We start from the raw sequence: 72,089 nt of genomic DNA, 5'->3' as shown, positions 1-72,089 counted from the left end.
TTAAGTGAAGTGTTAGAATCCTTTTCCAAAGGGATATATTTTTTTGGTTTTTGGTATTTTGGGGTTTTGTTTTGTTTTGTTTTTTCCATGTAGTGGAACCAATAGGCAGTGGAAAAAATCGAAAAGTGGGAATGTACTTTAGCACTGTAATTTTATAATTTACCAACTCTTCCCCTTTTGATTCCAACTTTCCTTCATTCACAAGAAATTATTAATAAATACCTGCATTTGTGTGGGACCTATTGATGAATACAAGGAAATAACATAGATGAAATATCTTAGAAGATTTTAGACTAGACATGTTATTTACAACCAAAAATTGTTAAGAAAATGAATGGAAACCTCTTTAAATTTACCCATATTATATCTCATGCTTCTCTCCTTCCCATCAGTAAGCACAATTCAACTAAAAAAAAGACAAGGACACTAATAGTACAATGAGAAACAGATATAAACAGATAATAAGAGAAAAACATGGTTACAGAAGGAAAAATCCTATTCAAGATTATGAGTAGTCAGAGATATAAAAATAAATCTTTTTATGTAACTGATTTTTTCAGGTTTTTTTTAATTAATGATAATTTCAGAATAGTCATTGGGATATACAAAAGGAACCCTCAGACTTTGCTAGGTGGACAGTAAATATTTACAGGAAAGCAATTTGGCAATTTGTAAAAAGCCTTTAAAAAGTTAATAGTCTATAACATAGAATTCTACTTTTAGAATATTTTTCTAAGGAAATAATTGGACAAGTTTTCAAGGGTGTAATCATTTACTAATTTACTCATTCAACAGATATTGAGTATCTGCTATGTATCAGGCAATGTTCTGGTCACTTGACATATATCTTAAAGAAAAATCAAGTGTAGCTCATGTTTTCAGGATACTTACAGTCTAATAGGGGAGTTAGCAGTCACAAATAGGTACATGACTACAAATAAAGGAAAGTTCTGTGAAGTTAAAGAACACGGTGTTATCAGACACTTCTCTACTTCCCTTCAGGATTATTTCTCTAGAGAAAGAAATATTTAAGCTAGGATTTAAAGAACAAAATGTGAGTGAACTAAGCAAAGAGAGTTTGGGAGAAGGAATAGCACACGCAAGGCCCAGGGCTGAGGAGAACATGTTTTCTTCGAGAAAACAAAATGTGATTTGTCTGGAGAAGTAGACGGTGATGACAAAAGATGCAGCTGTATGGTAAGCAGAGTAAAATGTTGGCAAGCTGTCTTAGATATTGTTTTCTTATCCAAAAGCAATAATAATCCATTGAGCAGACTTCATAGCAAGTAATAGAAACCAATTTTTCTATTGAAAGTATCCCTCTAGCTACAGTGTAAAGAAAAGATTAGAGAGAGTCAAGGAGAGATTGTAAACAAACAGTTATTGGGTGAATGCTGTGCTGTGAATTAGAGGTGACTGGCTTATATCAAGGTAGTGCAGATCAGATAGAGAGAAACAGATGAACTCAACCTCTATATAAGATGTAAGATCTTAAGGATATATTGTGGGTTGGATTTGGGGAGAAAGGAGAGGGATTCTTTAAAAGTGACTCCAAGCCTTGCTGAATTAACTGTTAAGACAAAGGGCCCAATTAGAAAAATTAGAGAATCATGGCCGAAGACAGAGTTTTGGTAGATTGCTGGGAAGGGAATGTCAAGAGTTCAATTCTGTAGCTGTTTTGAAGGAGTTGGCTCTGAGAATTCTAAGTGGCCATGTCAGTAATTGACTTGGGTATTCAGGGCTAGAGTTCTAAGGAGAGGTCTTCAATGGAGATATAAATATATATATATATATATATATATATATATATATATATATATATATATATATTTCCTGAGTATTTGATAATTATTGAAGTTATAAACATGAATGAGATTTTCCTGAAAAAATGTAGAATGATGAAAAATAAGAAGAAATGGAAACTTTGGACTTGAATTTTTTGCAGACTCTGACGTAAACAGTAGTGCATGTTTCTGTAGCAGAAACTGAGAATGGCAGTCACACATCTAGAAAGAAAACCAGAAAACACTGGAGATGGAGAAGCTAATGGCCAATGGAGGGAGTCTCACTGAGCAAAAAGTAACCAATACTTATAACTAAGTACACAAAAGATGAAGTCAAGGACTGACTGGATTTAGTGAGCTAGAGCAATGACACTAGTTTTCATAGTGTAAAGGAGAGGAGAGCCATGCAGGAATGAATTGAGGAATGAGTAGATGTGTGAAAATGGTGATTGAAACACTACTAAAATAGAAAAGAGCTTAGTTTACAGTTGAAACTTGCAGTTACGGAAGGGGTTATTGTGGCTGTTATTTTTTTTTTTTTCATTTGTTTTCTTTTAAGATGAGAAAGGTATGAGATAATTAAATGGAAATAGAGGGAGAAGGAAGCAATGATAATGAGACTTTCTAGGAAAATAAGAGGTATAGGCTATGCCATGTCAAATAAATGAGCATCCTTTATGCTAACAGGATACTTCTAGTATAATGTTTATTAAATTCAGGGGGTTTTTTGTTTTTTAATTCTAGAGGAAAGTTAGAAGTTGCCTAAATGTTAAACCAATATGTAGTTCATTAAATAAAATATTGAATAAACATGAAATAAATTATAATTTGGACTTCAAAATTATCTAAATTTTTATTTATTAAACTGGAAATATTTTACCAGTAGTAGAATTGCCCACGAATTTATCTTTTTGCCTTATGTTTAGCAAAGTGTCTTATACATAATGAATTTTTAATAAACATTTACTAAATAACTAAGTAGAGAGATACACTATTTTGAGTAAAAATCCTACTACATAACAGATATACAAAGAATATTGGCATACTGAGAACATTTCTTCATCTTCTGTAAATCAGCTTAATTTTGATTCCAAATTCTCATTTCATAGGGACTTGTGAAAAAACCCCTCTCAGTGTCTGGAAAAGAATTTCAGGGGGGTAACTCTCATCATGGACAATGTTTATCAGTGGGCAACTATGTTCTGACTTCCATGGTCCTTTCCAGTCTGTTATTTTGTCTCATTTGTGCAATGAGAATATTAGACTGTGGTGCATAGTGTAGGATCTGACCTTCTAGTGCATCAAGCAGCCTTGCCCACAGAGAATACCTTGCCAGTGTACTGACAGAGAGCTAACCCAGGCACCATTGGCTTACATCACTCATACCTGTTTCTCCCATCTCCAGAAATGCTGAGTTAGTAAAGCAACTTCTCTTCTTCATTGTCATTCTCCCCCATGAGCTTGGACTTTTGATTATAAAAGACAGCTCTACAGCAAAACTGCCCTGAATCATAAAGCACAGAAAATGCCTTATGGAAATAGGAAAATGTTAGGGCCAAAAAAAGAAATATCTCAAAAATTATCTGGTCATATATATCAATTCTATGAAAAAGCCATTAGAATGTGAGATAGATAGATAGATAATAGATAGATAGAAAGATAGATAGATAGATAGATGGAAGGATTGACAGAGTCTTTGTGTAGGGAGGTAGTATGTTTTTTTTTAATTTGTTTTTCTTGACTCATTTTACTTTTTAAAATTATTTTAATAATTTTATACTATATAATTTAATAAATGCAATAGAGAAATACTGGAAAAAGAAAAAATAACCTTAATATTGTGGAAACATAAATGATTTTCCTTTGAAAATAGAGCAAAGCCTAGAGCTGATACATGGCAGAGTCCACTAACAATGCCAGCTTCTAAATGGCCAGAAATATAGGTGTAAGAAATCCCTGTTCTATGTTGGCTCTTACAAGCTTTATGCAACTCTTGCCTTGGGGATACACTATATTAATTATGTGCTCCACTTTTGAGTATTTTTCTTTCTTAAATAGTCATATTGTATGCATTACATACAGAATAATATCATATTTTTTCTTCAGTGGACTCCATCCTGCTTTGCATTGATGTAGTTTTTGGATGTATTATGAAAAGGTCTCCAATTACAGCTGGAGGACAGGGTCTAATAAATCAAAGAGGAGGGAAATTTTATATGGGAAAAGGCATTTTCCATACCTTTGCCATTTCTAAAATATATCATCCATCCATATAAGCATTTGGTTACAGAAAGGGCTCGTACATATTGATATCCCTTTTGAGCATATTCCTTAATTGACTTAACTTTAGAACATTTGGGCTCTATTCAGACTGCAATACTGTCTATGTTACTTGGTCTTCTAACATTTTCTTTCTTTCACTTCAATTCTCTTAGCACTTTGAGATTAGGAATGAGAATTCTGCTTTCTTCTTTTCCCCTCAAGAAATCATTTGCTATGACTAAATTCCTCTTGGTAATGCTGACAGGCATGTTGCCAATAACAGAGTGTACACTGCTTATTGCTCTTGACCCTGCTCTGCTGGACTTGGGGCTACACACCAAAAGAGCATATTCTGATCTCCATAGAGAAAGTCAAAGTGAAGCATGAACTGATAGCTACCTACTGTTTTTCTGATTTGATTCTAAGAATTATACATGGCCCTTCTTTCGTCTTCACTTTGTATAAATTCCCTCTGCTCCTAAGGCCAATGGACTAGTAAGATAGAAGCAAAAAGTAAAGCTGCAAATATTCAAGGCTAAGGACTCTCTCAAAACAAAATCTCACCTTAATGAGAGCTGTGCATGCATTTGAGAAGCCTGTCTTTTGCTACCTTGTGCCTTTTGGGAATTCAGTTCCAGAAAATATTTTACTTGTCAGATATCTGTCCAAACCTTCAGATTAAGGACTTTGGGCAGCAGCTACTGGGCACAGAAGCAGAAAAGAGAAGCTAGGACTAGAAGAGATAGGGATTCAATGAAGCTGAGCAAAAAAAGGCTCAGCAGTGGATCCACAATTGACAGAAAACCAGGTATCCAGAGGCAAATAAAAACTGAAGATCACCATGAAATAGTAGCTTAGAAGTCATACTGGTAAGCAAAAGTTCCAGGCACCTGGATCCTGGGAGTTATTTTAGAGAATATCTCCTACAAAATGTGGAACCCACAACAGTGAAGGGGCAAGAGAAGATTTTAGGCTTTGCTCAGAGCCACTATTCAATAAAAGTGAATCAGAATGTGATCACTTTATTTCATATTTAACTACCTTTCATGCCTTTTCAAGGAAAAAGTCTCAATTTAAAGCTTTATTTTTCATAACTCTCCACTAATTTCTTTTTTGTAAAAAGGAAACCTAGTCTCTGATTCAAAGACTTTAAATAATGTTGTGCTTTTCATCACATTTATTTTGTTTCACTTCCTATTTATGACAAGTTATATTTTCATTTTTTTAATAACATAAATTTTCCTTTTAAACATATTTAAAGTTAATTTACTTAAATATAAATGTTAGGTAAATAATAATTTTAATGTAGTAGAGCTGGTACTTAGATATGGCAAAATCCTGAAGATGGCACTCAGAGGACAGACATTTGGGAAATACTGTTTGGAGCAGTATGTTGATACACATACTCTTGCATATACACCAGTTTCCTCCATCAGTTAGAAGCTATGTCTATTTTCATGCAAGACTGAGGATACTGAACACACACTCATACACATACAAATAGATGTTACTGTGAACGGCATGGGGAGGGGAATCTGCTTCCAACTTTTATTATCCTCTTATCCAAAACAAGAATTTGAAATGAAAGAATAACTTGGATTTTGGATTTATGACCCAGGAAGAACAACAAAAAAAAATGTGTGTCTACCTTATGTTTGTAACTTCTCTGAATTAACTTTCACACATAAGTGATCCAGTTTCAGATTGTCAGTGGCTTTCCCCATGGTTGATGACAATAGCACTGGGTAATCCCAATATTCTGATATCAGTAAGGGATATAAGACTTAAATGCTTCAATTTCACACATTCACACAAAAAGCTTTCTAGTCTGAAAACTCCATGAATATAGCCCATAAGGCAATACTCTTCTATGATAATTGTGAAGCAGAAACAGGTTAGGATACTAGTCAACTGTCACAAATCAGTCTATATTTGAATAATAAGAAAAGACTTGTCTTTTCTTTTCTTTCATATTTGATAACATATTAAACTCTGTATCTAGTAGCCTTGTCAATCTAAGCCCACTGTGTTTTTTTTTTTTTTTTTTTTTTTTTTTACATAAACTCTTTTTTTTTTATTTTTTTTATTTTTATTTTACAAATTTAATCAGTTATACATATACATTTGTTCCCATATCCCCTCCCTTTTGCGTCTCCCTCCCACCCTACCCACTGTGTTTTTAACAATATAAATATGCATACAGAAAAGTGCACATATCATAATTCTACAGCTCAAGAAACTTTCACAATCCAAACATGCTCATGAAACAAGCACCTAGATTAAGAAACATGAGGTTACCAGTATCTCAGGGACTATCAGCATTATCCTTTGTGGTCACTACAAGTCTGACAAGGATAACCGCTATCCTGATTTATAATAGTGTAGATTAGTTTTGACACATTTTGTTATTCATATGAATGAGATAATGCAGAATATACTATTTTATGCCTAGTTTCTTACATTCAAAAGTATATTTTTGAGATTCAACATTATGTTTATGAGTGCAATTGTAGATCGCTCATTTTTATGCTTTACATTATTTATGAAAAGATGTTCAACCTCACTCAGAACAGAGAATTACAAATTAAAACTACACTGAGATACAGTTTTTATCTATCAGATTGACAGAATTTAAAAAGTTAAACAACATGGTCTATTGCTGAAGTTGTGCAATAGGACAATCTCATACCATTTGGGTTAGAATTCAAATCAATATACTGCTTATGAAAAACACACTCAGTTACCTTTTGATCTAGCCATCTGACTTCTAGGAATTTACCCTACAGATACACCAATCACAATTTTTTAAAAAATAAAAATATCATGTGATTTAATGTAGCATTATTTGTAACTATGAAATATTGAAAATAATGTTCATACATAAAAGAGTGCTTGAATAAATTATAGCACATTCTCACAAAGGAGACCTTAATAACTCAAAAAATGAGCATTTCTCCCTTCTTCTAGGAGTTTTACAATTTCAGATCTTAACACACACACACACACACACACACACACACAAAGAGAGAGGAACAGGGAAACTTTTGGAGGTGATGATTATATTTGTTACAGTAATGACAAAAGTGTATATATATGTCCAAATTCAACAAATTCTGTACATTAATTATATACAATTTTTTGTATAACAATTATGTACCTTCATAAAGCTGAGAAAAAAATAGAAGTGAGGGGAAGTGACTCTTCTCTGAGTATATTGTTTAATGATGTTTCATATATTTAAAAATAGGTATGAGGGAAAATTGAAATGGAATTTCAACAAAAACATTAATCAAATCATATTTCAAATAAATATTATAACCCACTCTAAAGGTTAAAGAAAAAAACCAAACAAAATATAAATCAATATATCAAAAATAGTAAACGATTAATAAATAAACCAAACAAGCAAATGAATAAACAAACAAATAGGAAAAATAGGAAAGATCTTCCTTGTAGTATACGGCTGTAGTAAATGTGGAGATAATGATTAGTTATGATGGCAACAATCATCATACCTGATTCAAGCAGGGATTATAAATAGATGATAAAATAAATAAATGAGTTTGAGAGTTGGGAGTTACTTATATAGTCTAAATCTATTTCCATACATGATATTTATTAATCATAAAGGAAAAAATAATAAGTGTATAGTGAAGAAACTTTGCAGAAAATGACCCTAACTAGGGGATACAAATTAATATTACAATAATGGGGAAAAACAAGCCTCACACTCTACCTGATGCTATGCACTGGGAAGACAGCAATACCATTCCTGTGATATCCAAAACAACAGTGAAGCTGAAAGTGAGGAACATTTTACAAAATAATTGTCCTGTACTTTTAAAAAATATCAATATGCTAAAACCCAAGGACTGCAAATCTATTTCAGAATCAAGGAGTCTAAAAACATGTGACAACTGGATGCAATACACAACCTGGGATTTTATTTTTTATAAAGGACATCATTGGGAAATGAATGAAATCTGAATTTTGGCTACCAATTAGAGAATTATATCAAATAATTACCTAAGCTTTTATAATTTTACTGTAGTTGTGTAAGAGAATGTCCTTTACCCTTACAGATGCAAATTGAAGTATTTAGTATAAATGAATATCATGTTTGGAAAATTATTGTCCAAAGATTGTGGGGAAGATATACATATATATTAATATAGAGAGAATATAAATTGTAAAATATCAACTACCAATATACACATATATATGCATATGTATACATATAGACATGTGTGTATATATACATACATGCATGTATTACATATGGGTACATATAATACATATATTACATATAATACATTATATTAAAATTTGGGGTATCTGGGTGGTGAAGGGTATACAGGATTTTTTATAAAGATTATTTGTATTTTTCTTGCAACTTTTTTGTAAGTCTGAAATTATGTCAAAACAAAAAGATAAAAATGAAATTTAAAAAATACAGGGCCAGCACACTAATTTTAAAAAGTGTCATAGGATCAGGTGCCACACTTTAGTGAAAAAATGAAATTATAGAACCCGAGGCTAGGGATGTCGTAAAGGTAAAGAAAGGCAAGTTCTCAGGGATCAGTTGCTACATCAATCAGGCTAATTTTGCCAGGTGACGTCTCTTTCACCCAGACCTTTTAAAATCAATCACGTGGATCCTTGCCAAAATGTGGACTCCTGTGCTTTAAAATCGTGGCCTGGAATGGAAGAACAACAAAAACCCCACACTTCTTTGAAAATGCTAGTGAATTTGACAGCTTATCTCTCTCCCTCAGCTTTATCAATGAAAGTGAACATTAGTTAACTGAAGAAGGTGTGTACATTTCTAGTTTCAAATATAAATTTCCCTTCAGTAAAATAATCATGGTGCCTTTTATAAAGTTTTTCGTGGCTCTTATATAGTAATGATGTGTTTAAACTTGCAGGGTATGCCTGACTTTCACAAGTGTTTTAAAATAGGCATAGAAATCTTTTCAATGTGTTTACTTATGTAGTATTTATTCAAGGCTGATATAACCTACAAGCTTAATTATTTAAAATACAAACAGGATTCAATTACCAAATATGCTAATTGTGCTAATTTAGAAATTAGGCTCAATTCAGTTCTTTGGAAAACTTTGAGAAAGAGTGGATTGTGGTCAAATATAAAAGATGAAAATTCACTGGACTTTCTTTGAAATACTTTTCTTGATTCCAGTATTTCATTGTTAGCATTTGGAATTTGTGTATTTTTTGTAAAATATCAGTGTATTTTGCAAGGTTTAAAAATGCCATTTGATATTATCTTCAGCTTATTTTTTTCAGTGGGGAATATGCGGTAAGATACGGCTTAAATAGCCAAGCTGACCTTTAACTTAAAAAAAAAAGTAAGAAAAGCAAATAGTGTTAGTGTTTTTGATTTGATAGACCTCAAAGACAAGTTAGACTTCCTGCTAGCAGCTAGAGGGAAAAACCAAGAAAGGTATTGGCTTATAATTATAACGTTTTCTCAAGAAAATGTTGACTCTGAAAGCCAGCACCACAAAGCTTCCACATATTCATAGCTATTATTTCTTATATCAGTAAATCAATGGTGACAACAAATGATAAACGTTACAAACAAAAAATTAAAATTCCTTATTTGGGGGCTACAAATAACCTAGAAAAAAAGACTTCATTGACAGGAAATTTCTGATATAGAATGAATGCATTTTTGTTTAATAAATCTAATTGACCATGGCTTAATATAAGACTTATGGTGAATGTAATCTGAGTGGAGACAATTATATTCAAAAGATTCTTATTAAGTACCTAGTACATGCCAGGCTAATCTGAAAATATTTTACCTAAGACAAATTTTTGAATATTATGTCAGTATCTGAGTGATCTGCTGTGCTAATATTTATAAAGGAGAAGAGTATGTACAGAACACAAAACAAATGATAAAGTTAAAAAAATGACAGGAAGAGGGTATCAGTTGCAGAAAATACAGATTATTGCACCTCATTCTCTTACTTCTCCTGAATTCTCATAGAAACTAAAATAATCTTAAATAATTTATTGATTTAAATAAAAATTTGGTAGTCAACAGTGAGTCAATTTCTGAAAGCCTCTTTCTTTACTTTATAAAAATAGGTTTCTTGCAGTTTATACAACTCATAAACGGGTGGCCTTTCTTATCCAATTGAGAATATAAGTTTTTTGTCATATTTAAGAGTCTAATGTCATAATTTTAATGTTCTGAGGATTAACCTTGTATTATGTTATTTCTACAATATATATGCATGTATGCATATTTTCAGTCTTTTTTGTCCCACTTAATTTTAATTAAAATATAGTTCATTAAGACTACACAGAAGCTGAAGACAAAGGAGTCCAGGACAGTGTCTTCTACAAAATGAACACCTGAAATTTACATGCCAAAACTTCATAAATTTGGTTTGGCTCTTATTTGCATTAAATAAATATTACATTGAAATTTCATTTTATAATGCTTTCCTACTCTGTTTTAAAATGATACTTTAATTGTTTAGAAAACTAATAGATAAGATTTCATAAAATTATTTGTTATTTAAAATTTTTAAACATAAAGGGAAGAGAGAGAAAAAAACAGAAGAGAGAAAAAAACAGAAGAGAGAAAAAAACAGGGTTTTTAGTATAGAAAACTAATAATGTTTAAAATTTTTTGATGAGTAAATATGAGAGTAAACTAAGAGAACCTTTGTTTTAAAAGCTAAGTCTTAAGATGGCTAAATGAAGCATCATTTCTGTTGAATCTTGTGAAGAGCAGATAAAGCAGAAGAAAATAAGACTCTTCTGCAGGAAAGATGAAGGTAACTCCAGCCACACTGAGTCAGTTAAAGCAAACTTTATATTGGTTTTTGTTCACAGATGTCATGTCCACTGCATTTTGCCTTTGGTTTCCTTTCATTTGAAACACTGGGAAACCTGAAACTCAAAATCTCTACCCTTTGCTCAGCTCTGTGGGTTTGGAAACTTCTCTAGGGTTTAGTTCATTTTTTCATTCTTACCAACTGGCATAAGAATTAGATACTAAACCCAAATGAAACCACAAAAATTGGTCTCAAAACAGCCCTGGCTATGAAGAGAGAGCAAAATGTTGTTTGTAGTTTCACTGAATGGTTCAGGGTTTTGGAAAGTATTCACCTTATACTTGGCCATTTTTTTTCTCTATTTTCAGCCCCCAACTAAAGAATTTCTCAGGATTTAATGTTTCAGTTTTAGGACAGAAACTTGGATCTTAACTATAGAAACTTTCTTGAATAGATACTCAAAAAAGAGGGTTGTATATATTTGAATCTTATGAAAAATAAATTTAAAATTTACATCATAAAGTTGCAATGAAAACTTGTAAAGTGCAAACTAATCTCCTTATTATGGACCCAGAATGATGGGATATCACTGACTTACTCACTAGATTATCCAAACATGATGAGCAGTGTACAATATAGGTATTTAGGTAGTTAAATAATTTGAGAAGATTAAAATACACTTAGTGTTTTTGGAGTATTTAGTTAAAATTGTAAATATAAAAAAAAATAAAGATTATTATTGACTTTACATAGGAACTAAATTTACAATTATATTGTCAGTAATTGTGAGAAAGAACAAAAGTGGACAAAAACAAGTTATGTTTATCTTCTCTACTTTGAAAATATTCTTTTTTCTTTTCTACCATGTCTTACTTATGGAATGATTGTCATCTCTTGTTCTTATATTTGGGTTCCACTAATTGCTTCTCATTTAAAACTGTATAATTTACTTCCTTTAAAAATCAAAAACACCACCAAAACCAAAACCAAAATCAAAACCAAAATACCTTTCTATTGACTAGATGCCTTGTTAGGATAAAACTTGGATTGAATTTGGCTCCTTAATAAACTGATGTGCGTGTGTGCACGCACGCACACACACACACATTTGGTAGCTTTACAAAATAGGCATTTATTTATATATTTATTTTCACACACAGGCAATCTGGAGGTAAAAAAGGAAGACAGTTGTTTAGGTAATTAATCAAGGACATAAGTTTCCTCCTGTTTCCTATTCCTTCTCTTGTACTACACAGCTTTTCCTTTACCTCCTAGCCTTACAATTTTTTTTCTAGGGAGGAAGAGCAGATAACAGTCAACAAAAAAGAAAAATGCTTTCCATTTATCTATCCCCTTTTTATCTTATTGTGGTAAAAAAACAACTGAGACCTACCTTCTTAACAAATTTTTAATTATACAGTGTAGTATTATTAACTACAGGTCTCTATCCCTTTTAGAAGCTTTCTTAGAACCTCCAGCCAGCAATATCCACTTACTTCATCTTGGTCAGAACTGCATCAAATGACAACTGCCTACAGGAAGGCAGTCTGTGAAGCCAGTCATTTAAAACTAGACACAATATCACCTTTTAAAAAATAGGAATTTTTTTATTAAGGCAGAATGAGAATACAAATATTGTATGTTGAACCACAACCAGCATTGTCTATTGAATACAGCTGATTAAAAACAAATCAAAACAGTAATGCTTGCCCTATATCTATCTATCATAGATAGATAGATAAGAAGATTAAGGATTATGTAAAATGATAGCTGTTGAGAGTTTTCCACAGGTACAGAAAGATAGTCTTCAGATCTAAAAAACACATTGTAACCAAATAGGGTAACAAAACCTATAAACTGGAACTCCAGGAAAAAAAAGAAAGGAAAAAGATATCCTAAAGGCAATGACAGAAGGAAGAGAAAAAATACCTACAAATGAACAATAACTTGATAAGGGCAGACTCTTCTTGTAAGACTAGTGCTCTGAAGGGAATGAAATACTCTTTTATTTTTGCTCAGGGAAAACGTCTGTCAACGTGGAACACTATTATTCATGAATAAAGGTAAAATAAAAACATCTTTAAGGCAAAGAATTTTATTGTAATGGATACATGCCTGCCACACCAATATCCATTTTACACAATTAGTTCAACAAAGCATAATTCTTTCATTCTCCTTTCCATTATATAGGTGGATTTCAAACATGCCAACATACTGTAATCACCTAAATTCTTGTGCATTGGATCCATTGACACAGATAAAAATTTAATTCTCTGGGGTTGGGGTCCAGATATTGGTTTATTCTAAAGCCTCCCCAAATTGATAACAATATGAAATCAATGTGAAAACTACTACAGTAAATGCTTTGACAACCTCAGCTCTAACCAATTTCCAGCTGAGGATTGTTGTTGTCTGGATACTGGATTTTTTTTGTTTTATGAATTAGCTCAGTGAGGTTAAAAAGAACTTAAAATGCACGATTGAGGAGGAAGTCCTTCATTTCTTCTACTTAGTATAAATAAAGAAGAAAGATGTCTCAATTGACAATGGCAGTTACACCAGCAGAGCTGCATGATGAAAAAAAATAAAATTCAAGACCTTGTTAACAAAATAAAGGTACTGACTGCATTATTTTTATACTTGTTTCTATAATATGGTAACTTCCCTTAATAGTTTATTCAGTTTGATTTAGGTCTCAATAGTTGTTATTTATTATTTGTAACTATCCCAACTGATGTGTTCCCAAGTCATAGAACTCTCAGGAAAACACACACACACACAAACACACACACACACACACACAAAGAAATATTACATTTCAGACAAAAGAAAATTGAACTCAGAAGGATAGATTGGAATATAAGGAAAACTGATGGGAAAATAAGAAATAAAAATGTAGGTAAAACCAAATAAGCATAGGTGACTAGTTGGGGGATGACAACTAACAAGATATAACTAAAAGAATAAAACCAGAAGATAAAATGAAAGATAAAAAATACAAAAATAAAGTAATAAAAATAAAGATTTGAATAGCACAGATAATAAGCATGATTTAATGAACATACAGGACTCTGTTCAACAATTAGAGACTACATATTCTTTTTAAGTACACAGGAAACATTTAGTGAAATGGACCATAAAATAGAACAAAATATAACAAAAATACAAAAATACAAAAAATACTATATGAATACAGAAACATAGTTTTAGACATTAAAAAGAAAACCCATGTATTAGAAAATTTAAGAAATGTGATTTTTAATTAATAGTCAAAGAAGAATTCATAATTGAAATTATAATTATTTACATCTGAACACTAATATATCAAAACATACAAAATACAAGATATATCAAAAGCAGTACACAGAAAGGTAGTTATAGTCCTAAATGCAAAATTTGAAATTAAAAAAAAGAAAATTAATGACCTAAAATTTCAAATCAAGAAATAGGAAAAAAGAAAAAGGAGGAAAAAAAGAGAGAGAAACAAAAGATGATGAAAAATTGGAGAAAAGAAATCATAGCAATTAGAGTAGAAAATACCTAAATATAAAATAAGAACATATTAGAATGGTTAAACAAAGCCAACAGAAAAATCATGGGGGTAGGCCCTCATGATGGAATTAATGGCCTTATAAGGAAAGGAAGAGAGAGAGATTGCTCTTTTTCTGTTTGCATCCACAAAATAAAGGTCATGTGAGGACAAATTGATAAGATAGCCATCTGCAATCCATGAAGAGAGCCCTCACAAGGAATCTACTCAGCTGGCACCTTGATCTTGGACCTTCAGTTTCCAGAACTGTTCAAAATAAACTTCTGTTATTAAAGCTACCCAGTCTATGTTATCTTGTACTAACAACCTGAACAGACTAGTACAAGTAGGTATTAAATTATATTAGAATAGTATAAACAACAAACTTCCAATGAAAAGAAAATTTAGATGCAAAACAAATATTCTTAGAAGTATAAAAATTACCAAAATGGAGTCAATTAAAATTTTTACTGACAAAATTAAAACTCATAATACTCAGATTTTTGTGGGAGAATTCTATCAAAATTTCAAGGAAGACAATTCCTTTCATATGCAGACAGTTTCACAAAGCAGGAAACACAAAACAAGAAGAATCAAAGCAAGGCAAGTACAGTAAAAAAAAAAAAATAGGGCATAGTGGTTAGGGAACATAAATGTAAAAAAACAGAATCAAATATTAGCCAAATTAATGAAGCTATATCTGAGAGAAAAAATCACACCAAGTAATTTTCACTGACAGAAAAACATTGGTATTAGATGATCTTTAAAGTAATTAATCTCATTAACTTATTCAGGGTAAAATGGAAATGATTATTCAACAGATGCAGAAGAACTAAATATTTGCTAAAATTCATATTTTGACAGAAATTTTAGTAAAAGTGAAAGAAACTTACTGAATCTATTAAAATTATCCATGTAAAACCTACAAAACTTCACAATTAATGATAATATCATTCATTTTAAAGGCAGGAAAAAACACAGAAAAGCGAACTATCATTGCTGCAATTCAGAATATTATATTTGACTTCAGTTAGTAAAACAATGATAGAAATTACATAGAAAAAGCACTTAGAAAATGGAACAACCACAAAAATATCATGTTTTTGCATATGTCATGATTACACAGAGAATTCAGAATATCCTAAAGAAAAAAAAATAATAAAGACAGAGGTCAGCATGATTGTTGGATATATCAAGCAATGGTCAAAACATACCTATAAAAAAAATAAAAAATGTACTATTTGAGAACCTTATTCATAATATTAAAAAAAAAACCTTAAAGGTATTTCAGAATAGCAATATGTATTAGAACTTTATGGAGAATATCATAACATTTACTTTGATACTTACACAAATAATAAATAACAAAAAAAATCTTTAAATGGAGGTACAATCTACTGGCCTATATGGAGAGACTGAATGTATTAACAATGTCAATTCTTCCCCAGATCAATTTGTAAATTCTTTGCAGTTCTAATCAAATTCCCAGTAGGATTTTTTTCTAGAACTAGGTAATATGATCCTGTAGTTCCTTTGGATGAAGAAAAAGTCAAATAGAGACCAAGAATTTTGAAGAGAAAATTGTATTTGTACGGGAGCACAGTGGAGCACTTAGTCTGCCAGATATTTAGACTTAGTATAAAAATTTAGTAACTGCAATCAAATGGTATTTGTAAAGGGATTCTCCTTCTGATAGCTCAGAAGAAGATCCAAATCATATAGAAAATTGATATATGACCGAGATAGCATTGTGTGTTTATGAGGAATGGATAAGATAGTCTAGTCAATAAACACCATTAGTACCTTTGGCTACACATATGAATAAATTGTTTCTATGTTACACAGTACCTCAAAAGAAATTCCAGATGAATTAATAAAATAAATGCAGAAAACAAAATTTTAAAACTTTTAGGACACAATGTAGAAGTAACCAGCCAACTATTAGTGCTTAAAATATAAAAGTGTCTCCCATATTACTTAAAAAGAAGATGGACAATCTAATTAAAATCTGAAAATGAATATAAAGAGTTAAAAATCTGAATGATTAATATAGGTATATGAAAATATAATTCTTTATTTATGAAGAATAATAGTATACTTTATTTTTGTTTAAAGTTGTGTTTCCCAGGTTATGCAGTTTCTGCTAGCCTGAAGACCACACTTTGACTAACAAGATATATAGAATCTCAACTTGTGCAAAAGGGTGCCTGTAATTCTTGTTGGCAATTGATAAATTGGAAGTTTCATAAAAACTGGATCAGAGAAATGAAGCCTTCTGCAATCATAAATTGAAATACTGTTCCACTTTTAAAATGAATGAACCAAATTTAAATATATCAACCAAAATACATTTGGAAAAAGTAATGTTGATTTTTAAATATCTCAAGAAAATATTTACACTATGATAGCATGTTAAAATAAAACAAATCCTACTATTGGTATGTGAAAGTGATTGTTTACATAATATATAAAATATGAAAATGCATTAAATATTCTAACCTAAATATATGAGTTTCCTCTTGGATAGAAGGAAAGGATATGGGATAGGTGGAGTAGGTTTTATCTATAATTCTCCAGGTATTTAATAATGAGAAGTATAAGACAATTATTACGTTTATCAGTTAAAAAATACAGGCATTTAAAAAGGTCTAGCTGGTATGTACATGAGTTCATAGCATATTATGTTCTGTATGCATGAAGCATTTCATAATAAAAATAGTTTTAAAGTATAGTCAACTTATCAATATCAATTTCTCAGTAGAAAAAAATAGACATTTCTTTACCAAAATGATTTTTTAAATGTAATGGCATTTCCTTATATATTACCTAATTATCATTCTGTCATCAAATGAAAATCAAATCAAAACCTTTATTTTATTTTCTTTCAGATTTATTGAGGTATAATTGACATACAGCACTGTATAAGTTTAAGGTATACAGCATAATGATATGACTTACATACATCCTGGAATGATTATTGCAATAAGTTTAATGAATAACCATTATATTATATAGATACAATATTAAAGAAATAGAAAAAATGTTTTCCTTTTGTTGAGAACTCTTCGGATTTTCTCTCCTAACAGGTTTCATGTATAACATACAACAGTGTTAATTATATTTATCATGCTGTGTGTTACATCCCTAACACTTATTTATCTTACAACTAGAAGTTTATGCCTTTTGACTGCCTTCGTCTGTTTCTCCCTTCCTCCACTCCCTGCTCTGGTAACCACAGATATGATCTCTTTTCTTATGAGTTTGTTTGATTGCTTTTGAAGTTTAATTGACCTACAACACTTAGTTCCTGTTATACAACATAGTGATTTGATATTTCTATCATTTTAAAATGATCACCAATGTAAGTCTAGTTGAAATATGTCACCAAAATAGATATTACATAGTTAATGTCTATATTCCCCAACAAAATAATATTTTCATGAATAGGCTCAGATTTATAAGATTTACCCCTCAGCTGTGTCAACTTTGCTAGGTAAATATTAATCTAAGTATTGCTGTGAGGTGTTCTGTAGTGTGATTAACATCTAGATCTCTTGACTTTAAGGAAAGAAGGCTATCCTCAATAATGTGGGTGGGACTTATCCTGTCAGTTAAAAGGACCTTAGAGCAAAACTGAGGTTTCCCTGAGCAAGAAGAAATTCTTCCTCAAGACTGCATGCAGCATTAGCCTCTGCCTCAGAGTTTCTAGCCTCAACTCTGTCCTATGAACTTCTGACTTGCCAGCCCCACAATAATGTAAAGCAGTTATCTGAAATAAATTTCTTTATGTGTAGATAGTAATGCTATATCAGCTAATTCCTATAGTGATTCATAAATATTGTATAATTTTAAGTTAGGTTAATTTTAAGCAGTTTTATGTGAGAATATGTATGTATACACATTCACATGTGCATATGTCAATTTTCTTGCTGGAGACTGTTTATGCTGTTCTTTGATTTGTATTCCCTCTACAGCTCCTTCTCTGTAGAAAACTATAGGTTACTGACATAATATCCATCCCTTGCTTCTCTGCAAGCAAAATCACAATTTGTTCATATTTACATCCTTTAGTAAAAGTGACTGTATGCCCAGCTGGGGGGTAAATCTTATAAATCTAAGCCTATTCCTGAAAATATTATTTCTCTTTCCAGTGACTGATCAGGGGCTGAGCACATGGCTAATTTCTGGGCATTGATACACAATGATAGGTCTACTGGACGTTCTACAAGCAAACTAGAAGAAATAGTCCCTTTCTCCCTCTGGATATTGTCTTGTCCAGATGAAATACATGGAATTGTTGGAACCATAATTCAACTATGATAGGAGCTAGTCTGAATTAAACCTTTTGGGATATTTCACATTTCCATACTTTTTTAACTAATCTAGGCTAGATTTTTCTGTTGCTTGTGGCCAAAGTCACCCTAATTTATGTATACTTTTATCTCTTTATTTAGAAATTGTGAAAAAATATGTAACTTGCCAACTACTAAGTCCACTGCATTTCAACTGACAGGGTAGTTTAAGACTTGAACATTAAATGCCACAATATTTTAGTATATTCAGTGAAACCTAATATCTTGGTAGAGCCTCTTCAAAGACCCAGTTTGAGTGAATTCAACTAATGACACTTAATTCCAGATTTTTTTGGCTGGTTTCAGTCAATTGAAAGCATTATTAATGTGGAGTGCAAATGGATATGAATTCAAAAAAGCATTCATTCCAATCCTATTCTCATAATACCGATAGAGTATAGACCAATCTTTGTTAACTACTGAAAATACTTTTCAACCATATCTGATTAATTGTATAGACTGATAGAAATCTCTATTTGTAGAACAGGATATTGCGTTATAAGGTTGCGTGCCTTTGGTTCTTTATCCAAATTAGCAGAATTTATAGGGGAATTACCTGAGAGACTATGCCACTAAATAACCATTTATTTTCTTTTATATACTGCCTAAAATAGGAATGTTAACTATTTTATTTTATTATGGAAAAAGAGTATAATCCAGCCTGTAGTCTCTTTTGCTGTGGAAATGTGCTAATATTAAAATGATAAAAACAAAAACAATAACAAAAACAATTTTAAAAACAATTTAAAAACTTTTTAAATCTCAGTGAGGTGTTTAAAGGTCTAATAACTACATATATATTTCTATTAATTGTACCTGTCTTAATTTACATAGTTGCCACACAATTTTAGTTAACTGTATATTTTCAGTGGCCAGTATGGAATGGGATCTCTCAACTGTTTGTATTTCATTCTGAGTTGGTATAATATTCTGTATCTCACCTATGAATTGCTTTTATATTTTAGTGTGTTACTTAGATAATAAAAAATAACTTATTTCAATATTCTAATGATCACAGAAAGGAATGAGTTCATGTTCAGGGCTTCCCCACTGTTGGAGCTACATCATAGGGTATCTGGCTTCTTCACTGGGGAGCAACCACATGTCCTTTGTTTCTCATATTGTCTCTTAGGTCATGTTACATAGAGAAGAATCCTGCAATCTCCTGCCTGTGTGAGAGTTGGTGTGGGGAAGTATGGGTCAGTTTTAGCTGGTTCTTGGAATTTGTGGGAGTTGAGCGAGAGAAATGGGCTGGGGTTCTCACCATTCACTTTGTCTATTGTCACCAAATCTTTTCAGAATTCTCCCAGTATACACCCTCTGATATACTTCCCATATCTGATAGAATGAGGAAGACCAGTTTCCTGCCTACATAGTCTGGGAAAGGGGACCTAACTTCCCCTCTACTTCCTCTGACACAAACTTCTAACTAACCTTCCTATGTTAAACCTGTCCCTGTATTCTGGCCTTCAGCAATACCAGGGACCTCAAATTCCTGAGAATGTCTGAGGTTTTTTGACATTAGTTGTCTTCCTTGTTATTAGAATGCCTATATATTTACCCTGTCACAGTCAGACTTAGATGTTCTTCAGTCTGAAATTAGCTTATCAGGTGTCTTTCATTTGTCTAACTTCTAATTACCCGTTGTCTAACCGTTGTTCTTTTCTCACTGTCTTTGTGATTTTATAACTTTTTAATCATTTCTGTGTTGTATCAGAAAGGAGTAAAAGTAAATGTAATGTGTCAGTGTTCCATATTATAAATACAGATATTCTATAAAATGGTATTGTCATATTGGCCAAACACTTACATTTGCATTATATGTTATGCTATACTTAATAATTATTATAGAAAAGAGAGATAAGTAAACTAGATACAATTAAAATTTACATCATTTGGCATTTCACAAGGCTAATTTTAGTCATATACTATATTTACCAATTTCCCTTGTGAAGTAAATTTATACTTTTTTAAATTTTAAAAATATTCAATGTATTAAAAAATAAAACAATATGACTGATGATATTAATATTGAATAAACATAGTCAGAAGTATTATAAGTGCATTTTGCCCCTCTCTAAAAAATTAGTTTAACAACTTCCCTTTACCATGCACAGGAAATTTTTTTTACACCATATCTGCTTTGAAAACATAAATGCACCTATAAAATCTACACTCTTGTTTTCACTGATTTAGTGATACTTGAGTTACATTATAATGTCTGAAAGCTGGAATATTCTGAAGCTAATGAATATTCACAGGTTTTAATAATAAAGTAAACACCAATTTGACCAGAAGACCAAGAATCTTTGGCATAAAGTGCCCAAGAAAAACTGAGACTTTCTTGTATCTTGCTTTCTACTAACTTTGAACCAAAGGAATCTATAAGAAAAATTCAAAACAATGCTTCCTTATGTCAAAGCCAAAATTTGGAATAGCCTTTTATGTCTCCTTCACAGTCTAAGTATGTCATAATAATTGCTGGGCATTTTCAGAGCTTTTTAGCATTGTAGTTTTAGTATTAGCTTATGCAACATGATAGACTTGATAGACTGTGTGTGCTAATAGTGGAATTTCTGGCAGCATAAAAAACGAAAGCTGTGATTCAGAACTCCATAGGTTTTTCATAACACATGCAACTGAGAATCATTTTTCAGTTGTTATTTTTCCATGATAATCAACATTTTTCTTGGATAGTATTTATTTGGATATTCAACTAAAAGTCTCATATTTAGCTCACTATTCACAGTTTGGACATAGGAAAGAATGACCCTAGCACTATTTGTTGTGATTTAATAACATTAAATATATTGACTGGGTTGAGCCATACTGGATATTATAAACTTTTGTTCTTAAGTCAATTAGATTGTTATGTATGTGAAGAAACTGTAGTTTGTTAACATTTATGCAGAGTGGTTTACACTTTAATTCAAATATGTGTGATAAACTAACAGGAGAGGTGGAGAGGAATGGTCTGAAACTTGTGTTTTCCATTATAACATGTTTCTATCCTCAAACCTGTAACAAAACTATAGAGAAGTCAGTGTGTTGTTTATACCAAACAGCAATTTCCTGGATGGAGGTAGCCTCGTGGGCTTTGAGAGTCACAGAAATAGAATTATGAAGAGAAACTCTGCTAAGCTTATATACAAAGAATACCCTAAGAGCTCTGGGTAATTTTTACATCCCTCTCTTTCAGACTACCTGTTTTCTGTTTTCTTCTTAAGAGATCAGGAGCTACACATCCTTGGCCTTAGCTTGCAAAAAAATGAGATGTATGTTCAGAGGTGTTGAGAGACAGTTTTCCATGGGCCTCTTGCATTTCTGCATGTCTTGTTAGCAGAAGCACTGACTGTATTCTGGAATATTTTTTAAGAATCTGTATGTAGTGAAGAGCCTTGGAAGACAGAGATATTGTCACCTTTCAAAGCAAAGGGCAGGTTTGCTTACATCCTTGGAAGCTAGACAAAATTTCACTCTCTGGATAGTTTGCTTGATATTCTCTGGAGCATAAAACAAGTCATGCTTGCTGTCCATAGTAACCCATTGCATGTACAGATATCGTTTCGTCTTCTTTACATTTCCCTGGGGAATTTTGGCTTGAGGAAACAGCACAGGAAAATGCTGGTACTCTGACTACTGCTATTACTGTGAGTAATAAAATCATTTTTGTCTCTGACCCAAGTGTCTTACATCTTCCACCAGTGTCTATTAAACTATCCTAGATTAACTGTTGGCTTGCAAGTTGGGTAAAAATTCAGACTCTCCACAGTTCTTGACAGAAGGAAACCTCCTTTTATCTTGCTTCAAATTCCCTAACTCTTATTTCCCCAATTTCTTGCAAGACATGACTACCTATCTTACTTTCACTTGCTACTTCAGTCCTTCGGAAATATTCAAAGTGGTCTTGTTTAAATTATTTTAAGAAATGTATATTGGGGCTTCCCTGATGGCGCAGTGGTTGAGAGTCCACCTGTTGATGCAGGGGACACGGGTTCATGCCCCGGTGCAGGAAGATCCCACATGCTGCGCAGCATCTGGGCCCGTGAGCCATGGCCGCTGAGCCTGCGCGTCTGGAGCCTGTGCTCCGCAACGGAAGAGTCCACAACAGTGAGAGGCCCGCGTACCGGAAAAAAAAAAAAAAGATATGTATAATGTCTGAAGATAAATAATCTCTTAATTTAAGACAGACTAACTTTTGAAAAAATAGATTTAGTCAATGAAGTTAAAAATTATATTCATAAACATTGTTTCACCAAAAAATTTGTGCTTGACTCTTCAAGTATGTGAAAACTCAGAATTCATTTCTATATCTTTTTCTTTGAGCTTAAAACCATTGAGGTCAAAAGTGCGCTACCACCCAGTGTTAGAATTCACACTTTCTCAGTAGGACCATTTGAGTATGAGGAACTACAGGTCAACCCTATTTCAACATGGTTTGTGTCAGCTCTACAGATCTAGTCAAATTCTAGCCTGCCTCAACACAGGAATTCTATTTCAGCTTTATACTTCTAAAGAGACATTCATACCAGGGTGAAATGTTCTTCTTTATATTTCTAATAGAATTAAAAAGGCACTTAAAAATCTGCTGTGAATGCAAGTGACACTAATTTGATTGCTAATTCTGATATGTGCTTTGGTGCATATTCATATTTATTACTTGCATTTAATGACTATGGGTGGGTGGAAAAGTCACACAAGTCAGTGCTCCTCTCTTGGGAGCTAGTAAACGAATCTGATGTCTAGCCTTGGGTATTAATATCTGGCAAATAACTTTGACTTATATTCTAGTTGGAATTTATTGTTTTGATATAAATTGTGATATGTTTATTTGATATTATAATAAATTTTTAAGGTTTGGGATATTACATTAAATCTGTTTCATAGAGTCCAACACGACTCTTTTAAGAAAGTACAATGTTCCCTTCTGTTGTATAGGCAAGTTTCAAGAAGTATATGTCTGTGTTTATATAGAAAAATAGACCTCATGATGCCATCAATATTGTCATATATGCTTGTTGAAATAACAAAATAATCTAGACACTCATTTGTTAGCTTATTGACTTGTGGGCAAATGATATGCTACAAAGTTTTTTTTTAACCTTTCAACCATCTGTTTTTGCGAAGTTTTAGGATAATACATTTCTTTGTAGGAGTATAATCAATGCTGTATAGTTTCTATATTTTAGAGTTAAGGAAATTAAGGCATAGAGAATGGTGTTTTTTTGGTTCAAAAGGACATTTAACAGGGGATATATATATATATATATATATATATATATATATATATTCACATACACATTCATATTACTTGGCCTGATTCCAGGAAATTCTGTAATAACAGGCATAGAATCAGTGTCAAATGATTCAACCAGATCACAGGAAAGGAAAAATGGTACCTTAGAAAGAAACAAGCAATGCCGTGGGAAAGTTTTTGAATGAGGTGGGCACTTTGTTGACAGTCATCTTTGTGGGCAATCTAAAAATACACTAGAAAGTTTTCTGAGGATCTGGACACATATTGTATCATGTTTATATTGATCTGTTTCATTCAATAATTATATTTGGGAGTATATATTGTCTTCTGGGCAGAGATATGATGATGGATATATATAGACTCAATATCTAGTAGGGGAGATTTTTAAAAATAATTATACTAATAATTATATTAACTATAAGAGAGATATTTTGAAGGACAGATGAGAGTATACAGCAAAAGAAGTGGCCTAGTGACAGAGTGTGGCAAAACTTTCTGAGGATATATTGATAATCTAAGGTCTAGAGGGTAAGTGGGAGAGCAAACAAAGTTTTTGAAAAAGTCCCTATGATGAAACTATTCTTGTCACATTCAAGGAACAATAGTAATTCAAGATGGAAAGAGGGTGAATATGTTATGTCTAAAGATGGGAAAGCACCAACTGGATGAATACCCAGAAAAAAGGGATTGAGAGGAATAACAGAAAAGAACAAGATGAATATTGTTTATTTATTTAGAGCATGTGTATTGAACCTTGAATATGTGCCAGGTACTTTGCTTAATATTCTGGAATATGAAAAAATTTAAACAGTTCACAATCAAATTCAGAAAAGATATGTATTTGAAATAAATTTGTGAACATGACTATAAGAAACAATTATTGCATATTTGGATTTGATAGTTTGATAAAATATTAAATGGCTTTCAAAGAATATTAAACAATAGGCAGCATATAAAAGGTACTAAAATTTCAATATGCAAACTTTTTCTGGGTGTGTAGAGAGTAGCCTTTTGTTCTTAAGCATTCAGTATCTTTATGTATCAATTAGCATACACTAGCAAGAGAATGGCAAATGCTAGTTAAATAATATGGAGACTTGCTTACATGGAGGGTGGCAAAGAGAGCTTTAGTTAAACATAAATTTCCAGACACTTGTATTGCTAACAGTATAGCTACAGTTAACTGTGTTCAAATATCATTGCAAATTGACAGACAGCACTTGCCAGCCTTCTAATCATTCAATACATTCTTTCATGTTCAAGCACAGCTGACAGTTTAGTTGGACAGTTAATGTCAAAAATTTCCTCAATTATCTCCACCCATATGTACAGAACAGTTAGATTACAGAGAGGAAAAAAAATGTTTGCCATCTTTATTTCCATCTAGTTTATAAATACTTAAAATCAGTGGTAGATTACCTAGGTTGCTGGCTGGAATTTGGAAATATAAATGAAATTTTCTAACTGGACCTGTGTTCTTTCAAGTGCTAAAGTAGGTAGGTTATGGTGAAATTTTTCACATATTGCTCACATCCGTAGGGCTTATTCCCTGGACAGTTTATTAAAGGTCAAGATTATACTTTTGCCAATAAAAACAATAAAGCTACATTTCATGTACTTTGTGGACTCTTACTCCATACTTCATAGACACGACCTGCATAATTCTCTCTGTAGAAAGAGATTATAAAATGACCGTTGTGCAGTTTCTCTTCTTCTTTACTAATCTTTTTTCTTCCTGCCTTTCTTCATGAGAAACTCATTTATTTATTTTTTACTAAATAAGTCGTTGAAGTTGTTTGATAATCTATTGAATTATCTGACCACCTAGTTTACTAACAGAAGTTAATTCAAACTATTGTTTTCAACTTTCCACTGCAGATTAAAGGAACTTCACGAGAGGAGAAATACATTACATTAATAGATCAAAGTTCAGTAGAAAACATAGACCCTCAAAAAATTCGATCTCGTGGAAAAAAACTTTGAAATCTTACGTTGAGGGCAGGATTATTGTATATCCCTTCAGTTTACAGAGAGTTTGTACTTTCTTTTCTTGTTGAGGAAATGAAAAGTGGGAGATTCAATAAGGGTTTTAACTTGCACCTTCTATCTGGGGAAGTGTTCTCCAATAGCTCTCTTGCTATGCAATTCGAGCTTTGCATTGAATGGACACTTGTGGAATGCAGGTTTCTTTGTACAGCCTTAAACATGAAGTTTTAATCAGTAACATGACTTTTTAGGTTTGTTTTATCTAAAATACAAACATTACCAAATATGAGTAGAATTTAATTAACTAAAACGTGAAGTAATTACATATGAATTATTTTTCTGCAATTTATCATCTTTCTGCTTTGTTTGTGTGAATACATACTACCTAATGGATTAAATACACTTTCTAACATGCTGGTTCATTTTCCAGGGTTAGAGGTGAATGCTCAATGATTTCCACCAGTTAATGTAAACATTGACCTGACCAAATGCATAGATCCTCACGTGCCATTAAATGGCCACAGACTTATTACTCCTGTCGAGGTTTTGCTCCTGGCATCTGATTAAAAACCATAGGCCAATGTCTACTTATTTTGATTTCCTCTTTGGATCTCTTCTTTGGCACTGTACTTATGACTCCCTGCTGTTTACATGCTTCCTAGCATTTATTATCTTGTTTTTTCTCTCACTGTGGTACCACAGTCCAACTGCATGATATGCTTCCCTGTACAAGGATAATCCACGTCTTCACCATCACTCAACCATCCTGAACATGGTTTCTATAATGTTATGGTATAATAGAGAGGAAAGCAATCACCAGCGACTCTAGGATATTTCAAGTTGGTATAGAATGCTAATAAATGCTAATAAAATGCACCATATGCTTCTGTGAGCCAGAGTTTATTCCTGAAATCTATGCAAGACACTAAAGTTTTAATTCAAATGATGATGTCATCTAGCAGAATAGTTTTCTGGAGAAATTAATGGGACCCTTATTACTGGGTCATTCAAATCCACATGGGCACTCCTCTCACTAGAGCGTTTATTAAAACAAATGACTTTTGCTTCTTAAGGATCAGGCTGAATTCAGTCCTCCCTTAAATAAAGAGAATAAGATTGATATGCTAAGAAGACAGGATATTTGGGTATAAATGATAGCCTATTAGTCTAATTTATTAATATTATAATTTTTATTAAAGAGAGAGAAAAAATAGTTGAGAGTGATTGCAAAATAATGGGTAGACATTGTTTCCTTCTATATCCACCAAAAATATTTATTAAATATTTTCTATGTAATGTAACTAGGTGCCATTGATGTAGTTTCTCTTTTTGTGATTGCTAGTGTTTAATCTCTCTATGTTTTTTTATTAAGATATAATTGATTTACAATATTGATTTAGTTTCAGTTATACATCAAGGTGATTCAGTTTTATATGCATATATATATTTTTCAGGTTATTTCCCATTACAGTGTAGATTTTTACTAGATATTGAATATAGTTCCCTGTGTTGTACAGTTAATCCTTGTTGTTTATCTATTTTATGTGTAGTAGTTTGTATCTCTTAATCCCATACTCCTAATTATTCCTTCTCCACCTCCCTTTCCCCTTTGGTAACCATGAGTTTGTTTTCTATGTCTGTGACTTTGTTTCTGTTTTGTATAAAGATTCACTTGTGTTATTTTTTAGATTCCACATGTAAGTGATATCATATAACATGTCCAACTTACTTCACTTAGAATGGTATTCTCTAGGACCATTCATGTTGCTGCAAATGGCAGTATTTCATTCTTTTTTATGGCTGAGTAGTATTCCATTGCATATATATCACGTCTTCATAAACCAATCATTTATTCATGGGCACTTGGGTTGGTTCCATGTCTTGGCTATTTTCAGTAGTGCTGCTGTGAACTTTGTGGATCATGTATCTTTTTGAATTAGAGGTTTTATCTTTTCTGGATATATGCCCAGGAGTGGGATTGCTGGAACATATGGTAGCTCTATTTTCAGTTTTCTTTAAAGAACCTCCATACTGTTCCATAGTGGCTGACCAATTTACGTTCCTGCCAACAGTGTAGGAGGGTTGCCTTTTCTCCACACCCTCTCCAGCATTTATTATTTGTAGACTTTCAGATGATAGCCATTCTGACCATTATGAGATGATATTTCATTGTGGTTTTGATTTACATTTCTCTAATAATTAGTATTTAATCAATATATTTTATGATTACTATCCATATGATATTTCAGAAGTCTCAACAATTAAAATAAAATACCATAAAGATAAAATAATTATTTAATATTTACTTACTTTGCATCCATTACAAGAAAATGTGTTATGTACCCATGATATGAGAAAAATAGAGATATATACATTTTAGGTCTGTAACAAATCGGCAATACTTTGGGATCTTCTCTTTGAACAATATTTTGAAATATTTATTCATAGTCTCTTTCAATGAAAATTTGAATTTGCAGTTGCTGGGTGAAAAAGTAGTGTTAAAAGTAGTTAGAAAAGAGCATGGTGAAATAAGAAATATATGACATCATATGGAGTATATTCTATGTATAATGACAATATTATGCTATTATTATGCTATTATTTAACATTATGTGTTAATGTGTATGTTTATATAATGTATAATTAATAACGTATCCATTTATATAATATAGTCTGAAAAATGGTCCCCTTTCCTTTAGTTATATTCAGTTTTACCTAGTTTTTTCAAAGTATACAAGGCCTAGATAGAAACAATATACTATTTAAAGTCAATAAAAGAAAATGGAGTGGTTTTATGGGGCCGTTTTGAGAGATTTTCATTTTATTGAAAATTGAAATGACCTGAGTACCAATTCTCATAGTGTTAAAAAAATCTCAAATAATAAAACATACTGAGAATAGATGAAATTTTATGTCTGAATATATGTATATATATTATATAAATACATATAATCTAGTTATTTTAAAGTCTCATAGCCTATGAGTTTCAATGGTATTATTACTCTAAAAAATTTGCCAGTTGTTTTCCTAGATTTATTTGGGGATCTATCCCATAAGCCTTCCACATTATATATCATTAAACATTAAGAATTTATAATTAAGTACCAAGAATATATGCAAGGCAAAAGATTAGTAAGACTGAAAAGCAATAGTGGCATATGATATGCACATAAATGGGAGTATAATTTTATGAGTTTTCATAATACAGCCTTTTATTTTAGTAGAAATATTTCTTGTTTCAAACATTGAGATTCTTGAAATTAGTGTACAAAGTCAAAGACTTGTTTATGTTGCCTTGAGTTTAAGAGGTTAATATTTTAAAGCAGCATTCCAGTAGATAAGATTTCCCAGTCACATTTTAATTAATTCCCATTCTTCATGGGGTATCCACTTTTCACATCACATACTAATTTCATACTTGAGACAGTCCACTGTAATATCATATGTAAATATGACTGTTATGTCTTAGAGTTCCTGGATAAAAAAGGAGTTGACTTTATTTCTGCCACAACATAACCTTTGATAATTAATTAAATCCTATATTCTACTCTATTATTGTTATTATTATATTTGGTTTGTTAATTTATTACTTACTTTTCATATACTTTACCTATAATTGAATACTAGGGCTAAACGACATAAGATTAACAGTAGCTAAATAGGTAGATAGATAATCAGAAAAACAGACAGAAAGACAGATTGATAAATAAGAATGGTAGAAATAATCATTACCTCTGTCTTTGTGAATACCAGGTGACTGCACTCTTTTTTACAAACATAAATAAAATTCCCAGTCACTAGTCCCTGGGCAAAACCTTGAAAAATCTATTAATCAAAATGTACATGTTTTAGACTAAGAAACTAAATATTATGTTATTGTAAATTATGAGTATTACTTCAGAGATGAATATTACATCTCTACTAATATTTTTCCTTTCTAATTGCTTAACATGCAGTGTGGCCAGACAATGAGAAAAGATTTCCTTCTTCTATATTTATTATCTATAAACTCATTTTTTTGGTAGAGATGTTTTCTTATTTTTCCTAATAAGCCAGTTACAAGACAGGCACAAACTTCACCTCATTTCAGAAGAACAACTTTAAGAAGGGTGAAATTCAGTGCAGAATGTGATATATGATCCTGAATAACCATTACACTGGGAAAGGTACTGATGTTAGATTATGCCCTTAAGTATGACCTGAGTAGATACAGTGGTAAGGCCACATCTCTGTTGGTAGGAGGTAAAGTTCCAACTCTAAGATGTGGACATATGCACTATGGGAAATAGTACAGTCTGGGAAATATCAGATCTTGCATAATTTGGACAGCAAAGAGTCATATGTAACATAGGCTTCAAATCTAGTATCATCAACCTAATAATGCTCACAAATGCTAGTTGTGTTCTCATTTTAACAATAAAGTGTATTAATTTAGAACCATTGTCATTATCATCAATGACATTATTTTATCATCATTATCATCATTCTATTCATTCTGTGGCAAGAAATCTCTGGAATAATTTTGGGAACTACATTTTTAATGGTTACCCTGAGCTACTCATGTTCCTTAAAGTAATTTAAGCACTTCTTAACTTAATGCCCATCTTCTAAGTTCCTGCTTCTGTAGCTACCCAGTGTGGACTGGCAAATCAACAGCTAGAAGGATTCTGATGCAGACTGTGAATGATCACTCTTAAAAAATATTGGAATAAGTTGAGAGGCAAGTGTTTTTCTTCCTTTGTGCTCCTAAATTCTGGATAGTAAAATCAAAAACTGCTTCAGTGGGAAGGTGAGGATAATTGGCCTCAGGCCTATAGAGGAGGCTGGAAATGTGTCAGAGATGCTGCAGGCACAGTTGTGTGCCCATGGCATAACACAGAAGGCACATGCAGTTGCTGTTTCTTTTTTTTTTTTTTCCAGTATGCGGGCCTCTCACTGTTGTGGCCTCCCCCGTTGCGGAGCACAGGCTCCGGACGCGTAGGCTCCGGACGCGCAGGCTCAGCGGCCATGGCTCACGGACCCAGCCGCTCCGCGGCATATGGGATCCTCCCAGACCGGGGCACGAACCCGTATCCCCTGCATCGGCAGGCGGACTCTCAACCACTTGCGCCACCAGGGAGGCCCCTGCTGTTTCTTGTTAATATCTTCACTGTACCTTCTTCTTTTGAACATTTAAAGAAACTCTTGAAGAAAGATCAATATTAGCTTGGCTCTGTGAAACATAGCTTGGGATTGGGACAGAGTAGTAAGTGGAAAGTCAAAGTTTGAAACCCATCCACAAATAAAATCTCACAAGTAGGGCTTCCCTGGTGGCGCAGTGGTTGAGAGTCCGCCTGCTGATGCAGGGGATGTGGGTTCGTGCCCCTGTCCAGGAGGATCCCACATGCCGCGGAATGGCTGGGCCCGTGAGCCATGGCCAAAAAAAATCTCACAAGTGGACAAAAGGATTAACGAGAGACTAAGCAGTAGTACTACTCTAAGGATAGGATAAATGAGTACTTTGCTGGGATTTTTCTTTGGTTCAGGAGAAAGATAAGAAAAGAAAATTGTAATGAGAATGAATAAAAAAGAGAAGGATGGAGGAAAGCAAACAAAGATGACATCATTTCTGCAAACCATAACCCTAAAGGTAATAACAATTCTTAACAATTTTGAAGTTTATGTGCACGCTAGTATTTTATTTATGTACAGTTTGTACTCTATTTTCATATGCTTCATATCATTTTATCTTCACAGAACCTTCATTGAGATAGGTTTGGCAGGAATTGCCAACTTAATTTTTTAATGAAAAAATAGAAGCCTAAATTATTTCCCCTGATTTCCTTCCCAGTTTTAAAACAGCTTACTTTTACTGACTAGCTAGAAAATAATAAAGAAAAAGTACTAGGAGTTATACCCCTATATTAAGGATAACACAGCTAAAACATTGTGAAATCATTGTTTTCACATTTATTTGATCAAAAGACTGAGATATAACATCTATAAAGTAAATATCACAGAAAGAAAGATTATTTAGTTTAGCCTAGTCAGCTAAATTGAATAATAATAAAATTTTCATCTTTAAGTCTGTGGATAACAGCTATAGTATCTTGAAAAAGAAAATGGTGATAGTATATGCAGTATTTGCTCTAATAATGCTAAATGGGATCTGGGTTTGCAGCATCAAAGTACCTATATCCAAGTTTAGTAATGAACTTCTTCTAGCCCTCAAAACTGTCCTTTTGCTTGCTTGCTACATCCATTCTTTTTCATTTAGCCTTCTTATCACTGGGTAATAAATGATATGAATGTGAACATAAAATTGTCTTAGGCTGTAAAGTCACACCAGATATTATGTGAACCTAGAAGAAAATTCATATACTACTAAGAGTATACTGTTCCTTTTCTTTCTATAATGCCACAAATGATTTCAATGAAAATGAGTCATAGTACCCAAGAAGAACTAGATATTGAACTTTATAAAAGTACAAGCAGACCTCACTGACAGGCAGTTTATCATGCTTCTACATTTAGGTATTAATTTCAATTTCAATCTTCCTGTAAAACAAAAAGGAAGAATTTTTTATTATGGAGTAATGGCCTTGCTGAAGTGACATAAATTATAGTTGAAGACATTAAAGTTACACACTATTTCCCCCTCCTTTCCACAGTGTATTTCTTTCCAGTAGAGTCTGGTTTCTTTCTAAAAATAACCTAGACTTTTACCAAACCAGGATGTCTACTTTCCATATAGGATTGCTGCAACATTCTTGGACAAAGAATGTCAGAGGTCATTGGTGTGTTATTTTGCGTCGCTCGATGAGATACCTCTTTGGGCATGTCCTTGAAGACACTCTCTTACTGATATTACTACCATCTATGAATATGAAAGCTGGTAAAGCCCTAATATGGCAATCAATGACAAAGTCAAGTCATAGCCAGAATTATGAATTTGACAAATGTAATTTTTGGGTTCTTCTTTTTTTTCCTATCCCAATTATATTTTCTAGATTTTATCTCCATTTATTCACAGTTCTTTTAACACCACTACATACTTTATTGAGTATAAATAATATCCTAAATCTATTGTAGTTGCAGGAGTTATAATTCTGAATATTGCAATGTAGCTTTCTTCAATGAGCTTTTGTTAATATTGAGGGAAAGCAAAAAATAGACAATTACAAAATAATGTGATACTACCATAAAGTCCACAAGTATAGAGTGCTTTATTATAGGGGACAACTAAGTAAGGGTTAGGGGCTGTGGAAGCCTTCCTAGAGTAAGTAAGATGGAAGTTGAGGCTTTAAAGATGAGTTAGGAAATAAGAGTTGCCTGCAAGTAAGAATAGCAGAATTGGAGAATGCAGCATTGGCAAGGTTTCAAATTTAAGGGATAGCATGGAAGTTTTAGACATTGCAAACAATTCAATTTTAGTAAAAGTATAATTTTTAAAATTTCAGCTTTAAAAATATTAAAATAATATATAAACGTTAAAAAAATTAAATAGTGCAAAATAATTTAGAATGAAAAGTCTTCCTTAGAATACAAGCTATCAGTCCTATGCCCCCAAAATAGAAGTCATCGACTCCTTCTTTTTTATCAGTGTAGTCCATTTTGAAGCCTCTCCAGGCAAATGGTTATGTGTACATATATGGTACAAAGGTTTCTGCATCATTTTATATGAATATTTTTGCAGATTTTATATATCAGTATATAAAAATTTATCTCATTCTTTTAAACAAGGTAAGATTTCTATTACAGATATTTATTAGATTATTCAAAAAATTGTTTTTTCTTGCTATAAATAACAGTGCTGTAATTGATGTTAGTGGTTACATAAATTTCAATTTTGATATATATTACCAGAGTTTTTTTCAAACTATTCCAATTTAGTTAAAAAGTGTGAGAGTAAGTGTTTTTATGCTGTTCCAAAACTAATGCTATTTAGGTTGAACCCTATAAAATTGCAGATTTATAGGTTTAAAATGGTTGAATATTGGCTATTTAATAAGATTCTACTTAATATTATAACATTTATCTTTGCCAAAATTCTAAGTGAATTACTTTTTGTATTTCAATAGTAAAAATAAATTTAAAAATTTCAGACATTTTTCTGCATCTTTTATATCCTTTGAATATTTTTTCCATCCATTGTTTCCCTTTGTATTATTAGTTTGCTCATTTTATGATACGTAAATAATTTATGAAAATCATTACTAGCACAAATGTTGCAATGTTTTTCCTGAGCTTTTTATTATTTTATTTTGTTCAGAGTGAATTTTATTATAGAAATCATAAAAAACTTATAAACAAAATGATTAATCTTGAGCTTTATTTAAGGTTTAGAAAAGTCTTTCCCTCTCTAAGATCAAGTGTGTGTGTGTGAATCTATTATATTCCTCTAGTACTTTTAGGTTTTCATTTCTTTAAATTTAGAATATTGATCCATTTGAACTTTTTAAAAATAATAGATAAGAAAATGATGCATTCTCATTTATTTAATAAGTTAGAAAGTCATCACAGCACTATTTAGTAAACAATACATTTTTTTCTGCACTGTTTGAATTGCAAGTTGAAAATATGCATATCTACTAGCTTTTTTACTCCCCCTCCTTTTCTATTATGATCTGCTGATCTTTTTCTCTATCCCTTTGACTACACTGAATCATTTTAGTTAGTGTATGTTTAATATTGATTTTGGAAAACTATCCAATAAAACTTTCCTACATGATTTCTTCTGGCAATTTTTACACATCTATTTTTCCTCATAGAGCTAAGTTTTTTTTATAATTTACACATTCACATTTACAAACAAAATACTCTTTTATTTTGTGGAGAAACACTACACACACGTGTTTGCGAAGAGGGAGAATTGACATCTCCATAACATCGATGCTTAAGTCCAAAAAAATAATGTTTTTCCGTTTATGCAAATCTCTATTTGGGTACTTCAGTAGAATATTAAATATTTTATGTAATTCCCTTAGACTTCTAAAAAATCATCAAAACTTTACACATATTAAAAAAAAAAACTTCACACGTATTAGCTTAAAAAAAGTAAGTAACAACAATCACAACAATGACAACAACAAACTGTTAATTTTAGAAATGCAGTAGTCTCTTGCCACACAGTCTCATCACAAGTTTCAGGCTCCAAAGGCAAACACTTACAAGTATTTATAAGCATTTTTTCTGTCAGTGTTCTGGTTGTTATCTTCCTAATATGTCTGCATTTCTCAACTAATCAAACTTTTAATATTTTATCTTCCAGATACCAAAGTTGGTGGATTATATTAGTAAAATACATTATCTAATTTCCTCTTACCATTTACATCATTATCTTTATATCAGTTCTTAGCAACTCTATAACTCTTAATAATAGACTTCAAACTTTATTTCTTGTGTTTCAATGAAGAAGTCAGTGCTCCTGTGTTTCTCTTCTTGTCTGCTGCCTCCGAATTTCTCTTAATTATAAAATCACATATTTTATCATAAAATTTATAACATGTTGGTTCTGTTTTGCAGTCATTATTAAAACTAGGACACTTTGTTTAAATATTGATTCAAAACTTCTTTAAAAAAACTAATAAGGAGATTTATATAAAAGCTAAAACTCATCTAGAATTGAAAGAGAGAAAATCAGCTCCACTGGAAAGAGAAAAAGCTTTCCTTCCCATAATTAAGATGGAGAGACAGACAGAGGTAAAGCCAGTTGCAGAGTAAACATAAAACTTGTTTCTCCCCAGTTCATGTAGCAGTTATAAAATGCCTTAGCAACATCTTATCAAGTGACTACTGCTTTCTTACCAGTAATGCCCCAGGCATATTTTCATTTATTACTGTAGATACTCAATTGCTAAATTGCCCTTAATTCGTGATAGCACCCAATTACTAGTTAATTCTCACTTCTCCTAATCCCACTTTAGGAATAAATTCTCCTTTTAGACCCTCTTCAAACTTTCAGCAGAAACACAACTTTGAAAAAATTGTTTCCCTCCTCTTCTAGTTGAGTAGCATTCCCAGGTTCCCTCCTTCCTTTTGTTGAGTGACTTTCTTGAGATTTAATAAATCTGATCTTGTCTGACTACTGGCTAGTTCTTGGTAGTTTTTGGCTGAGTAGACTTTAATGTTTTGGAGATTACACCAAGATTTGTCCAAGACTTATTGCTGAGGACCAGGACTGTTGACTAGATAACAGTGCATATATATAAGACTGTACCCTCTGGTATGATTAAGTTTGGCACTGAACTTGGGCTTTGATGTGTTCTTTGAGCCTTTCAGTGTCACATTTGTTTCTCAGGATATGTATTTTTATCATACTTTGGTGTTCTCTTGTGAATTTTGGCTTCTAAGCCTCTGATTGCCTGCCTGTTAGACAGTCTATAGGAAAGTTCTGGTGCATCATAATTAGCTTACATTTAACTGGCCTTCGGAGCTGAGGAGTTCAGACAGTCTCTTCAGCCAGACACTCTGGAAAATTTGCTTTGGGTCACCTTTTAAAAACCATTTAAGGACTTTCCTCTGTGCTGCTTTTGTGTCCCTGAAACCTCCCTGTTTAGCTCGGAGTTTTATCAGAACCTTGCTATGGGCATTTTTCAAACTAGATTCTATAGATAGGAAGTTATACAAGAATCATTCTTAACAACTGTGTATTTATCATGGGTCATCTTATTCTCAGCCAGCCCCTTTACTGAGTTGGAAGTCAATCTTTCTCATGGATACATATTACTATGCTAATTTATTTGCTTATGTCTCTAAATGACACAGTCTAACCAAGGACATTTTGCAATTATTGTGACCACAAGAATTTGGGAAATTTTTAGTACAAGAGTGTCTTATAATAGAAAAGAGAACAAAAATACAATGGAAAATTGTCTGCTTTCTGTAATCAGTATGATAAAGCGTCTAAAGTCAATTAAAACTCTAAAACTTCTTCCATAAAAGGTTCCTAGCAAAGGTGTGATGGGTTAAATTGCTTTCCCCAAAAAGATATGTTCAAGTCCTAACCCCGATACCTGTGAATGTGATCTCATTTGGAAATAGGGTATTTGCAGGTGTAATCAAGTTAAAGTGAGGTAATACTGTGCCCTAAATCCAATGACCACTGTGTTTATAATGGAAGAAGATGGAGATTTGGATACAGAAACACAGAGGGAAGAGACCACGTGAAGACAGTGGTAATAGCTGGAATAATGCAGCAACAAAGACAAGGAATCACAAGGATTGTTGGCAACCCCTAGAAATTGAAAGAGGCAAAAAAAAAAAAGATTCTTTCCTACAGCCTTTAGACAGAGCATGTCCCTTTTGAAAGCTTGATATTGGAATTCTAGCCTCCAGAACTTTGAGAGAAATTTATGATCTTTTTAGCCACGTGGTTTGTGGTAATTTATTATGGAAGCCCTAGGAAATAAATACAAAAGACAAATGAAAAATGTGAAAAACTTGAGACTGCTTCTTTTGTGAATCTTTCTAAATCGTACTCCTCTTGTCTTTATCCAACTCTTACCTTTCCTGACTCTTCAGCTCCCAAACTGCCAGGGCCATGCCAGTCCCCACAGACCCTCTCCCTTTTTCCCCTTCAACTACACCTGTAAAGCCCAGGCAACCACAATTTATTTTATATTTGTCTAAAGCCAAAACATCTCTCACCTTTAAAATTTTTTTTTCTGTTTTTCTATTTTTTCCCCCTCACTCGAGAAATTTAAAAGGTAAATTGATCAGAAAAAAGCAATCATTTTGTCATTATGTGAACACTCTAGGAATATCTATTTCAGATAAACAGTTAAAATGTGTAAGAAAAAGTTAATTAACTTATTCTTTTGCTTTAAGAAACGTGAATAAGTAAATTTAAATAATAGCTTTTGTTGCTATAGTTACAAGATGAGAACAAAAGGCTTTGGTTCAAGATAAAAGAGGAGCTTTCAAAAATGATTTAAAGATTTTAAAAAATTTAGTTCATGAATATCAGATCTGTATTTTGCATGTTTTGAAGTTTATATAATATTTCTCATAGGTAGGTAAAATTGTGGCCTGAAATGAGATAGTAATCTTATTGTAAAGATAAGTCTGTATCTATTCTATTTATTATATGAAATAACAATTTTCCTTAAATAAGGCTAAATTTAAACTTCTCATGATTCAAAGTTTCTAAGTACATTATCAACCTTGCTAAAAACTGTTTTAAATTACAAGCTAGAAAATAATACTTAGCTAAGTGATATTACAGTGATGGATGTCTTTTTAAAGTTTTTTTTTTATAAAAGCTTTATTGAGGTATAATGATAAACAATAAACTGCACGCATTTAAAGCATGCAGTTTGGTATGTTTGCACATATGTATACAGCCATGAGCCATCATACCATCAAGATAAAGAACATATCCATCATCTTCAAAAGTCCTCTTATTCCCTATTGTAATCTATCTCTCCCTCCTTCCTCTCCTTGTCCCAACGCTGTCTCCAGGAAAGACTGATCTACTTACTTATAGATGTTCGTATTTTCTAGAATTTTATAAAAATGGAATTATACAATATGTATTTTGTTTTGTTTGGATTTTTTTTTTTTTTTTTTTTTTTTTTTTTTTTTTGCGGTACGCGGGCCTCTCACTGTTGTGGCCTCTCCCATTGTGGAGCACAGGCTCCGGACGCGCAGGCTCAGCGGCCATGGCTCATGGGCCCAGCCGCTCCACGGCATGTGGGATCTTCCCAGACCAGGGCACGAACCCGTGTCCACTGCATCGGCAGGCAGACTCTCAACTACTGTGCCACCAGGGAAGCCCCTTGTTGGTATTTTATTACTCAGAATAATTATGTTGAGATTTTATCCATGTTATAATGTGTATCTATAGTATTCCTTTCAATTGCCAAATAATATATATCATTACATGGCAATTCCATGGTTTTTTATGCATTGGCTGTAATGGCAATGAAGTCTGCTGTCTCTGGTGTTCATGGTGGCTTTTCCTATGAACTGATAACTATATGTTAGATGCGCCTAGGAAAATCTCCCCTAATCCTAGACTCTGCCTTATTGCAAACTGACATTGTTAAATATCCCAAAGGACTCAAACAATACACAGTCTAATCATCAGCATCTATGAACAGCCTTTTCTCAACATCCTGTTCAATAATTCTTGCCTAACCTAAAACCTGAAGACATAATTTCTGTAAGCAACACCAGAAAAAGACTGTTCATGAATCTTGATGTAAAAGGACTTCTTCAGGTACTGTTAACAACCAGCATGTCAGTGAATGTTCTAGGGATTCATCCTTGGATTTGTGTCTTTCAATTAAAGCAACATAGAACATACTGAAATCACTGTCCCCTAAAAATTTCCTTATTAGACAGAGATCAAAAGCTGTGGGTTCTTAAATATTCCTCCCCCCAGTCCCCCACACCTCCCCTTATGCAGACAAACTTTGGGAGGAGCTAACCCCATCCAAGAAGGTTGGATCATGATTGCATGAGATGTTGGGAGCTTCCACCCAAGTTATACAGAACATCATCACAGATTGTCATGTTTTAATATTTATTATTTTGTTCTTTAGTTTCATAGCTATAGTTTATTTCTTTTGCTGGTTGAAGGCTACTTTTCAGTATGTTACTTATAGGACCTTAATTCTTAATATTGCTTTTTACATCATTAGTCACTTCTTGGTATGAGGCAAACATCTGCTTACAATTTGGTCATGATTTGGCTAAAATATAACAATTAAACTGACTATTGCTTTTCCTTTGGATGCCACACAATTTCCTTTGGTACCAATTACTTATAATAGATCAGTTGGCATCCTAAGTGTTTGCACTCAACCATTAGGATCCCTTTTAGAAGGTAAACATCACAACAATCCAGACAAACAGAAATCTAACCACCCTATCATATCATTCTTTCTCTTCAGTATGACACTCAGGGGCCTGTAGTGGCATTTAGCTTTTATAACAGAACTTTCACAGACACGGAATTTGAGGAAGTCCTGGGGAATGGATGGCATATATTTGAAGGCTGTCTTACTTTTACAGACTTTACAATAAATAGGTAGTATATAGACACAGGCCTAAATTTATTTGGTTTAGATCTACCTAGTGGTCTGTATACAAAAAACCATCATCACTTGATGCCAAACCACACTTGATAAATGGCATCAAAGCATTTTAACTCTATTTGGCAAGCCCATAGGTTATTTTGGTCAAAGGTAGTTTGTTAGGTGGTCCTTAATGACTAGTCCTGGATTCCTGGCACAAAAGACTTTGTTATTACTGACATATTGGAAAACATCTGTTATCTTGGGAAACTAATGCCTGCCTTCAGGAGGGTCCCTGACATAACCTAGCTCTGTTTTGTCTTTCCCCTGCGCCTTTTCTATTTATGCCTTCCTCTCACCTTCCCCCCCCACCATAACCACTGATCTATTTCTTCTCCTTATGTGGCTACTTTTTCCAGAATTGTGTGTAATCAAATCATGTAATACATTGTTTTTTGAGACTGGCTCCTTTCACCTAACATAGTGCATCTGAGATTCATCTATATTGTTGTTTATATTTGTGTTCTGTTCCTTTTTATTGCTGAGTATTCCATTTTACAGATGTAACTTGATAGGTCCTTTACTTTGAAAACTCTAGTCTGACTACCTCTGTGACATTTTCTTCCAGTTTTACTTTCATGTTTTCTGTTCTCTTTCTAGTACTTTTTCTCTTTTATGCTTGGTTTTTCCTCAAATATTTGGAAAATCTTTTTTTTTCCTACCATATTTAAGAATGAAAGCTCAGTTTAATTAGTATCAATAGTAGATGTAAGATTTCTTTATCTTTCTTTACAGTATATATGGATGCAGCATTTTTTGGATGTCCCTCTAAGATAGATATTTCTTACATATGAGGTGCAAGAGTACAAAAGAGGACCCAATATAGAATGTCATTACCACATCAGAACTCATAGGTTCTCTCAGCAAGTTTAAGCTCTTTAGAGAAGAGTTTTCAGCTGTATGCCTGAGTATAGATACTTGACTTCCAAGTATTATTCATGAATCCAAAGATAGAAAAAGTAGTAGTTGGGGTAGCTTTTCCATGGATAGTCCTTTAAGTTACATTCTTCTTCTTTCATTACCAGCTGCTCTTACTCTTTATATATACAGGCCTAGCAATTTCTCTGCAGGTCTTTACTGGGAAACCTATTCTATCTCTGCTGAAGCATTTCCTCTTTGTCCTCCATAAAATAGCTTCTTTGGTTTTCCTTTATCTCTCTAACTGTTACCATTTACTTCCTGTCTTTGAGAAATTTTCAAAAATGCCTGTTCTATAGGGTCTGTGATCTCCTATTTTCAACAATGCAGGTGTTTTTCTCTTTTCAACCCCTTTACTGTCACTCTTTAAAGGCCCAAACATTTGTAAAATCAGATTACTGACAACAAAAAGAGTGCATACTGCCATACTGAAATATTTATTTTTGTATTCAACTTCAGCATTGTAATAAAAATTTGTAGCTTACTTACTCTAAGTATAAACCATATGATTACCACAGTTACTTACTAACTGTATATAAACTATTTTCACTATATAGATCTACTTATAAACTATATATGTTAAACAATACATATATATATACACATATATATGAACTATTCCACATTTTATTTTAATTGGTTTCATTATTTGGTTTAAATTGTAAATTATGTAGCAGAGACAGTTACTTCCTAGGATATTCTCTCTCATAGCCTTCTTAAAAATTAATTTTATTCATTACAGTACTTTTATACAGCAAACTTTATATTGCATCATCATTGAAGAAAAACCAAATAATTTTATCTTCTATGTATAACTTTTTACTAAATTTAGATCAGCATTTACAATGGTATCAAATGTTTTACCTTAGACAAAATGAACTTCTAAAAATTTTACTTAGAGTCCATGAGTTGGATGAAAAAAATCAAACTACCTTGAAATGAACTGTTTTTCTATTTTCAGAATCTGACAGTGATGAAAAAATGGGTATCATTTAATTGTTTGTGAAATTCTTCTGACACTAATGGAATCAATGTATTAACACCTAATGCTCCACTTTTCATTCCTGAATGAGACAATGTGGAATCAAAACTAAATGAAATTGTTGGAGGAATAATCTAACTGAACAATCATGCTTTACAAAAGGACATTTATAAATACTCTACAGATTTACATAGTAAAATATCCACTTCAAACATATTCTTCACAAAATAATTATAACTTTTTGAAGTAAATGCTAATGTGTCTCCAGCAGGTTTGTGTCCTCCAATTCTGATACTCAGTGATGTTGCTGTGACCTCCATAGTGGATAGTAAATATTGACAAATATTTTAGGTAACTTGCAATTCATTTTCAACTTTCTTAAGTGGACATTCATTAAATTTTAATTAAGTGTGTACTTTGTTACCCCCCTTTTGTAGCTCATTGCTGCTGAAAAAAAATCATTACAAAATAAAATACAGGTGTGAGGTAGTAAAATAAACAAATAATTGTACAATTATCACATACAATAAATGACAAAACCATTCTGGCAAGAATATTTAGACTATTTTTAACAGTTTTATTGAGGAATACTTAATATACCATAAAATGTACTAATTTTTAAATGTTTCAATAAGTTTTTGTAAATTTACAGAGTTGTATAATTATTACCACGATCTAACTTTGGAAAATTTCCAACATTCCAAAACCAAACCTCATGCCCAGTTGAGGCGACTGCCTATTCTCACCCTCGGGCCAGGGAAACTGCAAATCTACTCTTTCTGTCTATAAAATATGCCTCCTCTGAACACTGCATTTAGTAAATGGAATCATACAATATGTGGTCTGTAACGTCTGGCTTCTTTTGCTGACACTGTTTTAAGGTTCATCCATGTTGCAGCATGTTTCAATACTTTGTTCTTTCTTATTAAAATTTCCTTGTCAGGAATTTTGAGACTGTGTTCCCACACATATTTTCACAAATACCTACCATAGAGACTCTCACAACTGCCCTTGAATTTCCTAACTAGCGACAGACTAGCTGCTTCACCATGCTTTCACCATGCCACAGCACAATTGGCACATATACCAGTGACTGGAAGGCAGCAGTGTCAAATTATTCTCCCAGCTCCACCTGGGACTAGAAGGTGTTGGCTGTGAGGAAAGTGAGATGGATTACCCCAGGTCTTCTTTCAGATTTCACTACATGTTGAAGTGGGAACTCGGTTCACTGTACATGTGGTGCACATATTTCTAGACCATGGCAAATGTTAGAAGTTTAAGACAAGGACTTCCAAACCTATTCCATCCTATTTTAATGCTGACTATTATTAATACACATTGTTTTAAATGTAAAAATCAGGATTCTGTGACAAGAGGCATAATCTGAGGCTCTCCTGCACCAAGCATTACATATGATCACCCGAAGCCCAGTGTACTATCTCAAAATGTAAGCTGATCCTTGCACTTTTCTTATTAAGCTTATTGTAGTCATTATTGTTGCTACTGTGCTTTTTGCATATTCTATACTGGTTTATAGTTTGTTATTAAACATACTAATTCTTGCATATTAATATTACTACATAACAATTACTATATTCTCCCATTTTATCTGAAAAGATTTTTGTTGTCCTCCCTTTTCCATGTACACAATCATATTAGATGCAAGTAATTCATCAATTCAAGGAGGATATGGAGTGAAAATTGGAGACATAAAGGTCTATATTGCTTTACCTAAGAAGAAAAGATAAAAATGAGGAAGGAGGAGGTAAAGGAGAGATGTGGGTAATCTTGGGCAATGTCCTATAATCATGAGCACCAGCCTGACAATGCCTGCTGTTTTGTGTCACTATTGTGAGATAATTTTATCCTCATATTTCAAAACAACTCAGGTCTGGTTTATAAAGCCAGTCTAAAAAAATATATTGTCAAGTGTCAGATAAATAACCAATCAAGTTACTATAATCTATTTCTACCTAATTGTCTAGCAAGAAGAAACAGAAGAATGGGCATCACCTTTGAGCCGTTTGTCAATCAAAAATAAAGGAAATGAGTTGATTGTGGTTAGAAAGCTATCACTGAACATGGGAGCTTCGGGTTAGCATTAAACTTGGGACTGTGCAAATTATTTCTTGCAAGTCACAAAGATATGCTAATGAGTATCATGGTGAGAAACCTCTATTGCTCTTCATGTGGCTTCAAAACTAACATTAATCCAGAGGCTGTGTGAATGCTATTCACTAAACACAAAAGACTTTCTTTCTTTAATTTTTGTCATTTGGTATTTTATATTTGGGACACAGAAACACAGTATGCAGCTATACAAACTATTTTGTATGAGGCAGGGGCTGCAAGAGAAATATGCTGAACAAAGAGACAAGTAGAGTTCAAAGATCTTCCAAACCGGGCCTCCCTGGTGGCGCAAGTGGTTGAGAGTCCGCCTGCCGATGCAGGGGATACGGGTTCGTGCCCCGGTCTGGGAGGATCCCATATGCCGCGGAGCGGCTGGGCCCGTGAGCCATGGCCGCTGAGCCTGCGCGTCCGGAGCCTGCGCTCCGCAACGGGGGAGGCCACAACAGTGAGAGGCCCGCATACAACAACAACAACAACAACAACAACAACAACAAAAAAAAAAAAAAGATCTTCCAAACCAATTTTGATATAGGTAACAATTAGAAAGGAAATGCATTGCATGACTCAGACATAATGATAAAAAAGAAATGAATGAAATACAAATTAATGATTCTAAGATAATTTTCTTCTACCACAAAAAACACAGTCTTCTAATTTTCACTCCTTTAAATTGTTAGAATTACAATTAACTGACTATCAAAAACAGGATTCTATCCTCATTTGTGTATTTTAGTAAAAAGTGAACTAAGATATGGATAGTTTTCATTTTTGAGTGCCATTTGTTATATTCCTCAGTTCAAATATCACCACCTTTATTTCACACTCAAAATATTTTGTTGGATTCTAATTTAAGGTAATAGTAATTTATGGTAATTCTGATTCAAGAAACAATTTAGCTTAATGGGGAGGACAGGAGAAAATCTTACTTTTAAGAACATGGATCTCTCAAAATCAAAAGAAATTTGAAAGGGAATAAAGCTTGTGTTATATATTAATTGCAGGTATATTTGCAGGAGAATTTGATCGGTCTTTGTTCTCATGCCTCTTATTCATATGACTAAGCATGACCTCACATCTTCCCACGTGAACCATATTGACATGATCTATTCTGTGGATTCATTCATCTATGTTTAGAGCTTCACCTATTCCAATCACTTGTGTCAATAAAATACTACAAAATGTTGTAGCTTGCACACTGTGAGTAGGATGGAAAAATTATTTTAAAGCATTAAAATTGGGGAAAAGAGGATGGATTTTTCTGATACATCTTATTTTAAAAATTATATTCTACTTTGCAACCAAGTAGCCATCTCTAATTCCCATTTTAGTATAAGCTATTTAAGGACCATAAGTAATTCTACAGTAGGTTCTAATATCAGTTTCTAGACATTCTTCACTAAGGAACACACAAAAGGTTTTAGCTCAACATATCTAAAAATATTTCTTTAATGTATCACTTAATACTTCAGGACACTTATTACAAAGTTCTTAGCCTTCCTAATTGAGAATTCTCAAAGTTCACTTTATTATATCTTTAATTCATTATTTTACTTATTTTTAGATATGCAAGGTGTCGATAGTTGCATTCTTATAAACAAACAATATTAATAAAGCCAAAATTTGCAGTTCACATCACAAAATTTACCCACATATTTCATCTGAGTCAATGAACTTACAGATTTTTTTATGCATTTTACATTTATACATGTACATATAGAAGTATGTCTGAGTATACCCATATGATCATTTTATATACATTTATGTTTCTATGATTTTCTTTGATATACAAATTATATGCATTAGAGTTATTCTATATCAGTGCATATTTTTCTGCCTCTTTTTAACTCTTGTACAGAGTTCTATAGTATGACTACAACATAATCAATCTAGCACTTTCCCTGGGGGTACAAATTGAAATTGCTTTAAGTTTATTAAAAATGTTGCTAAAATGAACATCCTTGTATATGTTTTTGTGATTATTTCTTTGGGAAATATATACATATATATATATATACACATACATATATACATACATATATATATATACACACACATATAGAGAGACAGAGACAGAGACAGAGTCAGAGTGAGAGAGACAGAAAGAGAGAGAGAGAGAAAATTGGAGAATTGTTCACATAAAGATTTATTTTTAATTTGTCTGTATAATATACCACTAAATTCCAGCAATTGCATGCCACAATGTTGTTTCTATTTCTAACTCAGTAGTCCAATTCCCAATGATTAATGCTATTATAATGAGGGTTGAGTTTTCATGATGAGAAATTTCAGCTGTGCCTATGTAAAAATCGTGATATCATAGCCTATATTTCCCAGACTTAGTAATAGTTACTAAGTAATAGTAACTACACTTAGTAATAGTTATATTTTTCCAACCATTATAATTTGATTGAAGGAGAATTCAGGTTAAAAGAATCACACATTTTGGAGTCTGACAAGTTCCTAACTACTCCCTGGAACTGGGTGAGGATAGTAGTGCATAAATTCACAGCAATGTTGAAATATGACTAACGCAGGGATTCATTGAATTAAATAAAAAATACTTTCTCTGTATCTTCTTTTAGTTTTATCATTTACTTAACAAAATTACATACCAGAGATAAACATTTAAGATGGGGAATACAAAACCCCTTCAAGACTGACTAATGAAATTGGAAGGTGGTTTAATGGCTTGGAAAGATGAGAAAATATATTAATCTTTTATTATCTGAAATCACAATTTTCTGAGGTAGATAATAAATGTAGTTTTATTTTTAAACTCACATTCTGATAACCTGCTGGTTAACTTTTGTGTGTTTAACAAAGTCTGTCTCTCCCACTTCACATTGAAATCACTAAATTATGATGATTTCTCTAGAATAGTAATTTCTATATGAATAGAGACTGAAAATATCCAATGATAACAGCAAAATCAGTTTTAGTCTGACTTCCATCTCCTCTAGGTCAGGGGTTCAACAGAAAATGTCAGAGAGGATTCCTCAGAAGATTTGTAAAAGGAGATATTCTTGAGCTTTAGAGACAATATAATCTGGATTTGATTACCACTTCTTACAAACTATGTGATCTTGGATAATTTACTCAACCTCTCTGCGCTTCAAATTTCCTTTCTGAAAACAGGATGATAATGCTATTATTTTCAAGGAAGACTAAATAAGCTATTTCATCAAGTAGATAGCTTAGCACAGTGCCTGAAATATTGAGCACTAGATATAAATTCACCTTCCTAACATGAGGAATTATACAACAATTCCATTTTTATCTAACTGTAATAATTAAAAGTTTTCCTAACCAATTCTTTTGTGTGTGTGTGTGTGTAGCTGTTCTTTTTTTTTTTAAATTAGTTTCTGCTTTATAACAAAGTGAATCAGTCATACATATACATCTGTTCCCACATCCCTTCCCTCATGCATCTCCCTCCCTCCCAACCTCCCGATCCCACCCCTCCAGGCGGTGCCACAAAGCACCAAGCTTATCTCCTTGTGCTCTGCAGCTGCTTCCCACTAGCTATCTACCTTACGTTTGGTAGTGTATATATGTCCATGCCTCTCTTTCGCTTTCTCACAGCTTACCCTTCCCCCTCCCCATATCCTCAAGTCCATTCTCAAGTAGGTCTGTGTCTTTCTTTCCGTTTTACCCCTAGGTACTTCATGACTTTTTTTTTTTAATTGCATATATATGTGTTAGCATACAGTATTTGTCTTTCTCTTTCTGACTTACTTCACTCTGTATGACAGACTCTAGGTCTATCCACCTCATTACAAATAGATCAGTTTCATTTCTTTTTATGGCTGAGTAATAGTCCATTGTATATATGTGCCACACCTTCTTTATCCATTCATCTGATGATGGACACTTAGGTTGTTTCCATCTCCGGGCTATTGTGAATAGAGCTGCAATGAACATTTTGGTACATGTCTCTTTTTGAATTATGGTTTTCTCAGGGTATATGCCTAGTAGTGGGATTCCTGGGTCATATAGTAGTTCTATTTTTAGCTTTTTAAGGAACGTCCATACTGTTCTCCATAGTGGCTGTACCAATTCACATTCCCACCAGCAGTGCAAGAGTGTTCCCTTTTCTCCACACCCTCTCCAGCATTTATTGTTTCTAGATTTCTTGATGATGGCCATTCTGACTGGTGTGAGATGATATCTCATTGTAGTTTTGATTTGCATTTCTCTAATGATTAATGATGTTGAACATTCTTTCATGTGTTTGTTGGCAGTCTGTATCTTCTTTGGAGAAATGCCTATTTAAATCTTCTGCCCGTTTTTGGATTGGGTTGTTTGTTTTTTTGCTATTGAGCTGCATGAGCTGCTTATAAATTTTGGAGATGAATCCTTTGTCAGTTGCTTCATTTGCAAATATTTTCTGCCATTCTGAGGGTTGTCTTTTGGTCTTGTTTATGGTTTCCTTTGCTGTGCAAAAGCTTTTCAGTTTCATTAGGTCCCATTTGTTTATCTTTGTTTTTATTTCCATTTCTCTAGGAGGTGGGTCCAAAAGGATCTTGTGGTGATTTATGTCATAGAGTGTTCTGCCTATGTTTTCCTCTAAGAGTTTGATAGTTTCTGGCCTTCCATTTAGGTCTTTAATCCATTTTGAGCTTATTTTTGTGTATGGTGTTAAGGAGTGATCTAATCTCATACTTTTACATGTCCCTGTCCAGTTTTCCCAGCACCACTTATTGAAGAGACTGTCCTTTCTCCACTGTACATTCCTGCCTCCTTTATCAAAGATAAGTTGACCATATGTGCGTGGGTTTATCTCTGGGCTTTCTATCCTGTTCCATTGATCTATCTTTCTGTTTTTGTGCCAGTACCACACTGTCTTGATTACTGTAGATTTGTAGTATAGTCTGAAGTCAGGGAGCCTGATTCCTCGAGCTCCGTGTTTTGTTCTCAAGATTGCTTTGGCTATTCGGGGTCTTTTGTTTTTCCAAACAAATTTTGAAATTTTTTGTTCTAGTTCTGTGAAAAATGCCAGTGGTAGTTTGATAGGGATTGCATTGAATCTGTAGATTGCTTTGGGTAGTAGAGTCATTTTCACAATATTGATTCTTCCAATCCAGGAGCATGGTATATCTCTCCATCTATTTGTATCATCTTTAATTTCTTTCATCAGTGTCTTATACTTTTCTGCATACAGGTCTTTTGTCTCCTTAGGTAGGTTTATTCCTAGATATTTTATTCTTTTTGTTGCAGTGGTAAATGGGAGTGTTTTCTTGAATTCATTTTCAGATTTTTCATCATTAGTGTACAGGAATGCCAGAGATTTCTGTGCATTAATTTTGTATCCTGCTACTTTACCAAATTCATTGATTAGCTCTAGTAGTTTTCTGGTTGCATCTTTAGGATTCTCTATGTATAGTATCATGTCATCTGCAAACAGTGACAGCTTTACTTCTTCTTTTCCAATTTGGATTCCTTTTATTTCCTTTTCTTCTCTGATTGCTGTGGCTAAAACTTCCAAAACTAGGTTGAATAAGAGTGGTGAGAGTGGGCAGCCTTGTCTTGTTCCTGATCTTAGTGGAAATGGTTTCAGTTTTTCACCATTGAGGACAATGTTGGCTGTGGGTTTGTCATATATGGCCTTTATTATGTTGAGGAAAGTTCCCTCTATGCCTACTTTCTGCAGGGTTTTTATCATAAATGGGTGTTGAATTTTGTCGAAAGCTTTCTCTGCATCTACTGAGATGATCATATGGTTTTTCTCCTTCAACTTGTTAATATGGTGTATCACATTGATTGATTTGCATATATTGAAGAATCCTTGCACTCCTGGAATAAACCCCACTTGATCATGGTGTATGATCCTTTTAATGTGCTGTTGGATTCTGTTTGCTAGTATTTTGTTGAGGATTTTTGCATCCATGTTCATCAGTGATATTGGCCTGTAGTTTTCTTTCTTTGTGACATCCTTGCCTGGTTTTGGTATCAAGGTGATGGTGGCCTCGTAGAATGAGTTTGGGAGTGTTCCTTCCTCTGAAATTGTTTGGAACAGTTTGAGAAGGATGGATGTTAGCTCTTCTCTAAATGTTTGATAGAATTCGCCCGTGAAGCCATCTGGTCCTGGACTTTAGTTTGTTGGAGGATTTTTAATCACAGTTTCAATTTCAGTGCTTGTGATTGGTCTATTCATATTTTCTATTTCTTCCTGATTCAGTCTTGGCAGGTTGTGCATTTCTAAGAATTTGTCCATTTCTTCCAGGTTGTCCATTTTATTGGCATAGAGTTGCTTGTAGTAATCTCTCATGATCTTTTGTATTTCTGCAGTGTCAGTTGTTACTTCTCCTTTTTCATTTCTAATTCTATTGATTTGAGTCATCTCCCTTTTTTTTCTTGATGAGTCTGGCTAATGGTTTGTCAATTTTGTTTATCTTTTCAAAGAACCAGCTTTTAGTTTTATTGATCTTTGCTATCATTTCCTTCATTTCTTTTTCATTTATTTCTGATCTGATCTTTATGATTTCTTTCATTCTGCTAAATTTGGGTTTTTTTGTTCTTCTTTCTCTAATTGCTTTAGGTGCAGGGTCAGGTTGTTTACTCGAGATGTTGCCTGTTTCTTAAGGTGGGATTGTATTGCTATAAACTTCCCCCTTAGAACTGCTTTTGCTGCGTCCCATAGGTTTTGGGTCGTCGTGTCTCCATTGTCATTTGTTTCTAGGTATTTTTTAATTTCCTCTTTGATTTCTTCAGTCATCACTTCGTTATTGAGTAGTGTATTGTTTAGCTTCCATGTGTTTGTATTTTTTACAGATCTTTTCCTGTAATTGATGTCTAGTCTCATAGCATTGTGGTCGGAAAAGATACTTGATACAATTTCAATTTTCTTAAATTTACCAAGGCTTGATTTGTGACCCAAGATATGATCTATCCTGGAGAATGTTCCATGAGCACTTGAGAAAAATGTGTATTCTGTTGTTTTTGGATGGAATGTCCTATAAATATCAATTAAGTCCATCTTGTTTAATGTATCATTTAAAGCTTGTGTTTCCTTATTTATTTTCATTTTGGATGATCTGTCCATTGGTGAAAGTGGGGTGTTAAAGTCCCCTACTATGAGTGTGTTACTGTCGATTTCCCCTTTTATGGCTGTTAGTATTTGCCTTTTGTATTGAGGTGCTCCTATGTTTGGTGCATAAATATTTACAATTGTTATATCTTCTTCTTGGATCGATCCATTGATCACTATGTAGTGTCCTTCTTTGTCCCTTCTAATAGTCTTTATTTTAAAATCTATTTTGTCTGATATAAGAATTGCTACTCCAGCTTTCTTTTGATTTCCATTTGCATGGAATATCTTTTTCCATCCCCTTACTTTCAATCTGTATGTGTCTCTAGGTCTGAAGTGGGTCTCTTGTAGACAGCATATATATGGGTCTTGTTTTTGTATCCATTCAGCCAATCTGTGTCTTTTGGTAGGAGCATTTAGTACATTTACATTTAAGGTAATTATTGATATGTATGTTCCTATTCCCATTTCCTTAATTGCTTTGGGTTTGTTATTGTAGGTATATTCCTTCTGTTGTGTTTCTTGCCTAGAGAAGTTCCTTTAGCATTTGTTGTAAAGCTGGTTTGGTGGTGCTGAACTCTCTCAGCTTTTGCTTGTCTGTAAAGGTTTTAATTTCTCCATCAAATCTGAATGACATCCTTGCTGGGTAGAGTAATCTTGGTTGCAGGTTTCTCTCCTTCATCACTTTAATTATGTCCTGCCACTCCCTTCTGGCTTGTAGAGTTTCTGCTGAGAGATCAGCTGTTAACCTGATGGGGATTCCCTTGTGTGTTATTTGTATTTTTTTCCCTTGCTGCTTTTAATATGATTTCTTTGTGTTTAATTTTTGACAGTTTGATTAATATGTGTCTTGGTGTATTTCTCCTTGGATTTATTCTGTATGGGACTCTCTGTGCCTCCTGGACTTGATTAACTATTTCCTTTCCCATATTAGGGAAGTTTTCAACTATAATCTCTTCAAATATTTTCTCAGTCCCTTTCTTTTTCTCTTCTTCTTCTGGAACCCCTATAATTCGAATGTTGGTGCGTTTAATGTTGTCCCAGAGGTCTCTGAGACTGTCCTCTGTTTTTTTCATTCTTTTTTCTTTATTTTGCTCTGCATCAGTTATTTCCACTATTTTATCTTCCACCTCACTTATCCGTTCTTCTGCCTCAGTTATTCTGCTATTGATCCCATCTAGAGTATTTTTCATTTCATTTATTGTGTTTTTAATCGATGCTTGATTCATCTTTAGTTCTTCTAGGTCCTTGTTAACTGTTTCTTGCATTTTGTCTATTCTATTTCCAAGATTATGGATCTTGGAAATAGAATCTTGAATCATCTTTACCATCATTATTCTGAATTCTTTTTCAGGTAGACTGCCTATTACCTCTTCATTTGTTAGGTCTGGTAGGTTTTTATCTTGCTCCTTCACCTGCTTTGTGTTTTTCTGTCTTCTCATTTTGCTTATTTTACTGTGTTTGGGGTCTCCTTTTTGCAGGCTGCAGATTCGTAGTTCCCGTTGTTTTTGGTGTCTGTCCCCAGTGGCTAAGGTTGTTTCAGTAGGTTGTGTAGGCTTCCTGGTGGGGGTGACTAGTGCCTGTGTTCTGGTGGTTGAGTCTCGATCTTGTCTTTCTGGTGGACAGGTCCACGTCTGGTGGTGTGTTTTGGGGTGCCTGTGGTCTTATTATGTTTTTAGGCAGCTTCTCTGCTAATGGGTGGGGTTTTGTTCCTGTCTTGCTAGTTGCTTGGCATAGGGTGACCAGCACTGTAGCTTGCTGGTCGTTGACTGAAGCTGGGTGCTGGTGTTGAGATGTAGATCTGTGGGATATTTTGCTGCTTGATATTATGTGGTGCTGGGAGGTCTCTTGTGGACCCGTGTCCTGAAGTTGGCTCTCCCACTTCAGAGGCACAGCACTGACTCCTGGCTGCAGCACCAAGAGCCTTTCATCTACCCCGCTCAGAATAAAAGGGAGAAAAAGTAGAAAGAAAGAATTCGTAGAAGAAAGAGAGAGAGAAAGAAAGGATGAAGGAAAGAAAGGAAGGAAGGAAGAAAGAAAGGAGGGAGGGAGGAAGGATGGAAAGAAAGAAAGGAAGGAGGGAGGGAGGAACGAAAGAAAAAGGAAGAGTGAATGGAAGAAGGAAGGGAGGGAGGGAGGAAGGAAAGAAAGAAAAAGACAGGAGGGAGGGAGGAAGGAAAGAAAAAGAAACAGTGAAAGGAAGAAGGGTGGGAGGGAGGGAGGAAGGAAAGAAAGACAGACAGGAGGGAGGGAGGAAGGAAAGAAAAAGAAAGAGTGAAAGGAAGAAGGGAGGGAGGGAGGGAGGAAGGAAAGAAAGAGAGAAAGAAGGAAAGGAGGGGCGGAGGGAGGGAGAGAGGAAGGGAAGATAGGAAAAAAAGATCAGGTAAAGTAAAATAGAATAAAGTATAAAATATAGTAGCGTTATTAAAATTAAAAAGTAATTATTGAAAAAAACGAACAGATAGAACCCTGGGACATATGGTGCAAGCAAAGCTATACAGAGAAAATCTCACACAGAAGGATACACATACACATTCATAAAAAGAGAGCAGGGGGAAAAATAAAAAATCTTGCTCTCCAAGTCCACCTCCTCAATTTGGGTTAATTCGTTGTAAAAAGAGGAAAAGGGCGAAAAGTCTGAAATCTTGCTCTCTAAGTCCACCTCCTTAATTTGGGATAATTCGTTGTAAAAAGAGGAAAAGGGGGGAAAGTCTTAAATCTTGTCCTCAAAGTCCACTTCCTCAATTTGGGATGATTCGCTGTCCATTCATGCACTCCACAGACGCAGGGCACATCAAGTGGACAGTGGAGCTTTAATCCGCTGCCTCCGAGGCTGCACAGAGAGATTTCCCTGTCTCTGCTCTCACATCTCCCGGGTCTCAGCCTTGGACCTGGCCCCGCCTCTGCGCGTAGGTCGCCGGAGGGCGTCCGTTCTTCCCTCAGACAGGACGGGTTTAAAGGAGCCGCTGATTGGGGGCTCTGGCTCACTCAGGCAGAGGGGAGGGAGGGGCGCGCAGTGTGGGGCGGGCCTGCGGCGGCAGAGGCCAGCGTGATGTTGCACCAGACCGAGGCGCTCTGTGCGCTTTCCCGGGAAAGCTGTCCCCGGGTCCCGGGACCCCGGCAGTGGCGGGGTGCACAGGCTCCCTGGAAGGCGGTGTGGACAGTGACCTGCGCTTGCACACAGGCCTTGTGGCGGCGGCAGCAGCAGCCCCAGCGTCCCACGCCCATCTCCGGGGTCCACGCCTTTAGCCGGGCGTGCCTGTCTCTGGTGCTTCTTTAAGCAGCGCTCTTATATGCCCTCTCCTCGCGCACCAGGAAACAAAAGGTAAAAAAGTCTCTTGCCTCTTCGGCAGCTCCAGACTTTTTCCCCGGACTCCCTCCGGGCTAGCCGTGGTGCACTAACCCCTTCAGGCTCTCTTCCTGCCGCCAGCCCCAGTCCTCTCCCTGCGCTCCGACTGAAAGCCGATACCGAGCCTAAGCTCCCAGCCCCGCCCGCCCCGGCGGCCGAGCAGACAAGCCTCTCAGGCTGGTGTGTGCCTGAGGGCACCGATCCTCTGTGCCGGAATCTCTCCGCTTTGCCCTCCGCACCCCTGTTGCTGTGCTCTCCTCCGCTACTCCGAAGCTTTCCCCCTCCGCCACCTGCAGTCTCCGCCCGCGAAGGGGCTTGTAGTGTGTGGAAACCTTTCCTCCTTCACGGCTCCCTCCCACTGGTGCAGGTCCCGTCCCTATCCTTTTGTCTCTGTTTTTTGTCTCTCTTTTTTCTTTTGTCCTATCCAGGTATGTGGGGAGTTTCTTGCCTTTTGGGGGGTCTGAGGTCATCTGTCAGCGTTCAGTAGGTGTTCTGTAGGAGTTGTCCCACGTGTAGATGAATTTCTGATGTATCTGTGGGGAGGAAGGTGATCTCCGCGTCTTACTCTTCCGCCATCTTCCTCCCTAACCAATTCTTATCCTTTTTAACTTGTAATTTTCCTTGTGACACAAATCAGCTTTATCTGTGCATAATAGTTAGCAAACTCATGCTTAAACTAATTTGAAAACAACGATCTCAGGATGGTGCTTAGGTGATGGTAGGCGTGCAAGGATGAATGAAGCACAAATTACTCATGGAATCATTGTACTTCTTGGATTCTTTTTGTGTTCTTTATGAGTTTATGTGATATCAAACGTTGAAGTATATACAACTTAAGCACACATAGGTGTGTGTTTGTTTTTAACCTACACAGAGGATCCTTTCACTCCTTACACCTTGTATCAGTTGGACAATTGAAGAAGTTAATCTTACACTTAAATATTTGTTCTGTGGCCTACAAAATAACATAACTTTTTGAAATTTTCCTTTTCCATTTTTTTTTTCTAGATGAGAAGGATGAGAAGGAATTTTTTTTTCCTAGATGAGCAGCTTAGTGTTGCTGCTCCCAAATCTTTTTTTTTTTTTTTTTTCGGTACGCGGGCCTCTCACTGCTGTGGCCTCTCCCGTTGCGGAGCACAGGCTCTGGACGTGCAGGCTCAGCGGCCATGGCTCAAGGGCCTAGCCGCTCCACGGCATGCGGGATCCTCCAGGACCGGGGCATGAACCCGCGTCCTCTGCATCGGCAGGTGGACTCTCAACCACTGCGCCACCAGGGAAGCCCACAAATCTTACTTTCTATCTTTCCTTAAAGATTTGCCTGGACTTCCCTGGTGGCACAGTGGTTAAGAATCTGCCTGCCAATGCAGGGAACACGGGTTCGAGCCCTGGTCTGGGAAGATCCCACATGAAGCGGAGCAGCTAAGCCCGTGCACCACAGCTACTGAGCCTGCGCTCTAGAGTCCGTGAGCCACAACTATTCAGCCTGCGTGCCACAACTACTGAAGCCCACGTGCCTAGAGCCCGTGCTCCTCAACAAGAGAAGCCACTGCAATGAGAAGCCCATGCACCACAATGAAGAGTAGCCCCCACTTGCTGCAAATATAGAAAAGCCCACGTGCAGCAATGAAGATCCAACGCAGCCAAAAATAAATTAATTAATTTTTAAAAATTTACCTGAAAAATGATGTTCTTTTATAAATATGGATATATGTAGATGTTGCTAAACACAAAATTATGTTTTCTCATGATATTCCAGACATATAGAGTATCAATATCAAATTATATAAAATGATTATGTTTTCATTACAGAAACTCACCTGGTATATTGTCTTTGAAATATATATGTGTATATTCACACACACAGACACACACACACACACACACACATACACATTTGCCAAAAAATAATATAAATCCTTTGTGGGGCTGTTTTGTTGTCGCATGGATGTGTTTGATATCTGCTGAGCTTACCTATTCTCAGATCACTGAGGGAGTCAATACAGATACTGTGAATCAATCTGTGTCTCAGTTGCTGGCAGGTGGAAATGATATCTCTTCTACTTCACTGAACTGTTCACTATGGTTTGAGGACAAATGAAAAAATTAGATTTTCTGTTGGACAATAAATGTTTTCTAAAAACTTGATGTTGTCCTTCTTTCGGTATTTGATCTGTACCATATGTAGGTTTTTTGTGATTTTTTTATTACATTTTTCCACCAATTCTTTATCTACTAACTTTGGTTCACTTTCTATTCTGAGAGTAGTTTATTACTTTTAGAATTATCACTACATTTACTTTTACATTAATTCGCTGTTGCAGATAATTTCTAATTCCTAAACCCTATTCCAGTGTGTTTATGGCTCTAATTTAGTCTATGTAATAGTCAATGTTCATGTCAGTATTAGACACTTGATTATGTTTTTATTGATATGTCAGAGGTTAATCAACATGCCTGGAGTCATAACAAAGCAGATGTGAATACTGGTATTTAAATGTAGACCATGTGCATAAATGAGCTTTTTGAGATTCACATGGCAGTTGTGCAGTTAAAATAATCTCAAAGTTATGTTTTCTACACTTGTAAAGGACCTAAGTGAATAACTAACTTTATCTATAGTCTGAACCTTATATGATTTTTTTTAATATTCTCTCAACAAGATATTCTTACACCCATTTTTAGATGAGACCACTGTTAAAGATAGTAAGTACCTTCCTAAAATCATAGTTAAAATTTGTCCACGTCAAGGTTTTTTTTTTTTTTTTTTTTTTAGTATTTCTCTTACTTTAGTGTCCCTTAATTTTAAAAGTTTAGCACATCTGTCTTGAAAAGGATATGATTGTAATGCTTAGGCTACTGAAGAGAGGTGGACACATAGGAGGCCTACAATTTAAACTAGTTTCAACATTAATTCTGTGATATTATGTTTTTAGTTTTTCAACTAAAAAATGCCAAGGACATCATTTCCTTATCTATAAAATGTAGAAGTTATATTAGATGACTTCTGAGTTCCCACTGGGCTCTGAAATTCTAACTCAGATCAACACTGTATAATTTACTCTTTTCTCAAATTATGATTGCCAAGCTCCAAACCAATCTTTACTCTTCAGGAGTGCCAAGATATGTCATGTATTAAGACCTTATTTTATAATCACATTCATGCTCTTATAACATTCTGGTAATCTTTTTACTCTCAAGAAGTCTGAAAAACTCTGGATCATTTAGCTAACAGGATTGTCTCTAAACTTTTAGCCATGGTTCCTCAGTGTTGGCACAATCGAAATTTTGTGTTGGGTAACTATTAATTTGTGGAAGGCTGTCCTTGGCATTTTAGTGTGTTTAACACCATGATTGGTGTAACACTAGATAGGAAGAACACTGTTGTTTAATTGTGACAATCAAATATGACTTCAGACATTCTTAAATATCCCTCTGGTGATAATCACTGATACACTTATAACAATATCAATAAAATAGTGTATTCCAGCTTTCTTACTGCTTCTGTGTTTTAACAAAAATTTTTTTTCCTTCTTATGGGTAAATTATAAAACTTGGCCCAAGAACAAATGTAATTCTCCCTAATTTGTAGCCCCATAGGGAATAATTTATGGTGTTTATAGTCATCAGCTTATAAGCTACCAAAGTTGACTTCATGACAATTGGATATACATCTGTTGAAATTCTGAGGATTATTTATACTTTATTTATCCTAGGTCCTTCCTAGTCTGGAGTATATCTTAAATTTCTGCACCCAATTAGATCGAATGATGTGGCTCTCTTCTAAAAAAACAAAACAAAACCAGAACTCCAAACCAAAAACCCCTGCTAGTGTGTCTTTACTTTTAGAGAATGAGAATTCTGAAAAATGTGAACTACAACAGTTTTAAGGTTTGTTTTCTTGATTTTTTTCCCTCTTTCCACCTCTTTTTCCTCTCTATATGGGTGTAGTGCCTTAAGTATAGACAATTAGCTGAAATCTTGTCTGTTCCCAAGCTCTGTGGCTTTCCGTAAAAGTTTAATGTTACTTAAGAAAGACTTTTGTAGCTCATTATAAAAACCCACTGCCTTATGTTACAATTGGGGCTCCCAGAGAGAAACATATTTTTTTGCTATTGTTCCCATTTGTATGACGTATCATGTCTAAGAAATTCATAACACTTTGCTGTCTTTAAATAAACTAAGTTATGGTTTATGGGGAGAGAGAGAAGAAGGAAAGGAAGAGAAACACACCAACAGAGGTGGGGGGCATAAAAAGAAAACAGAAAAGCTTCGAGAAAAAACAATTCTTTTGGAATATGGGTAGACTCAGAAACAGACCATTTGGCTAATGTTCTACATTGGGCAAACAAACTGTGAAGGGAATTTTTTCCTACGATTGTTTCATTTGGTTTCTTACATATACATAGAAACAAGGAATACCTGCAATCAAAAAACAATTCCTGCTTTCCAGACTCCATAGCATCTAAGTTTAATCTTGTCCCTCTTTTCTTAATAGATGGCTAATGCAGTCATTTTCTTTCCTTTTTCCTCCCTTCTTCTTTCCTCCAGTCAGGTTCTAGAGGCAAGTTTCTTCTCACACGTAGGAAGTCTGGTTAGTTTGAGATCAATGCAGATGATGTGGAGAGACTGACCTTACTCTAATACATAAAAACAAGGCTGGGACAAAAGATTGGGGATGTTTTAGAGATGTCCTCTTCATTCTACCATACATAATACTAAGAAAGAGAAAGTCTGACCCAGAAATCACATTTTAGAATTTTGGGTTCCCACTCTCCTTGTGGTCCCAAACTGATTATTTACTGCTCAGGTGACCAGGGGTTTCATAGTTGTTCCCACAGATTATAGGTATTTTTTCTGGGCCTTTGAAATAAACCTTGAACAAATGTACTTTTCATAGTCAGGAGAATAAAAGCAGTGATATCTCCAACAAATGATTGTAAGAAACCTTGTGCCTTTATAATTTAAAATAAGATACTTTGGCATGAGGGTTAGCCCTTAACAGAAAGAGTTGATGCTATAGCAAGATTAATTCTTAGATCTTTTGCTTTTTTACTGACCTAAATTATCAATATACTAGCAAATAGGAGTTCTATAGCATATATTGCTTTGGGGTTTTGTATGTTTGTTTGTTTAACATTCAAGTGAAATAAGTCTCCCTTCTAATGTTACCCTTATTGGCACTGTTCCCAGAGAAGGGAACACTCTGTCATGGCAGATGTGGAATGGAGAAGAAGTCAGGCTTTCCTCTGACAATAATCTGTCATCATAACATGGTGACCTAGCAGGCTACATCAGAAGAAGAAACCAAGCCAACCAACCAAAGAAACAAAAAAATGCAAACAACCCAAAATATAATCATACAGTTGTGCGAGAAGAAACATGGAAAGGACTTTCATTCAGTTCCAGAAGGTCCTGTTAAAAATCTGACCCTTCTCATAGAAATGTAAGCAGGTCATAAGCTGGTATAGCTTGAATTTCCTTGTCTAAAATGATATTCCAGTCCCTACAACCTTAATTATGTGATCCAGTATAATTATAAAATGTTTAAGTGCTATATAATATAGGATGTAAGATCATATATATGTATGTATACATACAATAGAAATATTTTGTAGAGCTCTTTCAAGATGTTTGTGTTTTTTATCCGCTTTAAAAATTCTATTATTATTTATTTATTTATTTATTTATGTATTTTATTGAAGTATAGTTGATTTACAATGTTTCAGGTGTACAGCAAAGTGATTCAGTTATATGCTTGTGTATATATATACATATATATTCTTTTTTTAACATTTTTTAACATCTTTATTTGAGTATAATTGCTTTACAATGGTGTGTTAGTTTCTGCTTTATAACAACATGAATCAGTTATACATATACGTATATCCCCATATCTCGTCCCTCTTGTGTCTCCCTCCCTCCCACCCTCCCTATCCCACCCCTCTAGGTGGTCACAAAGCACCAAGCTGATCTCCTTGTGCTATGCGGCTGCTTCCCACTAGCTATCTATTTTACATTTGGTAGTGTATATATGTCAATGCTACTCTCTCACTTCGTCTTGGCTTACCCTTCTGATCCTTTTCCATTATAGGTTATTACAAGATATTGAATATAGTTCCCTGTGCTATAGAGTAGGTCCTTGTTGTTTATCTATTTTATATATAGTAGTGTGTATATTTTAATCCCAAATTCTTAATTTATCCCTCTCCCCCCTTTCCTCTTTGGTAACCATAAGTTTGTTTTCTATGTCTGTGGGTCAATTTCTGTGTTTTAAATAAGTTCACTTGTATCATTTTTTTTAGATTTCACATGTAAGTGATATCATGTGATATTTGGCTTTCCCTGCCTGGCTTACTTCATGTATTCACATAGGATGATAATCTCTAGGCCCATCTAAGTTGCTGCGAATGACATTATTTTGTTGTTTTTTATGGCTGAGTAATATTCCAGTGTGTGTGTGTGTGTGTGTGTGTGTGTATACCACATCTTTATCCATCCATCTGTTGATAGACATTAAGTTTGCTTCCATGTCTTAACTATTGTAAATAGTGCTGCTGTGAACAGTGGAGTGCATTTATCTTTTTGAGTTAGAGTTTTCTCCAGATATATGCCCAGTAGTGGGATTCCTGGATCGTATAGTAAATCTATTTTTAGTTCTTTAAGGGACCTCCATACTGTTCTCCACAGTGGCTGCACCAATTCACATTCCCTAAAAATATTTCTTTTAAGTTCAACATTCTGAATGGACTCATGCTGACCTATTTTAACAGTATCAAATTGTTCTAATTGTTCAACATAATGCCAGGTTAGAGATTGAACTGATTTGGGATTAGAAGAGAGGCATTTCAAAATATGCTCAGTACTGCATAAAATCACTGAAAGTGGTTAAAATCATTTCAAAAAACCAAGGTTAATTTGTCCATATTTAAATGAAAATTAGGGACTGCTTTACTTTTATTTTAATACATTTGTTTGTGTATTTCTAGTATTCATGTCTTAAACCTTTTAATGTATCTTATAAACTAGTTCATCTTACATGCAGTTTGGAAAGGTAGCTTTACTGCTAATGTCTCCAAATGGTTTTCTCTTCACATTTTGTTTGTATGGTTCTATAACACCTTGGGAAATAACTTAAGACTCCTTATGCTATTGACTTTATCTTTTGTGATTTTTAAAAACATTTTTCCAATTTTCCTTTTTTATTTATTCTCTATGAACTTTGAAGTTCAAGTGTCCATTTTTTATTTTTAGAAGTGATTTTCGATTCTCTGATTTACTAATGTCTCTATAAAATTAATAAATTAACAAAAGTTACACCTGTTTACAGCTCTTTGAGAATGGCAAATCATAGATGAGCTTTGCTTTTCTTTAGTAAAATAATTTGATTTTTACAATATCTTTCTCTAGTACTTCAAATAAAAATTTCCTATTGGAGGTAAAAGGCATATCGTGCTAACAAACTCATTGCACTAACTTATTTGATCCTTATAAGAAGACAACTATTATCCTCATCTTACAAATGAGAAGACTTAAGCACAGTGAGAAGTTAAGTATCTTCTCCAAGATCACATTGTTTTTAACTTGGCAGGTTCATGATTTCAATGCAGACAGTCTGACTCCAATACCCATGCTGTCTACTACTATGCTTCTATGCCCAGTAGACAGGTAGCCATTCCACTGTTAACATTTTTGTCCTCTTTCTTATGGGAATACCTCTCTGCAACACTCATTATTTGTGTTTTCCACCTTTCCATAGGAGAAAACACTGTATAATGGAAAGAGATCTGTATTATTAGTCTAAAGAACTGTGGTCATTTCAGAAATTTACCTGCTTTATAATATTGGGCAAAAGCAATTAGTCTGCTTCTGTATCAGTAAATAAAGGTAGACCTTACTTGCCCAACTTCTAATAAATTTGTGAGGAAGAAGAAATTACATTATATCTAGGAAAAGTCCATTTTAAATGTTAAATGCTGTTAATATGATACATTATTAAGTCTCTTCTCTCATCACCTACTCTGAATCTATTCTCATCATATCCCTCAACCCTTCTCTTCATTATGGTAGTTCTATAAAACCGTAAAAGCCCACATTGTGTGTATTATGTGTATATATACATATATACCACATTTTCCTGGAAGTTACTGTATCAATTTCTTTACCTCCCTATACTTTAGTGCTTGCCAGTCTAATTTCTTTCCCCCACATTCACCCAAAGCAGCTTGTGCTAAAATCCCAGGTGCTTAAGTCCAATAGGAAATTCTAATTTATCATTTATTTCATTTCTTCAGCAGTTTTGAAGATGTTGATCACTTCTACTTCTGGAATATTCCATTCAGGAGGTTCCTAAAACAAAAACACCTGGATTTCCTCCTTTCTTTCTGACTGCTGCTTTGTCTTTGTTTGGCATTCATTTTCTACTTGTCATTAGATTTCTTCGAGATGAAAGCCTAGACACTCTTATTTTTTCAATCTATTTTAACATTGTAACTGATGTCAAACACATACAAAGCTTCAATTTCACTGTATCTACTAATGGATTACAAAAGTTTTATCAAAAGCCTGACCTTTAGTAAGAGTTTTATACCCATATCAATAAACTCCAGAGGCCTTTTTAATATTTCATCTTTGAAGTTTCAAGCCAACTCATTTCAATATGCATTTATGGGCTTCCCTGGTGGCGCAGTGGTTGAGAGTCTGCCTGCCGATGCAGGGGACACGGGTTCGTGCCCCAGTCCGGGAAGATCCCACATGCCGTGGAGCGGCTGGGCCCGTGAGCCATGGCTGCTGAGCCTGTGCGTCCGGAGCCTGTGCTCCGCAACGGGAGAGGCCACAGCAGTGAGAGGCCCGCGTACCACAAAAAAAAAAAAAAAAAAAATGCATTTACAATCACAAACATAATCTGATAGACCTTTCCATCTCATGAGTGGTACAATCAAGTCTGTATGGGCTTCCCTGGTGGCGCAGTGGTTGAGAGTCCGCCTGCCGTTGCAGGGGACACGGGTTCGTGCCCCAGTCCGGGAAGATCCCACATGCCGTGGAGTGGCTGGGCCCGTGAGCCATGGCTGCTGAGCCTGCGCGTCCGGAGACTGTGCTTCGCAACGGGAGAGACCACAACAATGAGAGGCCCACATACCGAAAAAAAAAAACAAAAAAACAAAAAACATCAAGTCTGTAGCTGTTCAAAAGATAAATGTAGGCTCTTTTTCTTAATAGTTATTTACTCACTCCCTGTATCCAATCCAGTCATCAAGTTCTGTCTACTACTTTTTTTTTATTTTTCTACATATCTCTCAAGTCTAGGAGGAAAACTGTGGGCACTCCCCAATACAAGTCATTTAACTGGTGTTTAGCAATCACCTCATAACCTGTGTCCACTGTTTCCTGCTGTGGTAGATTAGAAACATAGCCACAATAAATTTTTTTATTCATACCCCCTGGCCATGTAATTTTTCTGTGCTCTCTCATTCTAACTCTGGATTTTGGCATGTGATTTAATTTGGTTACTTCATGTCAACTGAAAAAACACACAACCTGAGAGCTGTGAGTCGGTTGTTTTTTTTTTTTTGATATGCGGCCTCTCACTGTTGTGGCCTCTCCTGTTGCGGAGCACAGGCTCAGGGCGCGCAGGCTCAGCAGCCATGGTTCATGGTCCCAGCCGCTCCACGGCATGTGGGATCTTTCCAGACCGGGGCACAAACCCGGGTCCCCTGCAACAGCAAGCAGACTCTCAACCACTGCGCCACCAGGGAAGCCCCTGAGTTCAGTTTTATTGGGGGCTTACTGAGGACTATAGCCTGGAGACAATCTGTCAGATAGCTCTGAGGAACTGCTCTGAAGATTTGGGGGGTGATCAGTATATATATGATTTTGGTGAAGAGGATACGTGCAATCAAGCACACATCTCTGTAGAAGGTTGCTGATAGTCAAGAGGAGCAGATGTCTCCATTAATGATTTTAATGCTTTTCTAGGTAAAGAAGATGCAAGAAATTGGGTTCATAAAATTTTTTCCTGTAAATATCTAACTATCTGAAGGTCTGTTCTTGCCAGTTTTTCCCAGAGCACAGAGTGCCTCATTCCTGATCTCCACCCTGAACTTTCAGGGTGTGTTGAAGGTCAGTGAACTGCAGTGGCTAGTTACTTCATTCTTGTAGAACCAGGTAGTGAGCAACATTCTTTAGTTGCCATACACAAAGAGAGCCTTGAAAAACACTTGTATAGTCAGGCTTGTCTTTTCTTTATTTTCTTGAGATCCCTGCCATTGACATCATGTGACAAAGCCTTAGCTAGCCTATTGGATGGTGAATCGTGCATAATTCAATCACTGAAGTTAAACCAGCCAACAGACAACCACCCTCTAGAAATAGAGCCATCTAGCTGACAGCCAGATGACTGCACATGCATGAGCAAGCCCAGCTGAGTCCAGTGTAAATTACTGACCCACAGAATTTTGAACTAAATAAATAATGACTGTTTAAGCCATTAAGTTTTTGGTGGTTTCTTGTGCAGCAAAAACTAACTGATACTCTTCTTAGTATTTTTTCCATTCTGCATCTACAAATATTTTTTTGTGAAGCAATCAGGTCATGTCATCTCTGTAATCTTTGGATAGCTACCAATGACATTTAGAATACAAACTCAACACCACAACAAGGAATAAAAAGGACCAGCCTATTCTGGCTTCTACCAACATCTATAGTTTAATCTATGATAAAATCATGATCATGTTTTTCTTTGCTCTCTGTACAAACCACGGTAGTCTTTTTCTTCTTTCATGAAAGTTCCATGCCCTCTACTAACACATGACTTTGCACAGTCTGATTTTTTTTGCCTAGACTAAGATCCCCTCAAATACTTTTTTGTCCATTTAGTCATTATGCATTCTTTGTATTTCAGTTTGATCATCACTTTCACAGGGACGATTACGTTAACCTCTCTGACAAGGTCAAATTACACTGTTGGTTAAACTTTCTTAAAACATACCTGTCTCTCTATATAAAACTGTCTCCTGTTCACGTTGTGACATTACATTTTTTGATTAATGTCTCTGTTTTTTTAGTAGAATGTAAGCTCCAGGAATACAGTGACCTTATCTTTCTCACTTTCTTATTTCCAATGCTTAACATTAGTGTGTAACACATAGTAGACATTCAATAATTGTGGAGAAAATAAATGAGTGAGTCAGTTAATGAATTTAGTTGAAATATGTTTAGAATATAATTATTAAATTTGTTGGCTATTAGACTAACAATGATTTAGTCTAGTTTTTAGAAGTAAATGATGTTGATTCTGCATCATGTGAACATATAGATAGCCAAAGTTTAGTATATTTAAGAATCAACTGGGTAATATGTTAAAATGAAAATACTTGATCCATAGTTCCAGAAAAGGTAGTAAGGAAATTCTGGGATATTTCCCACGGGACTACATTTTTAGTAATTCCCCCAATGACTTAAATGTACAAATTTAATGAAATTTGCTTTGAGAAATACCAACTATTGAATTTTGTTCACTCACTTTAAACACCAGGCTTTTTTTATCTATTCCACTAAGAATATTTCTGGTTACCTATTGAAATGTACTCAGAAAATATAAATTGATTTTAATATTGGTCTAAGGAAGCCATAAATGAGAAAATAAATATGAGCTAAAAAACTATAACAACAGAAACAAAAATATCTATTACTCTTCAGCAACAAAGTCTTTTTGATTATTTTCTGTTTGGATTTGTATATCCTATCTCTTCCTTCTTCCTTTATCATTGGTATTTGACAGCTAATTGAATACAAAGAGAAGAAAGCCATCTTATTCTAAGTCACAAAGAATCTACTATTTCTTAAAGAGTATATGTGGATTCATTCTATCTTAGCATTTGAAAGGGATTTTAGGATTTTTTTCTAGTTCACCAGACATATTGTGAGTAAATGTCCCAATGGAATTATTTCTGATCAAGATGGAGCTCTCAGTTGGGAATGATTTAGTCCCTAGTGTCCCCACATTGCAAACTACTCAATCAAAAATGAGAATATTGTTACTACTTTGCTGTTATTGAATATACAGCCTCAGTTACATTCCCTAGTTTAAAGGTCTCTATAACGTTGCTTGGGGGATATGGACATAGGTGTCACTCTTAAATAATAAAGTGGGAAGAGAGAAATCTAATCTACCATTTTTTGGTCTCTGAAGGAAACAACCAGAAAATCAAGATGGTAAGAATTACTGGGTAACTTCCTCCATTTGCTCATTTGACCCTCTCGTCTTTTTCATTGTGGTGATTTTAAGCAGTGTAGCTAAGGGTGGGAGATTAAGAATGAAATGGCCAGGATATAGATAATGAATTAGGGAACAGATATTTATAACTTCCACATGTTCTTCAGGAGACATATATATACAGAAGTCAAAGACAAGCAAACATACTATTTTTATTATTATGGTTTATATGGAAAAATTTCTTTTGTCCCAGAATAGTTGTGTTATTCAGTCTGTTTGCTAATTAAATAGGCCTAACTCTTAATATTTTACATGCTTCCTGCCCTCCAGCCATCTAGACTCCCTATCCTCTTATAGTTTGGCAAAATACAACAATAATGATCCCAAACAACTACCACATAAAAAGAGAAATATTTGATATTGATTGCTTTTAACAAAAGAATACTTTTTGTTCAGGAACACACTTGTCAAAGATGGGGCCCAGCATATGGTGGCACTAGTAGTCACTCAGTATATCTTTTCTTGCCTAGGGGCTTCCATTTGATGAGCTGGCATATCTGTGCAATAATGAAGCCAGTCAATGGACTGGGTAGCTGGGGGACCCGCTAGTCAAATGAAAAGTCAACTCCTTGGCTTATTTAGAGCCCCTTTTCCAATAAAACTGTCTAAGATCATATAATAATTTCTGTAGAACTAGAAGACTGTATGACAAATAAGTCCAAACACTTGTTAAATTTAAGCAAATCTACTGTTACCACAGTAACCAGCAAGCAAGGATCAAGTAATGTTATCACCTGTTGCCTATACTTTGGGCTATAAAATAGTATTGGTTTACCTGTGTACTGGTTATCATCACAAATGTGAGTGGAAAGTAGAAACATGGAATTAAAAACTTCAAATTAAAAAAAATACTCATGAGTTTATGGGAAAGTTTGTTCATACCTTCTGCTTGAGAATTTAGACAATTGCCTTGATTATGAAGGGACATGAAACAGGCTGCCTAGGAATTTATAATGGCTGATTCCACCTTCTTTGTGTGTATGTGTTTGCACATGTGTGCACATGTCCATGTACAGATGTATGTGCATGTTTGTGTGCATTGCCATATATTGAATTTTTGCAAGGGCCTTGTAAAATATTACAAGTAAAAGTGTCTGCCACTTTCTTATCCTTTTTCTTGAGCTCATAACAACATGATGATGATGAAATATCATTAGTTTCTCCAGTAATGTGGACGATATATATTGTAGGAGGAAACAATTAGCCTTTTTAAAAATTTAAACCCTTAACTGAATCAATCCAGGCTTCTCATTAACATTTATAAATATTATATTTTGAAAATTATTTTCACTCTTAGTTAGCTTGGCAAATGTCATAACCTGGAATCCAGTTTATGATTGTCCTTGGTGTTGTAGAAACAGTGGATTCAGATGTTTAGGAACATATCAGGTTCTTGCTCAGGATTATCCACCACTTGGCCCCTACTCTTTATATTCAGTGGAAATCATATCCCATAAGGCAAGTGGTTTCTTGAGGCTTAGACATACGTGCCCACCATCCTTTTATTCAAAATTTCATTTTGACTTGCTGTCAGAACTATGAAGTGCCTAAACAAGTTAGCTTGCCACAGTTTCATGGATGTTGATAGAGGACTCGAGACTTCTGGGTCAGAGCCTGAGTTCTACAGAACAATGTGAGCCAGGCTACATTAGACCTCCATACCTAGTGGGTTATGTTATTATAGAAGAGCCCGGCTGATAGAGAGACTGAAATTTTTTGTAATTGACAGTAAACATGACTATCATTTGCTTTGGAGGGAGACACTATTTCTATCTTCCAAGACTGTTTGCTATACAAAGATCCTTGAAAAGATAATCTGGAACAAAAGTCCAATTGGCATTTTACTCACAACAAATGAATAAACATGAGAGATCCATGAAAATCATTTTCCAAAATTTATTTTCTTTATTTTCCCCCTCAAAAACATAATTTGAGTTAGTTTCTTATGTGGGAGCTCTTATAATAGAACTTAGGTTAAAAGTTTCTGGATATGAGTGCTAAGAATCCTTTTTACGGATGCCAGCTCCATTTTGTTTGTTTGTTTTTGTTTTTGTAATCACAGCTAACTCTGTTGGATTGATTTTCAGCTTGTTGTAAGGATATGGAATGTGTCACAATAAGTCATCCTTAGAAGATGATAATATAAACCCCATGAGGCAAAATACCCTTATTAGTTTTTAAAACTAATTGTATCATTTTCTTATTTCTCAATAAAAGACAGTACCAACTTCTTAGAATTCTTGAATAATCTTGTGCTAGAAAGAAATATTTTCCAGAGTTATCTATCAATGTGTTTGCATAAGTCATTAGACTCTAAAACTACTTACTTGGAAATATGAAACCCCCATTGGGAAACAGTATAGCATGCAAAATAGTAATTGTTCTGAATTAAATTTTAGTGCTTAAACACTATCTGTATTATTTGATTGGTGCTTTAGGAGAGAAATGGAGCAATAAGACATTTCTATCATTTGACTTTTATTTAGCAAATATTTATTGACAAACTACAATGGAATGGGCATTGTACATGAAGCTGATGATAAGAGGCAGATTTATTGGGAAGATAAAGAAGCTTAAGTCTCTAGACCTCTCACCTGATTGGGGTCCCTCACCTCTCTAAGACCTTATCCAAGGCTCTGGGAATTGTTCAGCAATGGATTCATGTCATTTTTGTAAATTTTGGTCATGTCATTTTTGTAAATTTTGCAGAAATATGATTGAAATGTTTTTCCATTCTGATTTCCACTCAGGAAAGACTGCTGTCTTTTAACCACTCTGATTTTCTGTCCATTATACTTTTCTTTATGAGTAGCATTTGATTGGCTAGGGATATTTGGGGATCTAACTAAGGAAAAAGTTGAAGTGATACACTGTCATTTCTACACAGTTAAGTTTTTGCTAGGTATCCTTGTACAAGAATAGGTTCCTAGGAAAATTCTCCCAACCTGTATCAATTACCCAGAATTCATGACACAAAGATGTAGTGCCAGAGGCAATATCTTGATATGAATATATTTGATGGGCAGTGGGAGATAAACATGGTTTTAAATATATGGTGTCAGAAGCTGGTCTGGATTTTTTTCTTTTTTGCATTTTGTGATGTTCTATTAAATGTTTGTGTTTATTTTTTTCTATTTTTAAATTTTAAAATGTTTGTGTATATATTTTACTCCTAATTTTATATTTATTATGTATAAAATAGAATCTGACCTTACTAGGGACACAGTGATGAGCCAAAGAGTCATACTTCTTATCAACCTGGAGCTTAGTCTCATAGACAACATAGATATTAATAGAATATTCACAAATTGATTTAAAATTCTAGCAAATATAAATGCCCCAGATGAATGGTCCATTGTGCAATGAGCACATGCTTTTTTTTTTTTTTTTTTTCCTGTACACAGGCCTCTCACTGTTGTGGCCTCTGCTGTTGTGGAGCACAGGCTCCGGACGCGCAGGCTCAGTGGCCATGGCTCATGGGCCCAGCCGCTCCGTGGCATGTGGGATCTTCCCGGACCGGGGCACGAACCCGTGTCTGCTGCATCAGCAGGCGGCCTCTCAACCACTGCGCCACCAGGGAAGCCCAATGAGCACATGCTTTAAGAGAGCCAGCTTTGTCTGGCGGTTGAGATATGTCTTCCTTGTGGAATTACTGCTTGAAAAGAGATCTGAATTAGATACCCATCTGAATTCACAGATGACAGTGGTGTGGGCAAAAAGGTAATTACTTGAGATGAACCAGAGAACATGTATGAAGACCCTTTGGAAAAAGGAAACACACTTTTTTTGCTTATCTTAAATCTTTCAGAAGAATATCCAGTTTTTAAAATTTTCTTACTGACTGCTAATTGTGTTGTAGCACACAAGAAAACTGCCAAGGTAGTGAGGCCCATCCTGTTTCCTGTGTAAGTAAAAATACTGGCTAGGATAAACTAATTTCCCTTTCTCTCTCTTTCTCTCTTCCTTCCTTTCTTCCTTTCTTGTTTCTTTGTTTCTTTCTTTCTTATTTTCTCCTTCTTTGTGCTTCCTCCCTCTCTCCCTCCCTCCCTTCCTTCCTTCCTCCCTCCCTCCCTCCCTCCCTCCCTTTCTTCTTTCCTTCCTTCCTCTAGTATAGAAAATTGTATTGATTTCAAGGAGAATATTAGCCTGTTTAAGAGTTATTTTCTTTAAGCCCATTATATAAATAAAGTCATACATTTACAAGTTTGTAAGGTCGTTTTCTGGATATGTGTGTATAACGCTTTGTTTTGGCCGGAGACTACATTTTAGTTGAGGTTTAGCTATCCTTAAAATTGATTTTCAGTTATTTATTCCCCCTCAATTTCAAAATGTTTTACTGTAATAACTGAATGCTGTCTGTGTTTCCTCCAATGGCTAATTCAACTGTTAAATGTTTTAAACATTTTTGGAAAGACAGTAGTGTAACAGAAAATGGTGGCTGATAGAGATGTATAGTTGATGTAGTTCTTATTGATAATACATTTCTTATTCTATGAGGTTCTCTTTTCTTGTCTTCGTCCACAGTTTCCTCAATATTTTTTTTCTGTAAAATAAAAAAAAATATAGGTGACAATATGTAGAAAGTTTAGTGGATGATTTTAGTGCCTCATGCAGATCCCTTTCACCAGACAAGTTAATCTATCTGCTGTAAATTGAGCTGCTACTGGCTCAAAATAGCTTTTCTTTTCCTGCAAAATTATGAAAGGAATTGCTCTAGGCCAAAGGTTCTCAACTTTTAGGGGACATCAGAATATTCTGGAAGGAATGTAAAAACACAGATTCCACTTCCAGATCTTGAGTGAAGAATTAGAATTTGCATTTCTAATAAATTCCCTATATTGCTGGTGATGTTGGTCAGAAGTACTAGGCTTAAGGAAATTGCTTTCCTGGGTCTCTGCATTCCTGCAAGGGAATGGCCCAAGGGGTGAAAATTTAGGACAATTCTTGGGTGTGATTTTTGCTCAAAAGGCATCCTGTCCTTTGGAGCAGACCAAGAAAAGGCTTTCTCTGGGTCCACAATCTTGCTCAACTCTTTTCGCTTCACTGTATTGCTTTCCAAAAGCACACTCTCCCTATATATCACGTGCTAGAAGCCCAGACTCAGGCTCTGTTTCTAGGAATTGAACCTAAAAAAGACTAAGAGAATTAATTTTCTTCAAAGTAATTAAACAATTTTTGTAATCATTAATTGTCTTGATTCCATGTTAGTATACTTACTTTGATTTGTCAGATTTGTTAAATTGAGGCCGGAGTGTAAATCCACCATTGTTTGGGGATCAGTGCTGAGATCTTGGATTAGTAGATGCTGACTTGTTACCAAAAAAAATCAGACTTGAGCCAGAAAAAACCCTCTGTTCTTGGACTTTATTT

The sequence above is a fragment of the Mesoplodon densirostris genome, chromosome 3 (assembly GCF_025265405.1).
Source record: "Mesoplodon densirostris isolate mMesDen1 chromosome 3, mMesDen1 primary haplotype, whole genome shotgun sequence".
In the NCBI taxonomy this organism is placed as follows: domain Eukaryota; kingdom Metazoa; phylum Chordata; class Mammalia; order Artiodactyla; family Ziphiidae; genus Mesoplodon; species Mesoplodon densirostris.
This window is presented reverse-complemented; position numbering follows the sequence as displayed.